Source organism: Mustela putorius, unplaced genomic scaffold (assembly GCF_011764305.1).
Source record: "Mustela putorius furo isolate JIRA1106 unplaced genomic scaffold, ASM1176430v1.1 tig00003834_pilon_pilon_pilon, whole genome shotgun sequence".
NCBI classification, from domain to species: Eukaryota; Metazoa; Chordata; class Mammalia; order Carnivora; family Mustelidae; genus Mustela; species Mustela putorius.
The window spans coordinates 43490328-43562416 of NW_025421987.1; the positions used below are offsets into that span (position 1 = coordinate 43490328).

General features: G+C 39.6%; 1 long non-coding RNA gene across 2 annotated transcripts; it reads left to right on the forward strand.

Annotated features, from left to right (window-relative positions):
• The first annotated feature begins 8769 nt into the window (after window positions 1-8769).
• LOC101685322 lies at window positions 8770-23224 on the forward strand. 2 transcript variants are annotated; one of them, XR_200104.2, is made up of 5 exons: window positions 8777-8854; window positions 15032-15166; window positions 20516-20571; window positions 20667-20836; window positions 22055-23224. It is a non-coding gene; the product is annotated as an uncharacterized LOC101685322 (long non-coding RNA). The 2 variants fall into 2 exon arrangements; XR_001180957.2 differs by lacking the exon at window positions 15032-15166 and having other exon boundaries at window positions 8770-8854.
• Window positions 23225-72089: the final 48865 nt, after the last annotated feature.

Below are 72089 nucleotides of genomic sequence, written 5' to 3' on the forward strand. Positions count from 1 at the left end.
GCGATGTAATAGGTACCAAGCCTATTAATAATAAAAACTACTAGGTACCAAGCCACCTTCTAAGTAATTTACACATACCGACTCAATTAATCCTTACCACTACTCTATGAGGAGCTATTACTATAATTCTCATATTTCACAACTAGAGAAAATGAGGCATGGAACAGTCATCAGACTTGCCAAAGGCCACACAGGAGCCAAGATTTGAACATAGGATGTCTAGTGCCAAGGTCCGTGCTCTTAACCACTTTGCTCCCTCCCAAATGTAAGGGATTATTAAAATTAGTAAGCTCCCAGAGAATCCCAAAGGTAGACAAATTTCTTCCAAATAGACCTTTCCTATTGTCAGCCCCGAAATTAGTTCATGCCCAGGAAAAGAAAAGCAAATCTTCTTTGGCGTCCTTCCTACAGCACTGGTTCCTAGTCAGCAGAAACAGATAGAGGACTATTCGTGCTCTCATTTGCCGTGTTGCCTGTTAAGTGTGTTAGAATATGCAATGTGCTTTCCCACCTACTAACTCTAGCTTCACCAGGATGAGACGAAACAAAAATTTAATACAATTTTCTTCTTATAGAAAAGAAGTTAAGGTGGGAAGAAAGGACGTAAATGGCAAGTAAATGTAAATGGCAGAGGTCTCCAACCTAATACAAGGCAAAGCGAGGACGGGAACTCCTGTTTCCCTGAATCTAGACTCTGGGCCCCACGTACAAACCCATCTGGGTTTTCAACAAGTTCTCACTAAGCATGGTAAGGGGTAACACAGTTGAATCCCTGAGTCCTTATTGTTTATGTATCTCTTTTGTGAGAGAGCAGAGGGCATGGTGAGACAGCACCAATGCTATGCTGTTGAGTGCAGGGCACTAGTCATGCCAGCGAACAATGAAAGAAAGAGGTGTTTCCAGTCCCTACATGTACGTATGTTGAGGATATATGTGGCTCCTCAAGGACAAGGGGCCACCAGCTGTGCTGGCTGGCAGGTGTTTCTGCAGATGATGAATCCCTCCTTCTTCCCCTGTTCCCGCAGACCTGAAGTAGAAGGTAGAAGAGTATAGAATGCGGAGCTCCATCTGGTTCTTTCCCAACCTTGCCTATAGATGGTGGAATTTTGCCCTGGAGGCGGCAGCAGCAGCAGCCCGTGTCCATTTGCTTCACTTCCCAACTGTGGCAGCACATGGCCAACAGGCAGCCAGGAACTAGAAAGCATAGCAGAGGACACTTTGAAGAAAACAAGGGAGGGGTGCCTGGGTGGCTCAGCTGGTTAAGCATCTGCCTTCAGCTCAGGTCATGATCCCAGGCTCCTGGGATTGAGCAGAGAGCAGTCAGGCTCTCCACTCAGCGGGGGCTCTGCTTCTTCCTCTCCCCCTGCCTTTCCTGCCTGCTCATGCTCTCTCTAGCTATGTCTCTCTCTAGTAAATAAAAACAATCTTTTAAAAAAATTTTTTTAATTAAAAAATGTTAAAAACAAGGGAAGGGCAGAAAGTATTCCCTTTTTGGAAGCAGCAATGAAGAATCACTACCAAAGAGATAAAGAAGGCACCAAATACTTACTGATGAGGAAACAGAGGCTCAGAGGAAATAAGTGATTTCTCTGGTAAGATATGTGCTTTACATTCAGCTAAGAGCTCCCCTCATCACTCAGTCCTGTTACTTGACAGGAAGCCCACTCCCACTGCTTTGTCTCAGAGATTAAATCTGCGGGAGATAAGACAATGGAGAAGGTAGAGTTATCCCAACTCAGATGAGAAAACTGGGGCCACGGTGGGGTCAGCCAGGATGAACACATCAGTGGCAGGCAACCTCATGCCTAGTACTGTTTCTATCACCCAACAAAGATACAGTCCCTCTGAGGATCCCACAGATGCTTTCTAAAGTCACTTAACCCATCACATGTTTCTGATATATCCGTGAAAACTGCCATTACCCATAATTTCAATGTGTTCACTCCAGCTGTCTTCATCCAAATTTCAAACACAAGTCTAGTGTGTCTTCCTCCCTCCACAGGTGCAGAGAGGGTATAGTGGGCTTTCAGCCTTAGCAGATCCATGTAGATGATCTACATCTACATGTCCATGAGTATGGACAGGGATCCTCCAGCAGAACCACACTCCCCTTGCCCTATCAGTTGGCACAGTTCACATTTGGAGGACTACAGGCTGGTGGGTGGCATGCAATACAGTGAAATGAACATGAGTGGGGACACTATAACTGGGATCCAAAACCACACTATCCCTTTCTAGCTGTGTGACCTTGGGCAAATACCTGACTGCTCTGAGTCTTGGTTTTCTCCTGCATAAAACAGAAATAATATCTTCTTCCAGTGGTTGTTATAAAATCTAAATGAGATCATGTTTATTTAGTGCCGGAGATAGTGTCAAGCACACTACAGTAGGTACTCAAGAAATAATAGTAAAATGTCACAATCATCATCATTATTGTTATGAATCTGCCTCTGAACTGGAATGCAAGCTATGCAAAATCAGGAGAATTTTATGCACCTTTAGGATCTACAAGCTTCTCTTGATGCCTAGCAAGAATAGTAATTAATAAATTCTGAATGAATGAAAAGCTGTCAAAAAACAAAAAAACAAAAACATAAACAAAAAACAAACCACTGCCTCAGCAGAAATTGATCGCAAGTTGATCTGGAGATATACTACCAAATTAGTTTATAATGCTTCCCTAAATGTCACTAGGAGGTAGTCAACTTAAACTGTAATTAATTAGAAGTGATCTATACACTTGTCGAGTGTGAACTGTTACAAAAAGATGCTTACTGAGAAAGGGAAGGACGATTCAACAAGAAAGGCGAGTGACAGTGGTCATCAGAGCTGAGAAGCGGGGTCTGTCTCTCCCCAGCTCCACTCGGGCATGAGGGTGCTCAGACTGGAAATGTTCTGGCTCTTCAGACAGAAACATCTCTTGGGACGAGAGAGACAATTCATCAAGCTACCAAGGCTTGACAGGACTGTCCCTGGAGGACATCCAGTTCTGATTCTATATTCACCAAGGAACCTTCTGAACTGTCATGCGTTTTTCTAAGCAAACCCAGAGTCTCAGGCCAGGTTTTTCTCCAACTGCACCTTAATAAACCTGCATTCTGACTTACATATCAGAATCGCGGTAGGAGGGAGCATTATCATGAACCAATTATTCAGTGCCTAATCATGCCAGGAAAAAAAAATAAATACAATAAAATAGCTAGGGCTTTAAAACTGCGGACTGGACGTAAAAGTTAGAAGGTCCACACCTGTCGGCCTTACCTGTCATATTACTTAAATGAGTACAGCAAAGATTACAAGAAAAGCTAAGGAAGCCCAGCCTTCGATGATCAATGTTATTATTCCCTATTGGGTCCTTCAGAGTTCAAACAAGCATTATACAGACTACAACAACAAAAACAATTGCCTTTGTCTCAATGGACACCAGGCAAAAGATCAAGAGGCAGTAGATGTATATTATAGAAAAAGAAATAAAAGGAATAACTTTTAACAGAACAATTGATGTTAGAATTATTATAAAACACAAGATATTAAGATCCAATTTCCTGTGATTTTTCAGTATAAGGTAGATTAGTGGCTGAATATAGTTAACACTCAAACCTATCCTCTCAGATCTTTCTAGCCTCATGACTCTTTGAATGGCACCAAAATAACTTGCTGGTACAAAATGCAAATAAACTAATCATTTTATTTTATATATACAAAATAACAACCTAAAAGACTTTTTTTTTTTTTAACTTTCCAACAAATTGGACTGGCACTGCATAGATTGGGTGTAGATTATCTGTGATCTATGAGCCAAAAGAAACTTTCAATTTATTTTCATCTGGCCACAATATCACAGACACATTCTTGCTTATAGTTGCAATATGCAACATGTTTTAAAAACCTTTATCTGTAGAATCCCAGATCCTCTATAAAATAGAATGCCTTTCTGAAATTCTTACTCTGTGTCTAAGTATAACAATCTCTAGTTATGTTGGTCTACCTGTGGTTTTCATGTTGTGTGTGAGTCTATCTGACTCTAAATCCTTCTCATTCTCTTTCTCTCCGATGACCTACATCACTGTCTGATTCTCACCCCTCCATATTCCATTTTTCCTCTTTCTTCTCATTCCGTTTTTCCTTTCATCTGTCCCAATGCTGTACAATAAAACTTCCTGTAATGATGAAAATGTTTTATATCTACACTTGCCAATGTAGTAGCCACTAATGAATGATATGTAGCTATTGAACATTTAAAAATCTGGTTAATGCAAACAAGGAAGTGAATTTTTAATTTATTTAATTTTAATCCATTTAATTTTAAAAAGCTACAGATGGCTAGCAGTAATCATATCACAGAATTCTAACACACTGAATTAATATTGGAATTAATATTTTCAACCACTACAGTATATGTGCATATGTGTGTATATAATCTTTATCTTTTAAAAATAAGATATTAAATTTATGTGGCTCTCAAATTTTTTCTCCCTTTCATCCCTCAACAAACTTGTGGCCCCTGATAATTTTTTTTAAAAATCCCCAAGCTTGTTTAAATGTTACTATAATTTTTTAATAGAAATGAAAGGTTAAAGGTTGATTTATCTGCATTCAAATTTTCTTATTATTAGAATGCCAAACCTGTTTTCTGGTTTTAGGTTTCTTTTACGTTGCTTATTTCCTTTGCTTATAGCAAGTTCATATACCATTGCTTGTTTTTGTACCATATACACATTGGCTTATTATTCCACTTGGAAGAAAAGGAATTGTTGAAATGAATAATTCTTTATGCAGACATTTTTCTTACGTTTTCAAAATGTAATAATTCCTTCAGAATGAAGATAGCACTACAGAATCTATTAATTGCTTAGTGTTTTTTTTTTTTTTTAAGATTTTATTTATTTATTTGACAGAGACACAGAGAGAGAGAGGGAACACAACAAGCAGGGGGCGCGCGAGAGAAAGAAGCAGGCTTCCTGCTGAGCAGGGAGCCCCATGTGGGCCTCTCGATCCCAGGACCCTGGGCCAAAGGCAGCCACTTAAAGGCTGAGCCACCCAGGCGCCCCGCTTAGTGTTTAAATTTGTAGAAATGTGGGGCGCCTGGGTGGCTCAGTGGATTGAGCCGCTGCCTTCGGCTCAGGTCATGATCTCAGGATCCTGGGATCGAGTCCCGCATCGGGCTCTCTGCTCAGCAGGGAGCCTGCTTCCCTCTCTCTCTCTCTCTCTGGCTGCCTCTCTGTCTACTTGTGATTTCTCTCTGTCAAATAAATAAATCTTTAAAAAAAAAAAAAAAAAAAAAAAAAAAAAATTTGTAGAAATGTACTCTTTATACAGGATTTTACCTTCTACTTACTGTTAGTTATTCTATACTGCAATAGGATATCCTTTCTTAAATGTATTTTCATACAAAAGAAGTAAAAAATGTATCGTAGGAAAAAATTCCCTAAGCTTGAAATTTCTAAGGACTTCAAGGAAGGAAAAGGAAAAATGGAAAAACGAAGCAACAAAGGAAGAAAGAAGGGGAAAAAAACCTGTTTTCAGGCCACATACTTGAGTAAATCTATGAACCCATGCTGTGAGTCTGCTTTGGCCTTGCCTATCAATAGAACATTAATGGCTGATTAGCAAATAGTGAGGATTTGTGGATTTGGCATGAGGAGATCTGTGTCAGGCTCTTCCATTAGGGGTTCCTGAATGCAGAGGTTTCCCCCGCCTGCACTCTGCCCTGGCTAGAGCAGACATCAGCCAGGAAAGCAGCTCCGGTCCTGAACCTGGAGGGTGATTCAAGCTGGAGCGAAAGCTCCGCCTACAGGCCACAGCCGCTAATGCAGCCTCCCCAAGACAGGGTCTTCATTCATCCTGACAAGAAGCCTATACAGTAGAAAATCTCATCTCCAAATGCTGCCACAAAATCACACGTTCATGGGGGTGTGAGGAGGTGGATAAAGTGAAGCATTTGTCAATTCCATCTCACCAAAACACTACCTCCCTGATTCCGCCACAGTGAAGCACTTCATTTCAGAACAAATAGCAGTTCATCACCAACCTCCTTCCTGGATGCAGTTTAACTCGGCAACAGGGTCTAACGCGCCTTCACAGCTCCCGCTTCCCTGCCGAACGTACGTGTCACTGTACATCCTTCTCTTTTATTTGGAGATTGAACAATGTAAATGATTTTACTGACAATGAAGTACTTATTAAGGAATCTAGAGATAGAATTAGATCCTCCTACTTTCCCTTCATTTAATGACAATGGAATAATCTATTGTTACATTAAATGCATTAGAGAGGAGCATAATAACCCCGCTATTTTTATCAATTCGCCACCACCTTTGCTCGATTTACACTTTATTACAGACAATGCAGAACAGTGATTTTTTTTTTTAAGTTTCCTTTCTGACACTGTCTCTTTGTGGCAATTTTAACCAGATTGCCCTGGACGAAAAGCCAGCCCCGAGTCTGTGGGAGGTGAGCTTGCCAGGGAAAGCCGTCTGGGGTTGCTGACTGCCAGGGATCTGAGTTCCTATGGAGGAAGAGCACCTCAGCATTCAAAAATTGGGGCAGTTCTGGGTTTACTGGCACTGCCCCCAAAAGCAGGCTTTTTGATCCCTAAAGGTCAGAATATGAACACGTGGTTAGCCACCTTGCCAGGACTATACACCCTGCTGGACACCATCATATATGGGTTCCAGTTTACCTCGGTGACCAGGCAGGTGAGGCGATGGAATTGGATCAGTGAGCCATAGCAGAATCAGTATTTTTCCATTAAGGCCATACCAGAACCAATATTCACTCATTCATTTATTCATTCACTCACTCATTCATTCATTCATTCACCCAATATTTCTTTGGTTCCAACACGCAGATACAGTACCAAGACTAGAGAGAGGCATGGCAGCTGCCCTCCCAAACCTCACATTTTCTTGCAGCCATCTGACAAAACGTGTTTGGCCAAAGCCCCTATTTCTACAGAGCTAAGACATTTATTACAGGAGAGTTCAGTTAGCTATCAGCAATGTTGGAAATATAGGAACAAAAATGTGAGCCATAGCTTAGTTGGTTCTTTTATTTAATAAACATTCTGATGCTACTTGCTATCCCAGCAACTTAATCTTCACTTGTTCTTACCAAATATTTAAGGAGCCTCAACCATGGGGGAGGCATTTGGCTGGCTAGGCTTTTTTATAGGTTCTGTGAGCAGTGCAAAGGCCCTCAAAGAGCTCACAGGCCAAAAGGGAAATAAGACATGTGTATAAATAACTACATTGCATTGAAAATATACAAATAGCACAAAAAAAGGCAAACAGAGAAACTGTCGGTAGAGTTCGGGGATGGTGGCATTGTTAGATGGAACAGGAAAGCTGGAGTGTATGAAATCTGAACCGAGACTTGATGAAAGAGTAGGATTATGGCAAGTGGAGATTCTTCAACACAAAAGCAACAGAACACTAAGTTTTTCAAAACACCTTTGCGTTCCTTATCCCACTTGTGCTTCATGAGAGCTCTGTAGGATAGAGAAATTAGCAATATTGTTATATTTTCTTTCTGAATGTAAAAACTGAGCCTTGGATAATTTAAATGACACACCAAAAGCCACCAGGCAGGCACACTGCTGGACAAGTTTCATTAACACACAGTATTAATGGGATCTCCAGTCTGTCTAGGCTGTGGTAGACACAATTCTAAAATGACCCCTCAGATTTCCCATCTCCTCTCCTCAAATAGTCTTCAAGACTGTGAGCTTGATGGATATCTCTCCATCACTGGGTTATGTTAGACAGCACAACTGATTTTTTTTTTTAAAAGGAGACCCAATCACATGAGACTTTAAAAGCAGAGCAGGGAGGTTCCTCCAGCTGGTCTCAGAAGGGGAAGTCAGGGTGATCCAACTTGAAGAAGATTCCCCGCTTTAGAGATGGGAAGAGATGTGAAACTCTCCAAGGACCTAAGAGCAGCCTCATGGAGATAGACCAGCCCCCAGTCAACAGCAGCAAGACAATGGGGACCTTAGTCTTACAACCACAAAGAAAGAAATTCTGCCCTCAGCCTGAGGAAACTTGGACACAGATCACTGACTCAAGACAAGGACTTTGCTTTCACACTCATGAGAGCCTAAACAGAGGACCTGGATAAAACATGCTGAACCTAGACCAATAGAAACTATGAGGAAGAGTTTAAAACAAAAATAAAGCTGTCTTAATGTGCACTGTTCTAAACCTCTAAGTTGGTGGTAACTTATTACAAAGCAATAGAAAACTGATAAAGAGGTCACCTCAAATTTTGCTATACCTGTTTACCTAACTTCAGAATGCCATACTCACCAAGACAAACTTATCACTCCAAACAGGGCAACCTTTCCCCTGCTGCTGAGTACATTTTGTCCTTTGCTGTCTTCCCAGTCTTGCTCATACAGTTCATCCCAATTTTTATGATCTCATGCCCTTTCTTCACTTATACAAATTATCCTTATAACTTCAAGGCAGAGGAAGCAAAAGGATACTAGCCTGCCTGACTGGGCATAATGGTGTAGTAGACTGCATTTAACAAAAATGGTTACAACAGTATTTTTGGTTCCACACAACCATCTATAATTTGCCATTCTCCCATGAAGAGGTGCAGTCTGTGTCCCTGCACCTTGAAACCAAACAATTTCAAGGCTGGAAAGGTCTAGGTTACAAGAGATAACAGACTACAACAGAAGTGGTGCTCTATGATTCCAGAGGTGAGGTCACAAAAGGTAATAGGCCTTCTCCCTAGCGCTCCCTCTCTTGGACGCTTGTCCTTGGAACCCAGTTAGCATGCTGTGAGGAAGCCGAGGCCAAGGGGGAAGGCCCACAGGACAGATTCTGAGACCTGGTCCTCAACCTCGGTGAGATCTCAGCTAGTGACATTCGGTTAAATACTGAACCATCAACTTCCTGGAAGTGGGTGGGAGCTCTGATTTGTAATATTACTAGTGCCAACTTCCATGGTGTAAATATTGCCACTAGGGCTGATTTTGAACTACAAAATGATGCCACTGAAAATGGATTTGGGGAGGAGATGCACACAAGTGGCTTTGCACACCAATACAAGTTGGCTCCAGCACACCACTGCCCCCCTCCCTGCCCCCAGCCTGCACTGACTTCCCAGGTAGGAGTGAGCCACCTCAGAAGCAAATACCCCAGCCCCACAGGACTCTGCATGAAGCAGAGATGTGCTTTCCCCTCCAAAACCCTAACCAAATTTCAGGTTTATGAATAAAATACATTATTAGTATTGCTTTAAGTTATTAAGTGTTGGAACAGTTTGTTATAAAGCACACAAGTAATCAAAACAGATAAAGGTGAAAGAGAGGAAGATTTCAAGATGACCCTGAGATTGTAAGCTCAAAAGGCCAGAAAAGCAAAGCATTTATATAATTAAAGCTAAGGAATCTGAAGCCAGAATTTTTAAGTTTAAAAATCACAATTCTAGACTAAAGCAAAGCAAATAGATAACAGGGCAGCTGATATTGGTTAGACATTAGGTGATTATCTGATTAAAGCAATTCACACCAAGATGTTACTAGAGCCCAGCTTAACCTCTCAGGGAATTTTTACATTTTGAAAGAAGAGATTAATAGAACAAATTAGTAGCCCTCATAGCAAAGCTAGTTTGAGAATTTCTGTTGCTAAAATCAAATAATGGCAGTTTTAAAGGACATTTCAATGAATACAATTTTCTCAATTTAAAATTCTGTCCCACTGGAAAAACCAAAGTTTTCTTAAATCTTTCATAAGTGCTATAGTTGGCTGTTGGTGAGTCCTCACAAATGACAAGACAATTAAGTTCTACATTACTATTAGCAGAAAAAGTTAGAATCGTCCCTAGTTGATTGGTATGTACAATTATGGAAATGACTTCATAGTGCAGCACACAATACAGTCAGATTTTCTGCTGGTTAAGTGGTCTTAGTTTGTAAATGGTATTAAGTATATAAATATTTCATGGCGTTCTTCTCAGAACACTACTTCTTTCAGGTGTTTTGCCAACTGAACAAGATTGAGAACCACTAGCTTAAATGAATCTGTCATTAGTGGAATGTAAGAGAGGGTATTTTTTTTAACAGGTTGGAAAGCCTTGCTGCACCATCCCTGTTCTGAACAGCTGACATGCATTCACCACAGGACAGAAAAATTAGTAATCAGCAACTTGGCATCTTACTTTTTTTTTTGAATGGCATAGAACCCTAGCCTTAAGGCAGCAGAAGGAAGCCAGAAGCTTTCTGAAGACAAATTTAGCCTAAAGACGGAGAGCCATATGGTGGTCCAAAGAGATATGTGATTAAAAGGTTCAACTGCATAAATGTAAAATGAAAATTGTAACCAAAGTCTAAGGGTGAGACCAAGGTGATTCAGAACAATTAGAAAAAATAGGAAGGGACCCAAGTTAGCAATCCTAGTTCTATCATGCTCACTTAGTTGCTTTGAGAAAGTGCCTGTGTGTGAGAGAGTGTGTGTGTGTGTGTGTGTGTGTGCGTGTGTGTGTGTATGAGAGAGAGACAGAGAGAGAGACATCAAAGTCTTGGAGAACTGTTTCTCAAACAAGTCTATAAAATGTTCTATCATCAATAGATGAGAAAGTCAGCCAATTTTGGGAAAAAAGCACTCCTTTTGTATCAGACTTACAAATAAAAATAATAAAATGAAAATAAAAGGCTTAACTTTGAATGGTAAAATCAGATCACATCTGGTAAAAACAGATCACATTGAAATATAATTGCAGTCATACTCAAAACTGTGATGGCTGAATTTTATAATATTTGGACCTCTTAATAAAAATGTTAGCTAAAAAAAGTAAGCCAGCCATAAGATTCTGAGTTTACATAAAATACAAGAATAATTACTTATTGATATTTTCTGTGGTTTATATCCCATCCATTTCCAAAATGGATCTGAAGCGGCATTCCCTTTTAGATCAAAGTTGACTCTTCAAGCTCGCTCTCTTTCTCTCTCTCATAATATAACAAGATGAGTAGGTCTTGAGAGCTCCTTTTCTTTATTGTCACTTGAAGCTTCTTAATAATTTAAAGTATTGAGGAAATCAACCTCTTCTGAGTTTTTTAATCTACTTTTCAGCCCTATTTCAGTGCATATTCTTGCTATAGCTATCTTTTTTCTAACACTGACTTTCCTCAAACATTTTTCTTTTATCTTTAAAAAAATTAACTTCAGAGTCAAAGCTGGTATAGAGAGCTGGAGGGTAGGGAGAGAACTGGTATCCATCCCCTTTGAAAAATTTGAAAACAAAACAAAACCCTTTGTTGGCAAGAGTGTGGTAAGAGCCATGTGCTCATACACCTGTGAGTCAAAATATGACAGAGCTTTTAATTGCCCATATCCTGGATTAAGAATACACTCATTGTGATGAGCCCTGAGTACTAGATCAAATGACCAAATCATTATATTGCACATCTGAAACTAATATAACATCGTATGCCAGTTATACTTGAATTTTAAAAATGAATCAATTAGTTTAAGAAATATTGCCTTATCCTTTGACCCCAAAATTTAAAGTTAGGGAAAGCAGTCTGAAAAAATGTTCAAAAGATTTTTAAAAATCAATCTGAAAGTCTCATCTCATTGTTAGTTACAATAGGATTTTTAAAGTAGCATAAATGCCAACAATATAATGAGTTTAAACACATTCTAGTATATCTATATAGTATAATAATCTATAGAACTCTATACACAGTATGATTTCACTTATATATGTTTCTGTGTGAGTGTACACACATACACACACACACACACACACACACACACACACGACTGAGGAGGAAATAAGCAGAAATTCTAACAATTACTTCCAGTGTAAGAACTGCAATATTTCTATTCTTCTTCTCTATATATTTCTAAACTTTCTAAATGTTCTATAATGGATATTATTTTTACAATCATAAAAAATAATGCTATAAGTTGCCTATTCATTTCCTTAAAAAATCAATCAGAATACCCAAATCTTTGAATTACTCCAGAGAGTTTGATGCTAGGTTAACTTGATTCCTTTTTTTTTTTTTAAAGAAGATTTGCTTATTTGAGAGAGAGAGAGAGTACAGGCACACATGCGCACGAGCAGAGGAAGGGATAGTGAGAGAGAGGGAGAGAGAATCTTAAGCAGGATCCACGCTGAGCATTGAACTGGACCAGGAGCTGGATGGGGGGCAGACACCAGGCTGAACCTGGGGCTGCACGTGGGAATCGGCCTCACAACCCTGAGCTACAACCAAGAGTCAGACGCTTAATGGATTGAGCCACCCAGGTGCTCCAACTGACCCTCCTTTTTATTGGGTGTGCCTCACTAAGACTTTGCTTCGGCTTTGTTTTTCCTTTTCCACTTGTGCCTTATGCTGCCTGCTCCTGAGGACTGCACCCCAATGTGTTCCAAGCGGGGAAGGGGGTATAGTTTTCTCTCTCCCACTGATACTGCTATTTTCTACTTTCTGCTTTTCCTAGGCCTTATAAGCCAGAAGGCCCCTCTCTTTTTCTCTTCCTTTTTCAGGCCTTGCCCTAGCAAGACACTGGCTTTGACAGTGTTGTTTTTTTTAATCCCTATCATGAAACTTCCAAAAGCCAATTTTCTTCCTGGGTTCACATGGAAGTAGAAGTTGTGGGCCAACATGCTGTTTTGTTTTGTTTTGTTTTGTTTAAATTAAAGAAAAAATTGTCAGAATTCTGAAGCTTGATCCTAATTTTACTTTCTGTAAAAGTAAAACTTATCTTTTCTGGCTCCTTTATGTAAAGATCTTCAATAACATATTAGTCCTATGAAGATTTTTGGCTCCTTCATCTCATATATATCAAGAGGTCAAGAATATTTATACCCTTTGAACCAATATTCCAGTTCTAGAAATAGAGCTCCGCAAAAAGACCCAAAACTAGGGGTGGAAGGAGGGGGCACATGATGATATATTCACCGAGCATAATTTATAAGAGCAAAAATTTAAGTAACAAAAGGGACCTGCCATTGGGAAATACTTAAATAAAGTAAGGCACATCCATAAAATAATTTTTTAATTACAGGTATTAAAATTAATGACTAAGACTAGGTAGCAATGGGCAAATATTTAAATATAATTTTAATGGGAAAAAAAAAAAACCAGTGCTTAAATAACTTCTAAGCAAAGTAAAAACGTACAAGAAAATCTGGAAGAACAAGCAGAGATTATAAAGAAAAGCATCATTTTTCCCTCTAGTTACTTTCATTAGTTTGGAATATATTCAAGTCCTAATAAAAAGGGACTTATTAACAATTCTAAAAGTTCCAGTATTGAAAGATCTTACTACCCACATGTGGACTGAGGTGAAGCTTCCGTCCTTCCTACTTACCCCACCCCCAGCAAGACAATGGTAACCACCTTCTAGAGAAGACAAAGACAGTCCCATGTCACAAAGATGGCAAAGCGTCTCACGTTCCTCCCACCCAAACAGCTCTACTCGGAACAAAGCCAACTCAAAACCATAATTTACCACTGTCTTAACCATTTGTGACACAGCCTCTCTCCCTGGATCTGCCCACAGCTCGGGCACTATTTCTTCCCATGACAGTTGTCTTGTGCAACAAAGTTAGCAAGTCTTTGGGGGCCTGTGATGTGCCCACCAGGCAGTCATGCAGAGAGGGATTTCCCACTACCTTTTGGAGCTCATATCTACTGTCTGGCCATGCCAGAGGCTACCATCAGGAGACATCTGAGGATGGCTCCACTCACTTTGACCATGTGGAGAGATCCCTTTCAGGCCCTCTGCCAGACCCACGGCCACCTCTGCTCTCCACCTACTTCTTAGCATTGCTGTTCTATTTGGCCTTCCACTAGAAAGTTCTTAAAACCTCTCATTAAGGCAGCTAACCTTTTTTCTATTTCTCAAGGAGCTTGTAGGAAAAATAGTACTTCTGTTCCCTGTTAAGTCTTCCCCCCAGTGGATGGCTGAAGAAAGGCAATTCACTCATCCTGATGGATGGAACTCAGAATCTGCAGAGCCTCTAGACGCTGAGCCCTCTCATTTCAGTTCTGTTAGTGTGTCCAGGGAGCACAAAAGACCCCCTAGAGGAGGTGTGCATCGGATATGCAACTCCATATGCATCATGACTAGGTGAATTTTCAAAGCTGCACAATCTTCCCACCCTTCCAGTAAGAGGAAAATCCCTCATTAATGAGACTGTCTTAAATGCCAGGGGGCTACGTAGAAACTTCACTGAAGGCCTTCACCCATGACCTTGCTTGCCTTTTTCCTAGGCAGCCTTCCTTGGGCCCAAAGGAAGATTTTCCTAAAGTCCTGAGCTATTGCAGAATCCCAGGTCCCTTATATGCACACTTTATTTTGAACTTTAGAAAACCACATGTACATAAAAAAAGAATTAGAAGAATACACCCCCAGGCTCACCCCACCCAAATGATCATTACAAGTGTTGGAAAAGTGAAATTACAGATGATTTATTCTCTAAATCCTTATTTTCCAAATGTTTATGTTTACTCTTTTCAACCTAAAGTACGGAGCACAAATAACACGAGAATGTCCCAAGATCCTCACCACTGATCAAAGCTTCCTACAAAACCAAAATATTTCTTCTATTTGATCTTTGTTTTGTTTTTCCAACTTCTTTCCCCTTTCTGGTGTGGATATCTAATCGTAGTCTCAGACATCTGCCCATTCATCCATCCCCTTTCCATTACTGCCTTCGAGAAACCAAGGAGAGAAGCCAAGAGCAGCCTTAAAAAAGAGAGAGAAAGAAGGAAAGAAAAGAAAGTAAGCAAGTAAGAAAGAAGCACTCAGCGGCAGCCACAGGCACTAATGGGAGAAACTAGAGAAGGTGTCGTTTTTCACTCAAACTGACATTTAAGCTGTTTCATAAACATGAAATCAAACTTGAGGGTCCAGATGGGCTGCCGCCCCCTCTGCCTTTTGCTGGAATGACATGCTATTTACCAGCCTCAGAAAGGGGGACTGAGGAATGAAACTTTCGGATGATGAGTCACTGAGGGAAATGATTGACGAGCGATGAATGAACTGGTGATTTTTTCATACAGAATCGGGAGAGAGCCACGGCGAGGCTGACAGTGATCCCCACGCAGACTGCAGCCAATGGGATGGACTGTGACAAGCAGCAAGAAGGTCACATTTCCCAGGCCCTGAGCTGAGAACAAGTCATGGCGTATCACGAGGTACACGGAGACATTTCCGAGAAGGCAGGGTCATTCTTATTGTGGGGGCTCCTGATCCCACACAGCAGCTGTTTCGTGCCCTACATGCAACATAAGAAGAGCAGCATGTGAGGCCAAATATAAAATCTGAGTTTGGAAGACACCGGCATCCTCCAGGATCTTCAGTTCACGAAATGGAGTATTTACGACAGCACTACCCCAGCAGGGCACCCGAGAGCCTGATTCTGGAGGTGAGCGTTGCGGAGCCCTGTCTGCATTGCCAGAGCCTTGTGCAGCAGCAGAAGTGAGGAAGCAGGGGATTTAAAGACGCCCTACTAGGACTCCAGCAACACCATGCTCTGGAAAGGTCTCTGTTGTTATGCTGCAAAGGTACAACTGCTCCCAAGTTAGGGACGTGAAATGCAGTTCTCCATCATTCTGGAGGACTCTCTGGAGTGCCCTGGCATTCCTCTCTAATTCCTCCTTACAACTCTGAGGAATCTTAGTTTCCTGAAAAACAAACAAAGAGACAGCCCGGGCTTCTTTTATAGCCATTGATGAGAAGAATCACGGAAATCTTATCAAATCATATTTCAATGACAGAAAGGAGATTTTAATGATGGCCGTGGCTTGAATTTTTTTCATCGTTCAAAAAGCAGGAACTTGAGGTCATGTAGGGTACTTTCTCCAATGAAAACACAGTGGTGATCTGCAGGTAGTAGCTGTCACCTGAGCCACAGGTTCCCCTGAATGGGCAAAACAGACCTTTCACAACAGGACAGATTCCAGCTTGTCTGGTCAAATTCCTTGAAGATATCAGCTTTATAGGTGCCTGAGCACCCAGGGGAGAAAGAGCCTTGTTTTATTTCAATAGATGAACAATATTAGAAAGCTGTTCTGCCTACTTCTTTCAAGCATTCTTCTGTAAAACAGAGTCCTCCAGAAGGGACAATGTCAGCACAATGTTAGGGTAGGAAAAATTCCCTCTCTCTGCTTCTCCCCAAACTCCACCATTCTTGCTTAAACAAGACCTATGTCTCCACCTTGCTCCAACTCAGGCTTAACCTACCCCATATGCCACCTTTGGAGGGTCTGATCAAGGGTACTATGCAAGCTGTGCCCTCACCCATGAGCTAATGTCTCTCTGTAAACAGGAAGGAGAGTACCTGCTGGACCATCTGAAGAAGGATTCAGAAAAACAGTGAGAATCTATCCTACTAGAATAAGGAAACTGGTAGACAGAGAAGAAGGTCAGGACAGAGGGACAGGAATACCTGACCGAGCCTGTGGCCGGTTCCCTTTCCCCTTTTAAGTCTTTCAATTATCAGTGGGTCAGTGGTTTACTGGCAGATACAGGTCTTTCTCTTGATCACGTCTAACAAAGAAATAAACATATATATGAAGTATATACATATACTTAAAATACATACATATATATATATATATATATACACATACTGACATAGATGTATTGGTATATATTTTATAAAGTTGACTCAGAAGATCATTATTGTTTAGCTTGATTTGATTACAGTTTATACAATTTTGGAATTGTTCTAAATGGAAATTTCCCTTGAATGGGCCACTGGATTGCCAACCTGCCAGGATCACGAATTCCAGACACACTGTCTTATCTTATATCTTACCTTACACACAGCTATTTATGGTAAGGCCCCCATTAGGGCTATTTGACACAATCAGTCAGGCATGTTTGCACTAGAATATCAGTAGTTTCCATTACAAAGATGCACACCAGTGTAGGGCATATAGAGCCAAAATGTCAAGCTGGTATAAAGGGAACACACCACTTAAAGAGAACGAGTCTCTTCTCTGCTATTTAGGTTCCAAATCATTTCATCGAGATACTGGGTCATATGCTGGCAACTTCCACACTGGAAGAAAATCAACGTCTTAGTAAGAGAAAGTTCTAGCTCACTGGTCAATATTAAAACCTACATTCAATTTAATTCAAAACCCAGATCTTAGTTGAATACTATGTGCTTACCCCTATGCTAGATATTGAATAGGGTTTTTAAAACATTGGTGTTTTTTTCTACCTCTAATGCCATATATGTTTGTCATGAAAAAATTAAACAATAGCATAAGGCAGGAAATAACTGAGTTCCCAACTAGACTACATTGTTGAAAAGTTTTATTTTGATCTCATGACCTCCTCTGTTGAAAAGGAGGGTAAGCGGACAGGTGTTAGGGACAGTTGCTATCATCAAGCAAAAGAAGATGACCAGACACATCCCAAAACGAAAAGACTGGCTACAGTGGAAAAAAGATCTAAAACGAAGTACCTCCCAAGGTGAGTCCCCAACATCCACAGAAGATGCTGTAACAGACAACAGGTTGGAGCCGAGACAAGCAAATAGCCCCTAAGAGTCCTATGATTACAGATACATACAGGACAGTGCGACAAAATTGTGCAAAATGTGGAAGAGCCAACAGGCAGCATTAGGAAAATCTGAAAAATGAAGGCAGAAATCTCGGCCAAGAGCTGGTTTACAAGGCCTCTGCAGAAGATAGGAAAAGCTGAAGTCTTAGCCACCAAAAAACAGGGCACGATGGATCTTCAAAACAGGACATGAGATTTAGGAAAACAAACGACCTAGTCATAACACAGGGGTCCAAAGTCAGGAGGTGGACTCAGGAACCAAAGAACACAGGATTAGAGCCAGGAATGCAATGGTAACCAATATTTATACACTACCCTGTACAGATTCAAAGTATTTTCTCACATGGTATCAAACTGTATGGGCTCTCAGATCACTCACAGTATAAATTCCCTTAGCACATGCCAGGACCCATAGCATGGATGAAACCCTAGAGATAGAGCACAGAGATGAGGAAGACATGGCCCCACCACTTAGGGGAATGTGGTCATGTGTGAAGTACTGATGGGTAAACAGACAAGACAAAATGCAACTGTTCCTGAATATCACAGAGTTCAACAGGAGAAGGGAAGCAGTCCTGTCCTCTGATCCTGTCCTTATTCTTTGTTAACTGAATGCGAAGTTCACAAGTGACAGTATTTGGATCTAAGGATAATGACTTAGCAGCATTTCACATACCAAACAAGTAGAATTTAAATTTCCACACAAGTGAATATTTAATTTCCATCCCACAGGGCTGTACTTAGGGCAAGGGATCATTTTAAAATTCCATAGAATAGGCCCTGCCATGCGGAGCACAAGAGGACTTGGAAGTAGATGGGCTCTAATGAGCTGCTGTGTGATTTGGGTAATGTAGAGCTCTGAGAAAAGACCTTGTACCAATGTTGGGTGATGAACTAAAGAAAAAAAAAACAAAAAACATGAAACCTCAGCTCCAGTCAATGTGGGAAGATTAAGACAATGAATAAATACGTGGGGTTCAGGCCCGGGGGTACCCCGAGGATCTAGGAAACTTTGCATAATTTGAACCCAGTTTCCCTCCTCCCCCAGTCCTCCACCCAAACCTTCTGTTGCTAAGACAACAGGATGCTAGCAGGCATGTGCCAGTGTCTGCTCTCCGTATGCTGTTGCCTAGCAACAGGACTCAGCAGAGCCTGGGCTCTCGCTCTTTACACCTACCCTGCTCCATCCATTGCCTTGACTTGCTAGTTGCTTCCCCAACCCCCAAGGCAAAGAAACAAGAAGCAAGAGAGTACTAAAGGCTCAGGAGCTGATCTTTTCGTCAATACCAGGAGAAAATCCAAGCCTGGCTTCACTCAGCTTAACCCCTACACCATGAAGTTATAAAGTATAAACTCACAATTACAGCTGAACAAAATCAACGGATGATTTGACATTCTTAGTCTTTGAAATCCGGTTATGTAGTCCTAGTCTGTAATACCAAAGGAATGCTGTGATAAGGAAAATACCGAACCACTGAGGCAAAATTAACAAAAAAGGATCTTCCATCTGGAATGAGACAGCAGAAGTGAAAAACAAAAAAGGAAGAGAAGAGAGGAGAAAGAGAAATAAAAAAAAGAAGGCAGAGCCAGTGAAAAGAAGGAACAAGAGAGGAAAAGCTTTTAACTCACGATAAATAATATCTTTTTGGAATATCACAGTGTATAAACTGAGGGGGGAAAGTCTGCAAAATTATGTAGAGTGGAATCTGTTTGCATAGAAGAATAACAATTGAGCTTACTGAGCTTCTTGTGAACACCAGGCATTATGTTAAGTGCTTTACATAGGTTCCTTACATCTTCACATAACCCTGCAGGATGAATACCAAGGAAATGACTTCACAGCTAGAACTAAGGATAGTTCAGTGACTTGACCAAGGCCACCCAGCTAGAAAAGGTGGCAAAGCTAGTAAAACTGTAGCATATTCAATCCAAAATTAGTCTGGCTCAAAATTCCACATGATTTCTCGACATATACTACAATAAATATCTGGGAAAATGCGTGTGAAGCTTGTGAAATAACACAAATTTGTTAAACTGGGGACCTTTTAAAGGAGCTATAAATATGCTTTATCTAACATTAAACGAACGGCTTTTTCTTCGAAGCCTTAATGCAATAATTTATGAAAAGAAAATAATGTTGGCAAGTGGGAAAGGAAAAGCTGATCTTTCAACAAAGTGCTCAGGAAAAAGAGTTTAGAGTCCTTTTGAAGAAGCTGGAGAAAGGAAATTCCAGGATTTACTCCCATTGAAAAGGAGTAAAAAAGAAGGTTCCGATGGAAACTTGGTGACCTCTACCATGGATTTCCTTCCCAGAGGCCACACAGTGCCCCCGGTTGGGGAACACAGAACAATGCACTGACAGCAGGGATGGACACACACGTATTCTGCACTCTTTTCTCAGACCCTTAAATCTCCCTGCAAACAGAAGACATTTGGCATTCTGGGCCCATCAGTCCCAAAGATGTGTCAAAGCCTGTCTAACCTAGGCTTAAGCCAGTAACCGTGCCAAATATATTTATTTCTCATTCTAAAGGGTGGGTTCAGGCATGTTCAGAAAATCCTTCTGGCTTATTCATAATTCCCATGGTAAAGGACCCCCTCTAAATATTAATAGGGACCAGGCAGACCCTACCTATTAGTGTCAAGATCCCGGTATCCCAAGTGCACAAAATTAGGTTACAGGTTAATGGTTCTTTGCCTCCCCAAATGTAAAATGTTATTATTATTATGTTATCACATATGACAGCTATTCTCCAGAAAGAGAGCCTGGCTTTTCTTAAGGATCAGGGCCAAGCATAAAGCAGGCTTTCCTGCTTTTCTACAAAGAGCTAGATGAAGTAACCATCTTGCAGAGTTCTAAAGTAATATAATATGTAGTATGTATTAAAGTAATGCCTATAATGTACAACAACGAACTGTGGAAAGACGACTAATTGTCTCACAATATCCATTCTGCCTTTCTTTCACAGCCAGGAAATTTTAGCTCAGCATATGGCCACTCAGACTAAAGTCTGGCCAATAAAATGTAAGTACAATTGTGGTGTGGCAGCTTCTGAAACTTTAGGAAATAGCTATTACACAAAGTCAACCCTTCTTTTCTTTTGTTCCTTCACCTGCTAGAATGTGGAGGATGTCATCTGGGAGCATGAGAGAGACAGCCACGCTACGGAGGGCCAACGTAGGAGCTTAGGTCCCTCAGGACACAGCGGAACAAAGCTGCTACACCAACTTTGGGTCTATATGGGGCCATATAGGGCTATCCATACCACCACGTTTCATAGAGGAGAGAAGTAAGCTTCTATCTTTTTAAAGCCCCTATTTGTAGGGTTTTACTGTTACTTACAGCCGAATTCAATGTCAAGTAATACACAGAGATTACAGCATAGCTCTTGCAGCCTAACTGGCCATCGAGGCAGGTAATCAGCTGAATGACCTATAGCAGAGAAGAAAATCCTGAATAGGAATGAGGATCTGAATTGTCCCAAGGTGAGTCTCTCATCCTTCACTGGTGATCTGAGGAACTCTTGTCATTTTCATTAAAGATGCAATCTTTCTTGTAGTATGCAAAACAAGATGCTTTATTCCCTACAAAATAAGATATTTTACCCACAGGCAAAAACCTGTCCTTTAAAGTTTCGCTGCCGCTCCCTGGAGGAGAGAGAAGTTCATCAAATCCTCCTGAGCACATACCCAATATGCACACCTAAGGGGTACTATGTCTCAAAACCCTTCCAAGAGGCAATACCCAACAGGCCTATCACTACAGCCCTTGTACTGATTATGAAGTAAACTTCAGGGTAGTGAGGAAAATCATCTAGCAAAATGGACAAATATATAATATGACTTAATATCTTTTCAATGTTTAAAGAGAATCTGTACACTAAATCTGTACACTAAAAGTCCGTACGATCCACATAAGTATTGTCCAATAGAATTTTAATGCCAACCACATACGTAATTTTAAATTTTCTACTAACTTCATTGGAAAAAAAACAAACGAAACAACTGAAAACAATTTTAATACTATCTTTTATTTAACTGAATATGTTAAAAAATATTATGAACATTATATAGTATAATCCATCAAAATATATATATTTGCCTTTTTTTTTTTTAAGGAAAACCTTCAAAGTCCAGTGTATTTTACACTTGTGGCACATTCCCATTTGGGCTAGCTGCCTTTCAGATGCTCAACCACCACTGTGGCTAGTGGCTGCCCTACTGAACAGTATGGATCTAGAGTGACCACTCAGTCATTAGTAGAAATAAGGACATCATTGTAATATATTGAGCCTCTAAAGTTCCCCCAAGTCCAATCAAGGTCCATGCGTTCTAGCTAAAATTTGATCTAACCATAGTGAAGGTGACTCTGTGTGAATAGCTACTGAAATGGTTGAGCCATGTACAATCATTTCTTCAAATCTTTCCTACCACAAAGTTTTTCATTTGTGCTAACCTTGTATCTACTGCTGCATTTGACCTTATTCTCCTGATTTTGTCTTCCACAGAGGAGAGATGCAGTGAACCCAAGCCTTCCACATAACCCTCATCTCCGTTGGCAGGAAACTCCAAGAACATTCTCAATTTATGGAAGCACAAAGGTGGTAGTGGTTTAGAAAGGCCAAATCCAAACCCCATTCAGTCTTGGGGTTTCCTCTGCCAACTGGCTCATAAGTACCTTCGTTTTCCAGTATAATTCTAAGCCAAGGACACTGGCAAGCTTTTCTTTAGCTACAAGCAATACTCAGTGAAACTTCCAACTCAGGTCTACTTAGATCTTTAAAAAGGAAAGTTTTAAGAAAAGGGGGAATAGCAGGAGGAAGATGGAGGAAATAGAAAAAAAGGATAAAGAAGAAGTGGGAAAATTAAGGCAAAGAAACATGCTGGCCCTCACATGATGAGGGCTGACATTAGAACATAAATCTAAGAAAATATCTGTTTCACCTACCTGCCTGGCTGGGAATTCAAGCATTAGTAATTTATTTCTTTGAGCTAAACCAAGAGTCCATGCATACCCAGTTAAAATACAAATAGCCCTAGAAAGCAAAATACCAAACTTCAGCTCTTACTACAATTTAATTTATCAAATATAAGCAATTTGGTCAACTAAGAAGGCCCTAGAGAGGCAGACACTAGTCTGGTGAGTTGTGACATGCAAGGTCGGAAAGATTCAGGAAATGGGAGCCAAGGCCTCTGGTCATTAGTGTTAGAACCTGGGGGATCTGGCATAAAAGGCACATGGAACAGCAGAAGGACACTGACAGGAGGACAGAGATTGCAAACCCTGACCCATTCATGGCCCATAGCCACCCTGCACACAACCTGCATTATGTCATCAATCCATAAAAATATAATTGTTCCTTTTCTCCACTCTTTTGCCCAAACTGCATATTGAACTTCCATCACTTTACCATAAACTTGCTGCTTCAGATTATCTGTATTAACCTCTCGAAGATACGAAGAACACAACATGTCACTGTCACTTCAACACTCATGTTTTATTAAGATCAGCTTCTCCTCCCTGGTCCTAGTGAGCTGCTGGCCTTCCAGTTTACTCGACCCATTAGTAATGAAATAAGCCATTAAATCTTGGGGCTTTTAAAATTTAACTGGACAGTCAGGCAGTGGAAAGTCAGTGCTTAACAACAGATCTCAGAAATTTATGAATACCAGGAAAGATCCAACAGTTGGAAGGAAAAAAAAAAAAAAAAAAGAACTTCAAGTTCAAGAGAGGTTATTCATTCAGTCATTCAACAACAGTGATGGGGTAGCTGTTACATGCCTGGCACTGTACTAAGGGAATGGCAGTCAGTAATGGACAGGATGACAAATACCTGCGTTAGGTGCCATCACAGAGCTGTCCTCGGGTAGAAACGGGAAACAGAGGAGAATGCTGGTTCAGAAAAGTGGTTGGCCAAGGGCTTGGGCCCTTCTTTTTCACAGGTCCATGTCTCTCTCTTTCCCCACACTGCCTTCTCAGGCAGCCCAACAATGCTCACTGGCCATGAATACACAAACAACTGTGCTTCCCTGTTAGAAAGCAAAGAATGAGGATGGGGGAGGTTAAGGAGGAAGAACGAGGGAAGAACTAGAATCAAAGCTTACTCTAAGTCCCTTTGCCAATTATCAACTAACGGTAAACATGCTGAAGGTAAAATCGTTACCAACTCGGCTTTTCGGTGGCCCATCTTCGCCAAGCAAGTACTCTTCCTCTTTGTAAAGCAAGAACAAAGGAATGAATGGGACTACTCTTTTTTTTTTTTAAGATTTTATTTATTTATTTGACAGAGATCACAAGTAGGCAGAGAGGCAGGCAAAGAGAGAGGAGGAAGCAGGCTCCCCACGGAGCAAAGGGCCCGACACGGGGCTTGATCCCAGGACCCTGAGATCACGACCTGAGCCAAAAGAAGGCAGAGACTTTAACCCACTGAGCCACCCAGGCGCCCCTGAATGGGACTACTCTTAAGTAAAACCACCCCATCAGAGTCAGTACAAACTATCATCCACAAGTGTCCCTGGAGCCTGAGGTTCTGGCAATGACCTCTGGACGCTAAGGAAGGTAATGGGATGGTCTCAAATATACCTATTGGAAGGTTAGATCTTCTGTATCCTAGGCTTGTATCTAATCATTTTTACAGTGATTTCCACCTTCATTTCCAACACATGCTCTTGACCGAAATAAGGAAAGGAGAGAAAAAGCTCCAATGCATTACGAAAATCACATTTGAGAATCCTAATATCCACTTCAAGGTGTATTCCTCTTTGGTAAACATGCAGTCTGTTTGCATTTAATTCTTCTACACAAGCCCTGCAAGAAAGTTAGCCAAATTGATAATCGATTCACATGATCTTTGCTCACTCACTTATTAAAACACACCAAACAGTTAATTCCCTTTTCTGTTGGGAGCTCTTGCTAGCACTACACAGTGTGAATGTTAAACAGCTGCTCAGGGCTCCAGGAATACAGCAGAGCCATTAGGTGGCAACTATTTCAAGCTATTCAAAGCAAGTCTCTGAAATGAAGGCCCCATTGCCCCTTCAGGGAAATCTTTAGTGAATTTTTATTGATCTGATGACCCACAGATGATAAAGAATATCTAAGAATCCCAGAAAGACCTGATTTAGTTGACCAATCCACATTCTCCCTCCTACTCCCCATACCAGAATAAGGGGAGAGGGAAGTTTTGGAATATTCTTTGCTCCTCCAGGTACAGCACGAGACCCTTAGACACACTGGTTAACACACCTAATACCCTGCCAAGAGCCTCAAGTACCTCTCTCATTATCTTATCCCCTCTCTCACATTGCTTCCCTTTCCTCCCCCAGACCCCACTCTATCTCTCAGGGGACAAATAGTCTTCCTCTTTAACCTGGTCCAGACACTGATATCAGGGATTCTGAATAAACTGCGGTGCTAGAAGGAAGCCAACAGATTCTACAGGCAAATCCCTTCTCCTTACAAAGAATCCTTTGGGCCTCAGCGCTTGTTCTTTGGCCAAGCTGCGACAATGAGTCAAGTTTCCCAACTCCTAGTGGAATGCCCTATTCTCCCCTTGCCCTCTGACCTACACGTAGTTAAAGAAGATGCAACCTAAAGCTTTTCTCAAGATCCTGATTTCAGTTTCCGACCTCAGGGTGTGGTTCCAATATTACTGTTGGGTTTGTTCCTAGCACTCCACTCATTCATACACTGAAGAGTCTTCCACCAAGATCCTGCCAGGTGCAATGCACTAGGATAAATCCTTGTGAATACCAAAAATGAATCAACTTTTGACTACAGGGGAAAATACAGATAGCTAATGAGAGAGTTAAATAATAATCAATAGATAAAAGTAGAGATATGCACAGAAAAATTAAAAAATGCATAGACAGGATAACTAAACAAAGAAACACTAAAGCACATAGTCAGTGCTCCGTAAGTGCAAGGTCATCTCCTCCACACAGCAGTTAACAAATGCTAGCCTGTGAACCAAGTGCCTCAGGATTTTCTGCGGACCTTTCTTAATATACTGGAGTGTAGTTCTAGAATCTATATTTTTAATTATTCCCTAGGATGTTCTAATAAGAACAGTAAGTTTTAGGACTCCATGGCTGTAGTAATAAAGGAGAAGAAACAACTCCTGAGGAGTTTCACAGAGGAGATGATGTTCAAATTAAGGTTTTAAAGATAAGCAGGAGCCTCAGACAATTATTTTCAGGGCTATAATTTAGAAAGGAATTATAATTTTTTGTAGCTTTTCGCATGGTAGAATTGGGACCCGTGTATTAAAGTTAATATTTAATAAGAATTTTTTAGGCAGCTGTTTTAAAATGAATGGCCCACTCTAGGAGGCAAAGAGCAACCCATTCCGGGAAGCATTCAGCTGGACTGGTTGACCAAAGCCCTGGTCAGATATTCTCTATCATCTGGTGTGCCTATTATATTAAATGCTCAATTCACATTGTTAATGAGTGAATCATATAACTGAGTAAATGAATAAATTAAGTATAATTGAAATTTTCTTTCATAATACTAAAGTCAGACTTTATATCTACCTTTATTATTTCTTTTTAAGAAACTGACACCGGGGTGCCTGGATGGCTCAGTGGGTTAAAGCCTCCACCTTCGGCTCAGTTCATGATCCCAGGGTCCTGAGATCAAGCCCCATATCGGGCTCTCCGCTCAGCAGGGAACCTGCTTTCCTTTCTCTCTCTCTGCCTGCCTCTCTGCCTACTTGTGATCTCTGTCTGTCAAATAAATAAAATCTTTAAAAATTTTTTTTAAAAATTAAAAAAATAAAGATTTATTAAAAAAGAAAGAAAGAAAGAAACTGAACCAAAGACTGGTTCTGATGTGTATCTGAAACCTCATTCTCACTAGCTTTTCACATAGAATATATTAAAATGTTTACAAAATGTTGGCTGAATCCCTACTGAATCCCATCTTGTTAGTTTACCCATTGTTTCTGGATTCTCAGTTTTGGCTTTTTTTGTTGTTTGTTTGTTTTGCTTTGTTCTGTTTTAGTTCAGTTCTGACAATCACCATTGGCAAATTTGGAGACTTGGAGCTCTGAGATCTCTTCAAACTCTGAAATCAGTGGTACTATAAGTGGGCATAATTTCTTTGACTTTATTAAAATCAAATTGGATCCACTGAATACACTAATGGCTGTCCACTGGTCCTCAGAGGAAAGCTTCAAGGAATGAAAAAGAAGTCCCTCATGGTACTGATAGCAGTTCAATAACCAACCACTAGGCATCTCCTCTGTGATGGATATAGACTCACAGAGATAAGCGAGGCATGACCTGCCTCGAGAAGGCATCTTTCACCATCTAGTATCTACTATCACTATTCCCTGTTAGCTACCTCTACCCTTAGCCAACAAAACCCAGATCTGATCTTTTGAAGGTAAATAAAGCAGGCTTCCATTTTTAACTCCTCACAGTTACTACGTGCTCCCCAAATCCATAGAATAAATGAAATAATAAATACTGAACACTTTCCATGCAATAGAAGAGTACTTTTTTAGTACTCACTGGATTACTTAGTCAATTCAAGACTTCTCAACCCAAGGCAAAGAGTGGAGACTAGGGGGCGCCCTTTCCACATAACTCTTACCGGCCGTTGTATAAGGAAGTGATTGGGGATGAGGAGGGAAGCATTAAGTGACCAGGCCCTGCATTCCTGACACAGAAGCAGGTGGTTGCAAACACACCTGCCCCCCACCACTGAAGCAGTGACCACTTAGCGCCCTCCACTCTACTCCCCACCCAGGAGCAGCTACTCGTGGGCCACCAAACACCTCTGCCAACCCGTGGCTTGATGGCTCTGGTATCTTTTCTGCAAATGAAGAACTGAAAGAACTCTGGTCCTTCCCTTTTGCAGGTGTCTACCCTCTCCCTGGGCCCCAAAATGTAGAACCTAAAATGAGACCTGTTTTTGTACAAAATAAGGAAGTTGAAAAGAGCTGCATTTTCTACTCAATGGGGGAAGATGAGAATAATTTTTTTATGACACAAAATTAAATATTTTCCAAGCTTTTATTCTTTTCTCTTTAACCCCCTTCAGGTTCAAATCTAATTTTTTTAAGAGAGCCACCAAATTGATTCTCAGAGAATAATTGCTAAGGCGTGAAACTACCACCCGTATCCTGGAAACAGGCTTTGCCATGGGTTGTTTCTTAATTTTCACCCTATTAGGGTAATTTCCTGCCACTCTGGGTTTTTATCCTGCAGCAGCTCCTGCGCACTGGCATCCTGGCTCCTTCACAGCTGCTTTGTCAAAGCAGAAGGTAAGGAGACCATTAGCATCTTTCTAGAAATAATCAGATGCAACAAATGCCACTGCCCTATTAGCCTGTAACAGGGCGAGGGCAAAGGAAGGAGACACTATTGTAACCTGAGAAGGCCTGTCACCTCCCAGAATTTGGCTGCTGCAGTTACTGGACCAGCAATGACACAGTTTATAAATCCACTGTCCTAAAAGAAAACAGACAATGCACAAACTAGAAAGCATAGCATGCAAAAAAATATCGATGCTTTTCAAGGTAAGCAGAAAATGCAAGTTTAAAAACCTTTTTTTTTTTTTTTTTTTTTTTTGCCTCTTAGCATTCTTTTAAATGATAAAATTAGATGCTGATGAGGGTCCAGTGAAATTGATATTTTTCTACAATGTCAATGGCATTATAAATTTAAACAGCCTTTCTGGAAAATAATTTAGCAATAAGTTTTAAGTACCATAAAAATATTCATGCTCTTTGACCTAATAATGCCACTTGCTGAAATCTATCCTTAAAAATGTAGAAAAAGCTATATATCCAAATATATTCACTGCACTTCTATTTATGACAGTGGAAAAATTGCAGGGCAGGAGGAGATGGCCTTCGCAGATAAATGGTTGAGTAAATCATAGGCCATGGCTGACTAGAATAGTAAAAACAGCTCAGAGTAGCACCTAGCACATAGTAGGCACTCAATGTGACTATGTAGAAATGTCTAAAAATGTTTTTTAAAATAAAATTAGATGGAAAGTGTCTCACATAAAGACACAAAATACACAAACATATATTCATGCTTACTACAACTCTGACAATATGTATATGGAAAAAGAAAGTCAATTTTCTAAATTTCCAGTAATGGAATTTTTTTGAAACTTGCACACCATAAGTAAAATTTTAAAAATAAATGAATCAACATGTCTCCCTGGATGTCAGCAAGCTGGCATCCTATTAGGCTATGGAGTGTAAGAATGCATTGCCACACCTCCCCGTCATTGACACTGGCTTCCGACAATAAAAGGGGGAGGGCCGATAGTCACACAAAGAGAGGAAACAAGAGTGCACAGGGCTTGTGTACGCTCATGAAGCATGATCAGTGCAAAGGCCGTGAATTGCAGGCAGATGTGATGGAGAAGCAGTGAGTGGGTCTTCTCTGGGACCAAGCAGATCTCCCTTCTGGACCTCCCTGCTGCTTCAGTTTTAGCTTGGCAGCTGAGACCCCAGTGCAGATGCATGAACAGCGAGGTGTATGTCATGAGGGCTACAAAACTTAATGTCCACAGGGCCCTTCTTTCAGGAGCTTAGAATTAGCTCTAGAAATAAAACCCCCCAAGTCTGATGCTAAATGAAACAAGGAAAAGCCACTAGAAGTCTGCAAACCTGAGTTGGATTCAGTTCTGCATAGCTTTAACTGTGACATTCTAGTAAATCATGTCCCTTTTGTCTGAATCTCTGTTTACTTATTGGTAAAATGAGCATATCAATCCCCACCCCCATCTCCCTCACAAGGTTGTTATAAGGATCAAAAGAACTAAAGCGGTGGTGTGTGAGTGTTGTGTGCACGATGACATGCCGTGAGCAGATGAGGGATACAGCTCATCAAGAAAAGAGATCTTGCAGTTTGCCATTCTGTGGCTCATTCCTGGGTTGACAAGGTGGCAAGATCTTCTATAATCAGAAATTAAAGAAACCTCCATGAATTCGCAGCCTCAGGATGAAAACCACATGAAAAGCACTCCTTTATTGGCCTATGCTATGATTGCTACATGGAAGAAAATTATATAAAACTGTAAGACTGACATGCACACAAAACCATGTATATAAATAGTGGTATTTACCAACAATAGGTTCAGAAGTGCAAGGTCCCATTTTCTTCCTGCCCTCAAGTCCAGAAAACCAGCAGTGTCACAACAAAAGCTATTCTTTCTAGCAATGGATCTGAGCCCAGGTAATAGGGGCTCTCTGTCAGTGGGCATGAGCAAGTTAAACAGCCCAGAGGAACTACAAGAAAGAGAATTATCTGTTATGTCTGAGACGGAGGAAGTAACAGAGTCAGTGACTTCCACATAGAGTGAGTACTTTTTAACCATCCCTCCCTATAGGTGTGTTCTTCTACCCAAGACCAAAGCTATTTATAAAACTCATCCTACCACCAACTCCCAGTGCAGCCGAGAGACAGAGGGCACACGCAGCAGCAGCATTTCACGGTAACAAGAGGCTTACCTCTTGCAGAAAGTGCAGACGGAGAGGAAACCTGTAGTTTCTCAAATATTTACTGATCACCTACTAAGTACTGGGGACAAAACAGAAAAGCAGTTGGACAAGGTCTCTGTACCATATAGCTTATATTCTAGTTACCTCAGGCCTGACATTGTGCAATCTGGATCATAACAAATTAAGAATATAAAAATGTAGTTTATGAAGTTTTGCAGTTAGGGTATAAATGCTGAGTGGTTATAAGAGACTGAAAAATCTCTGTGGTCAGAGTTAAATTACTCATACAATGAACTGTCTGTCCATTTGGAGATAGTATATAAATAATACGGAATAAGGAAGTGAATCAATGTAGGACACATTCCTAGCATCTACTACCTTCAAGTGCTAACAAGTGAAAATCCCTTTCATTTAAGGATCCACTCTCCCCCCACTCCAATCTGTGCATTTTCAGTGAAGCCACTCAAATCCCATGTATCAAAGTAGAGTGTATGACCTAGGTTAAACCAGTCGGCACACTCCATTCCTCTGGCCACAATTACTCATTCAGGGATGGACATGGGACTCACATCAAGCCAGTGAGGGCCAAAGAGGCTCAATTCAAAGGCATTCACTTGGGAACATGAGGTTAATGTTCCTGATCATTGTCTGTCTGTCTGTCTGCCTGTCTCTCTCTCTGGAAATAATCAAGTGAGCTGTATAGTGAACCTGAGAACAGGTGAGGTCTTATTACAAAGAAAGTGAGGCCAGGGGCGCCTGGGTGGCTCAGGCAGTTAAGTGTCTGCCTTTGTCTCAAGTCATGATCCTAAAGTTCTGGGATTGAGTCCCACATCAGACTTCCCACTCAGCAAAAGCTGCTTCTTGTTCTCTCTTTCTCTCTCTCTCAAATAAATAAATAAAATCAGAAAAACAAGGGAAGGGAGGAAGGAAAGAAGGGAAGAGAAGAAAGGCAGGCAGGCCAAAAACAGAAAAAGAGAATCTGAATCCTGATGACATCATGCAGACCAAGCCACAGTGTAAGCCTTTCCCTGTACATGTTTACTTACACGAAGCAGATAAATTTGAATTAGGTATTCTGTCACTCACAATGGAGAGCACCCTGACTGAAATAATGGTCAAGTCAGAAGGAAAGCACAAGGAAGAGATCTGGATAGGGTGTGGGTAGAGATATTTCACTTAAAATGTGGTCAAGAATTTCTTCAGTTCATTAAAGAAAATAAACTGCACTTAATACTAGAACAACCATGCATATTACTGGAGTTATACTTTGACGACATGTCTGAAATACACAAGGATGAGAATGGGTTGCACAGGATAAAAACAATCAAAGGAACAAACAAGTGAGAGTAGTCTTAAAAATCAGTAAAAGAAGTCCTGAGGCCCCTTTCTGTATCAGGTACCCATCCTACTGATTGTGGGAAAGTTCAGGATGTCCCAGAGTTGCAACATTGGAAGTTAGGGCGGTAGATGAAGGAGCAGTTACATACTAAGGGGCTCAGACCAGGGACTACTTGTCAATAAGTATGAAAGTATTTCAGTATTTTAACAACCTGCATGGCCGTTCCAATGAACATCAGGACAAAAAAATCGGTCCAGGATATGTCCCCAACTATCCATGCCACACATTTCTTCTCCTTGATCCTCACGGGTGGCTGAGTAAATGGAACACCACAGGTATGAAAGAAAAGCACCAGCTGGATTACAGGAACCCTTATTTATACCTTTCTGCATGACCTTCTGTCTCACAACTGGCAAGTAAAAGGCAGGGAACAAGAGGAAGAGAAAGGGAAAGAGAAATTAGAAAAACTCAAATCATTGATTGTTTTATTTTATCTTACAACAAGTCACCCAGAACATACCTCCTCCAGTTCCTGGCAGGCTGCAATTCCACGTAAGAACAAACTTAGTGAGATGGTGATAATGTCACTAGAGGAGTTGGTTAAGCAGAAAAGATTATGTTACAGGGAAGTTAGAAACAAGATGTGCTGTGAATAAATTCTTCATGTGGATAATCAGCACTCCCCAAATTAAGAGATGATTATATTTATAGCATTTCAAAGACAAAGTATTAATAAGAAATTCAGATACTGCAAAGGATAAAATAAATTCAAATGCTTAGACTTAAACCACCATTCCTTCTAAAATCTTAGAAAATTTAGATCAGCTTTTGTGTCACTGTTTTTAATCTTAACAGTACTACCCAGGACAAGGGAAAGCTTTAGACGGTAACATTCTATCAACACAAATAGAATCCTTCTTATGAGGTTTTAAGTTCAATATGCAGACTAAGAAGTTTTTCCAATTGCATTGATCATGTGAGCTCTCAAGTTCCTGATCCTGAGGGCATGTATTGTGCTCCTCATTAACCATAAAAAAGTAAAGATGGTATTGCATTTATTTTAAAAGCTATTTTCTAAAGATTGACTATGAAAAACATGGTCATTTTCCTCAATTTGGATATGATTTCTTCTATTTGCATGCAATTTCATGAAATGATTATATTTAGACTGGTTCTGCTTTAGTCACAACCTTGTAAAGGGGTCAAGCAATGTGGGAGGGAGTCTGAAAAGAGTAAACTTTTATGTTGAACTGGACTCCCAACAGAAGGTAACATCTGGTCACATCGACCACCAGAACAGTTTTGCTCTAGAGTAATTTCTAGTCTTCTGTCTCTCTTACTGGAAGGCTCTCCCACCCCACCAATAGTTTGGAGAGATGTATTCTTGTCTACAAGAACCACTTCTTCCCTTTTCACCTCCCAATTCCTACTAAATCCAACTATAAGGCAAGGTATCTGATATTTGGAAATGAGTAAAAACCCAGATTCTCCTCTCAAATGGCTTATAATGTAGCTTTTCTTCCTCTTCATTTTGTACCCTTCACCTCCCAAGCTCACACACTAATAATGAGAATCCTCTCCTCTCTGCTCCTGCCTTCTCTTCTCAGAGAAAGCTCCCTATCCACAGCCTGGCAAGTAAGATGCTCTGTTTTCACCCATCCATGTCGATTAGACAAACGACCTATGTGCAGCTGAGAGGTATTTCTCTCCTAAGAAATGGGGAAGGGTTAAAGAAAGAAAAAAAAAAAAAGACTAAGGCTGCTTGTCCTTCCTTGGGATGAGAATCTAGATGAATCAGGATGTTAGCTATGTCACACGGAAGCAGAAAGGCAGCTCCACGGACAAGGACATAGAGAGATGCCATGACACAAAACCAGGAAGTTTAGGAGTTAGAAAGTTAAAGGTGCAGGACTGCCCTTCCAGCCCATGTTCCACTCCACCAGGATACTACACTTCCTGTGGTAGGATTCTGTAGGGCAGATCCCCCAGGCCCCTGGATCCTACCAACACATTTTCTCTGATCAGTTTACACTGTATTGAATGGGTTCCTATTCCTTCAAACAAATGCTCCTTGTTTAACACATAACTAGCAGACTAGTTTCACAACTGAAAATTAATTCCAGCAAGGGATGGCAAAAAAAGTACCAAATCAGGAGTATGCAGGCATCTGAATTTTCGTTTAGATTTTTCCACCAATGCTATGGTGATCAGATGATCCAGATTTTCTAGGCGAGTCATGATGATTAAAAATGTATCCCACCCAGGGGCACCTGGGTAGCTCAGTGGGTTGAGCCTCTACCTTCGGCTCAGGTCATGATCTCAGGGTTCTGGGATAGAGCCCCACATCTGGCTCTCTGCTCAGCAGGGAGCATGCTTCCTTCTCTCTCTCTCTGCCTGCCTCTCTACCTACTTGTGATCTCTACCTGTCAAATAAATAAATAAATAAAATCTTTAAAAAAAATGTAGTCCACAATTCTAAAAACATACCTGGGTAGCGGTATATTGATAAATGTTTAAGTTGGTGGGAATGCAAGTTGGTGCAGCCTCTTTGGAGAACAGTGTGGAGATTCCTCAAGAAATTAAAAATAGAATTTCCCGGGAGCCTGGGTGGCTCAGTAGGTTAAGCCACTGCCTTCGGCTCAGGTCATGATCTCAGGGTCCTGGGATCGAGTCCCGCATTGGGCTCTCTGCTCGTCAGGGAGCCTGCTTCCCTCTCTCTCTCTCTGCCTGCCTCTCCATCTACTTGTGATTTCTCTCTGTCGAATAAATAAATAAAATCTTTAAAAAAAAAATAGAATTTCCCTATGACCTTGCCATTGCACTACTGGGTATTTACCCCAAAGATACAGATGTAGTGAAAAGAAGGGCCATCTGTACCCCAATGTTTATAGCAGCAATGGCCACGGTCGCCAAACTATGGAAAGAACCAAGATGCCCTTCAACAGACGAATGGATAAGGAAGATGTGGTCCATATATACTATGGAGTATTATGCCTCCATCAGAAAGGACAAATACCCAACTTTTGTAGCAACATGGATGGGACTGGAAGAGATTATTCTGAGTGAAATAAGTCAAGCAGAGAGAGTCAAGTATCATATGGTTTCACTTATTTGTGGAGCATAACAAATAGCATGGAGGACATGGGGAGATAGAGAGGAGAAGGGAGTTGGGGGAAATTAGAAGGGGAGGTGAACCATGAGAGACTATGGACTCTGAAAAACAATCTGAGGGTTTTGAAGGGGCGGGGGGTGGGAGGTCGGGGTACCAGGTGGTGGGTATTATAGAGGGCACGGATTGCATGGAGCACTGGGTGTGGAGCAAAAATAATGAATACTGTTATGCTGAAAATTAAAAAAAAAAATGTTTAAGTAGTCTCATCTCTCTGGCAAATAAAAACCAAGCCCTGATATGTAGTCTTCGCCAATTTCCTTCGTGTAAATACATGACTGACTTCAAGCTACTAACATAATGCCACTGAACACCAAGTCGGAAAGAGATGTCCACAATCAGCTCTTATGAACCAGTACGAGATGGCTCCAGTATGCTATTGTGTAGGACACAAGTTTTGTAACTGGAGAGACTTGGGTTTACAACATAGCTTTACCCTATTATTATTTATGAAGTGGATTTCTGTCTGAGCCAACATTATCTATAAAATTATAATAAAAATAATAATCTACCACACAGAAGGTTATTGGAGGGTCAAATAAGATGCTGTGGGGATATAACATACAGTACATTTGGCAACCACTGTTAATAAAACTGCATTGCATATTTGAAAGTTGCTAAGAAGGTATATCCTAAAAGTTATCATCACGAGAAGAAATTATGTAACTATGTGTAGTGATGGATGCTAATGAGACATTAGTGATCATTTCCCAATATATGCAAATATCAAATTATTACATTGTACACCTGAAGCTAAGACAATGTTATATGTCAATTTTACCTCAATTTTAAAAAAATTAAATAAAAAATAATAATACTAATGAATAATTTTCATAAAAACATGTAATGTACTTTGTACAATGCCTGGCAATAAGAATGATCAATCAACAGGTGTAATTACCGTTGTCACTTTTGTCTTCATTATCCTTATGACTGTTACTGTCAGATTATGAGTCTCAGTTTTAGATTGGGAAATATAGTCCTTGTAATTATTACCAATTTCCTGGATGATTTTAAAGAAATTATCTAATCTTTATATAAGTCAATATCCTCATCTATAAGATGAAGTTCTAAATTACCTCAACTCTTACCTTCAAATTCTAAAATTCTATAAGAACATAGAGTGAAACTCTGTGTATGTGAAAAAGAGGGAAAGATTTGGCTGGAGGGCAAAGAGGAAAGAAAGTGATGGACTCTGTAGGGCTGGACCACCTCCCAAAAGGAAGAACCACCTCAAGAGGTGAAGCCTTTAGATGTGATCGGTTCAAAAAAGGTGGTTGCTCTCTGCCTCTAGAACCTTCCAAAGTATATGAACTACAGCATAATTCAAAGGCTAAGCTCAAGCTTAAGTGAAGCATCTTGACAGCTTGATTAGGAGCAAGAAGACAGATATAAATGGAAAGCAAAGAAGGTACAGAGAAGAGATTGAAGGTCTTCCTCTTCCAACTTACCCCAAGAGCAAAAAAAACACATTAGACTAGGGCCAGTAACTACCCCAATGACTCTGACCTACTTATTTGGTGCCCAAAAGGAGATGGCATGATCAACCTCATGCTCCTTTCCCTCCTTACTTCCCTTTCTCCCAACACACACGTACAAGCACACATGCGCACGCACACACATGCACTCTTAAACACATGCACATCCCTTAGTACATGTGTATGCACACACAGAGGAAACAGACCAGTCAAATGGCAGCAGATTCATCTGCTTGTTGGGAGGTGGTGGGCGTGGAAGTTGATTTGAAGTGAAGACTCAAACTAACCCAGTTCACTCCAGATCACAACAGTAAAAGCATCTCTGCTCTTTAAGAGAAAAAGGTAAACAAACTGGGGGGGAAATGGGCAATGGGGCTCAGAGAGAAGAAGCACTAGCCTAAAAGGGACAGAAAAAATATACAGAAAAAAATTATTTTTTAAAAAGGAAAACCAAAGTGGAGATCAAATAGAGAAACAATGAGAAGAGGAAAAAGATTGCAAGAGGGGAGACATATGATCAACACAAGGGACAAGAGAGGGAATTAGCCAGGGATGAATTTGAATTTTTTACTGACTTTCTTTCTCACAATATCAGGTTTGTCCTAAGCCCCAGCAGGGTAGTAGTGAGTTTATTGGTAGACATGTAGCAACCACGAACATAGCTCTCTCTGTCTTCAGTAAAGACTGAGAAGGTGCAAGGAGACACCCTTTTGTCATATAATTTACATTCAAACAAGCCTAAAAGGCAAGAAAGACAAGCTGCCTGCTGTATCCCATTTACAGTCCTGAGACATAGGAGCCAAGTACCCAGAATATTCTGGACAGATTAATCTTTGCCAAAGTCTATATAAAGATGAAAAAATGCAAAATTGAAGTGATTCTGTCACTTAAAATAAAGAGTAATTACTTATGGAAGGAAGGAAACCAAATAAAGTAGCAAGGAAATTCTCTGATTTAGTGAAATTCATAGAAATGAAAAGATTTTCTACAAGATCTGTTATATGAGCTATAATTTTCCAAGATTGTAGACATGGTATTTGATTGGAACCTTTGATCAACTCTTGTTAAGGTTGTTGCTCCCTCTTATCATTGCTAGCACAGGATAAAATTTCCACATCCTGACACAGTCATATTGCATCATAAAGAAACACAGTCAACCTGTTTGAAATTGGGCTCCAGATTTAGCACCAGATTATTTGAGCTTAGCCTAAACTTATCTTTGGGTCTGGAAAGTAATATTTGTTTACTGCTTAAAACACACCATTTGCGAATGAAATGATCATTCCTGAATCACAACGCAATAAAAATGTTCTCCCTGGGAAAAATCAAATGAAGAATTAAGTTCTTTTGCAGTGAACCTGGGACTATCCTTACAGTCAATTTAACTACTTTGATGGAGCGAGAAGGCACACACTTAAATATAGTTAAAATTAAAGATACTTTTTTGCCTGAGTTATCCCTAAACACAGAAAGTAGGTTTAGCTTTTACTTCCTACCTCAGGCTATAAGGAACAGTCGGGTCTTCTGGCCTAAACACACACCAGAATGTGGGTAAGTTATGGTCAACTGACAAAATAAGAATTAAAGAAACAGAAGTCAGAAAATTAGAGATAGCAGAAATGAAAAAGGGCATCTCTTACTTGAGAGCCAATAAATCTGTTGGTTCAATGCATCTAGGACGTGAGCTAAGCTTTCAGAAAAGATGAAAATGAAGGAGGGTTTCTTCCCTCTTTGCTTCAAATCAGATTACAATGTGCACACAAAAGGATGTGCAAACAGAAATAAGAAAATTCCATTAATGTGATAATGATATCCTGAATGACCTGAACAAACAAAGGAGATTGGGACTTTAGATGTAATTTGTCCATCGTTTCCTTTTCCAGGTTTTGTGAATGCCTGACTTGAAAGATTTAGGAAAGACTACTCCTAGGCCAGGTTTGTTCCATCTGTCAGAGAATTCCTATAAGAAAAATTAATTTAACAAAATATTTAAATCGTGACAGTACATTGTTTCCACTTCCACTAATTAAAAATTTTAAAAAAATATATTACGAGTAAGTCTCAGCAATGCCTTATGCATGTTAGCCTTGGTCTGAATTGAAGGACACTCACTGGAAAACGTGCTGCTAACTTGACCTTCCTGGAGCCTGTTCGCTGTCTCCAATAAACCAATGGACCATGGCAAAGCCACTATTAAAATGCTTATGTACTTAGGCAGGGAGGAGGTGATATTAGATTATTAACAACTTTGAATGAGACTCTAAATTCCCATCTCATTCCAGCCCCTTGCAGGTGAGCACCATGGGCCAGCACTAGGTCCTTTGTGCTTATTTCCCTGACATGGCTCAGAAGAACAGGATTCAGATTGTAAATCCAAACAAAGTCTTGACCAAGGATCAGGAGGCAAATAAGAAGAGCTATTTTTATCTTCAAGTCCAGTGGGGCTGGTATGCATGTAAACTCAAGGAGTGAGACCCAGAGAGAAGAGCTGGTGGACAGTGAGGGGCTGGAGTGGGGAAGAGCAAGGGTGAAGTAGAGAAGGAAGACTCCAGAATTCCCAGAGACAGGTAGAAGATACCGGATTCATTCTATTCGCCCTGGACCCCACAGGGCAAGAAGGCTGGTTTACACACAGATTTGAGGTAAACAGTTACCCAAAAAAAGTTAGAAAAAGTTCCAAGGCAAAAGGAGAAATCACGAAGGTAAAATAATGTGATTAAGAACAGTAGAGATGTGAAAGATCATTAGTCCATCGATGGAAATGCAGTGGAAAAGGTCTGTTACTGGCATAGGCCAGGAGAACGGGGTTCTTTGTGAGGTATCCTGGCCTCCTGGAGGTAGAAGATCTACCTGGCCAAGTCACAGAGAGATGAGCACTGAAAATCAGAGCAGAAATAATTCTGCTACAAGAGCTCAATATAGCATAAAGGTTTAGAATGTGAGCTCTCAAAATAGACCCTCTGAGTTTGAACCCTGTCTTCCACTTAGCAGCCCTGTGACTTTGGGCAAATAATGCAACCCTCCTTTTAGCAATAAGACTAGCACCTACTTCAAAGGGTTGTTACAAAGATTAAATGAATGAGTAGATGTACAGTGCTTAGAAAAGCGACTGGTACACAGTAAGCACTCAACGTGAGCTATTATAACTGCTTATTAGCATACTTGATACCATATTGTGAGAGATACAAAGGGATAGCAAATAGAACCCTAGCCACAGGGGATTATGTTTTTATATTGTAATGCCTAACAACCTTACCTACTTTCTAACTTGGAACAGATACTTCTACTCAATTTCTCTGCTTTTTCCTTGGTAATACAATTTCAATAAATTAGAATCTCCCAATTCAAAATTAGTTTTTAAATGTAAATTACAATTTATAATTACTTTTTAAATAAATATTAAACGAGGGTCACCTGGGTGGCTCAGTGGGTTAAGCCTCTGCCTTCAGCTCAGGTCATGATCTCAGGGTCCTGGGATCGAGCCCCTAGGATCAAGGGGGCCTGCTTCCCCCTCTCTCTCTGCCTACCTCTCTGCCTACTTGTGATCTCTATCAAATAAATAAATAAATAAAATCTTTAAAAAATAAAAAAAAATTTAAAATTATATGATATATCAATGGATTTGTTGAAACAATTTCATATATATTTTATAACTTATTTTAAATTCAACTAGTTAACCTATAGCATATCATTAGTTTCAGAAGTAGAGCTCAATGATTCATCAGTTGCATATAACACCCAGTGTTCATTACATCATGTGCCCTCCTTAATGCCAATCACCCACTTACCCCATCCTCCCAGCAACCCCTCAGTTTGTTTCCTAGAGTTAAGAGACTCTTATGGATTATCTCCCTCTCTGATTTCAACTAATTTTACTTCCCCTCCCTTCCTCTTGATTCTTTGTTTTGTTTCTTAAATTCCATATATGAGTGAAACCATGTAATTGTCTCTCTCTGACTGACTTATTTTGCTTAACATAGTATCCTCTAGTTTCATCCACGTCACTGTAAATCGCAAAATTTTATCCTTTCTGATGGCTAAGTAATATTAGTGTGTGTGTGTGTGTGTGTGTAGGCATATCTATATATAATGTAATCTATATATATCTATAATATAGATATATAGATACAGATATATCTATATATAGATATATCTTTATCAATTCTTCTGTCAATCTCACATAGATCTTATACTTTTTGCACTATAGTAGTGTTGGAAAGGTTACTGTTACTCTGCATGTGTTTATACAGCCCATGGAACCCTGAAGGACAAAGTACAACAGAGATACTTCCTAACATCACCTGCTTTTGTTCAGAAAAAAGGCGGTCCCTCCTTCAATAGGGATTTTTTTTTTTTTTTTTTATTAAGTGGTTCCTTAAACCAGGTTTTGACTTATCCTCCTGCCATATTCCTGATGTGCATCACGGAACAAAGCCACCAGCCATTCTCCAGCTCAAACTAAAACTGGGCTATTAGCTAAAGCAGTGACAGTAGCAAAGGGCTACTGTTACAGACCCCAACCCGGCAATCTGTGCTTTAACCAGTTCAGCAAGTTATTCTGACGCCTGCTCAAATTTGAGATACACTGGCCTAGAGAAGCTTAACCACAACTTGACAATCTCCTTATCGAACTTGCCCAAGGTCACCCAGCTGAGAAGCAGGAGAACCCAGGACACAAGCTCACATTCTTACCAGTAGATCATGCTGTTTCACTCTTCTATGCACCACTTTCGGCAGGGAGGGGGATCCCGGGGGTGGGAAGACCTCTGGAAATTAAACTATGGAAAAAGTATCAAATTCCATTTTAAAAGTATTTACAGTAAAAATGGCAATTTTCTCAGTTTTCTACAACCTAGCATATTTTGACTCCCATATCAACTAATCAAATATTTCTTCAGAAGCTTTTCCAATGCATAAAGCCACCAGATACAATCTGCCTTCTCCTAAGAAAATTCAATACATGAAAATCTGCTTACAAAACAGATAAATCAGAGTTTTAACTTTACAAAAGAATTTGCCACCTAATTTTTTTCTTTAAAAAACTAGTTTCCTGATGCATTTACACGGCGATTCATTTTACAAAATTTTAATATACATGCAAAATTTAGGAAGCGTATCAACTAAGATTGTGCTCAGTCTCATAGAATTGGATCATTCATTATCTTTCTCATTAATTCTCTGTAGTGATGTTTATCATTTTGCAAAAATAAGAATACTGCTTAAAATTTGGAGGAGATGTTAGGACTCACCCCAGTCTCTTAGGGCAGTGGTCTCCAAGTCTGAGATGAATCACAAAGAGAACTTGTTAAGATACAGATTGAGGGCCCTACCCCCCAAGAGTTCTAATTCAGTAGGTCTGGGGTAGGTTTGAGATTTGACATTTTGAACAAGTTCTAGAGACTGCACTTTGAGGACCCCTGCTTAGGGAATTTCCAGGGTAGAGATGAATTAAAAATTCTCCTGCAATATTCTTCCTCAGTTTTCAAACTGTTCATAATTCAAGAAATATTCATTTCCTTGAAAACATATTTAATAAGCCTTTTTTTTGTATGTGATACTTTTATTTAATCATAGAAAACTCACTTGTATAAAAATGTTTCCACTTTGGGGAAACTAGAATATTAAACAGCTTGGTGACAAAGCAGTTAAAAGTTACATTTTTCTTTAAACAGAGACAAGATTTTAAGTTGTTACACTTATTTATTTGTTTGTTTGTTTATCTAAAATTGAAATAATCAGTAACAGATTGTTAGCTTTTTTCATCTTTCCACCAGAGGAATAATATCTTTTATAATCCCCAATACTCTTTAAGGATATTTTCCGTCACTTAAATCAACCGTAAGTTTGAAAGATGGCTAACTTGAAATCTTATCACCATCCACCAGGAGACTAATTCAGACCTAAATTCAGAAAAATGAATCAATAGTAAATCCTGACCCCGCCCCCAGCACCTGGTAAGTACCCATAATAAACTAATTAGAAGTATCCTCAATAACAGAAAAATGACTGCCTTTCCTGCTTTGGGGGTAAATTTTAAAGAGGTTACCCTTGGCCACCTATTTCCAGGAAGTCTGAGAAGTTTATAATATGGAGGTCTCTAGCTACCAGAACCTTGATGAGGAACTTCTCCACAGCTATCCAATTCAAAAAGTGGTGCTAAAAATCAATTAACCAAATAACACTATTAAATATAGCTTCTATTGAGCATTTACCATATTTCATACACTATTATCACATTTCATCTGCATGACATTCCTGCTCAATAAAGAGGATTAAGCCTTTATTGCCAATGCAGCCAACCAGACTTGAGAGGGGTTGTCCCAAGTAGCACAGTTGCTCAGTGACAGAGCTGGGACTGGAATCCAGTTGTGAGACTCCAAAGTTTAGGATCCTTCTTTTACTTCATGCTGACTGTCACATAAACGAAGCTTCAATTCTCCACTGACCAGAGATAAGCAGTCTCAGAGGACAGAGGCTCTGAAATCTCCTTAACTTGCAGGTATTAGGCAGAGAAGCTCCATGAGTTTTAATGATATATCTGCTTTCTCATGCTGTGTAACAAACCACCACAGCAGTCTAAAGCAATACCCATTTAATAGTTCACTGCTCTGTACACCAGAAATCTGGGTGGGCTCCCCTGGGCTCTGGGCTCGGGATATCACAAGACTACAATCAAGATATTAGCTAGGCTGGGCTCTTCTACAGACACTTTGGGAATAAAACTACTTCCAATCTCATCATTGTTGTTGGTAGAATTCATTTCCTTGTGATTGTGGAACTAGGGTCCCCGTTTCCCTGCTAGTTGTAGGCTGGGGCCACTTACAGCTTCTAAAAGTCATATCCTTTCCTTGTCATGTGGTTCCCTCCACCTTCATGCCAACGACCAAGCATCAAATTCTTCTTGCGCTTTTGTATCTCAGACTTCCTCTTCCGCTGCCAGCCAGAGAAAACTTTCTGCTTTTAAAAGCTTCACCTGATAAAGGTCTACCCAGATAATCTCTGTATTTTAAGACCAACTAAATTGGGGAGTTAATTATATCTGTGACATTCTCTCACAGTAATATGTAGATTAGCATTTGGCTGAATAACTAGGAATTAGAATTCTTTTGGAGGGAAGAGAACTGAGAATTCAGCCTACCACAGAGGGTTAATTAAAACTGAACTTGAGGGGCGCCTGGGTGGCTCAGTGGGTTAGGATCGAGCCCCGCATCGGGCTCTCTGCTCAGCAGAGAGCCTGCTTCCTCCTCTCTCTCTGTCTGCCTCTCTGCCTACTTGTGATCACTCTGTTCTATAAATAAATAAAATCTTTAAAAAAAAAAACCCACAAAACTGAACTTGACTCCCAAAGGTCAATGATTCCCAAACTCTATATGTTATTTATCATACCCCTCTGTCTACACAGGGAACTCAGGGATTATTTTTCTATTTCTAGAGAACCCTGGGATTTGTCCTGCTCCCCTGCTGCCTCATGGCTATTGGTAAGTTTCACCCCTCAGAAGAAATCCTACTGTGAGCAGAGCCAGGATTCACTACCTTATGGACATTCATCCAAATTCTAATTTGAGAATCTAGCTAGACAAATATCCATGTAACTAAAGAAAATTCTTTTTCAAAGACCAGGTCCTTGAATAATTATTTTATCTATTTGTTTTATATGCAGATATAATCTTATTCTGCTACCAGAATAGGAGATCCTTCAGGAAAAAAACGGTAGCTTATAAAATCTTGGTGTTCACAAGAGTGTCTAGCACAGTGCCTGATATTCAGAAGATACTCAGCAAACGTTTGACGAATTCAGTTAATGATTTGGCATTAATTAGGTTACTACTGGTTACTACTCATGAGGTGTTAACATTAAATTTTATTTTCCTTTCCTTTCCTTTGATAAAAATTAAAGGAGGCATTTTCCCTTCTTAAAAAAAGTAAAAACTATAGATGTTAGTACAATTATTCAAGGCATTTGGTAAATGCTTATGATTGTAGAAGTTTGACTGTTAACAGTGTTTCCCATATAGTTAATCAGTTAATCTACAAGAAACTTTGGGGTTATAAATTTAAAGTTTCATAAGGACAGCTCAACTCTTCATTTTAAACATAGAAAAAATAGAACTTGGTGATTTTGTCAAGGAACTTAAATGAAAACTGGACAATTTCACCCATTTAGACTGTTACATAATTTGGGGTCTGAAGTCCCCAAGGAATACCCTGGGTGACTAGAAAGGAGCACTGATTTGGAGATGTGGCATATCCCATGGAAGCCAGGAATTCCTGTCAACAGAGAACTTCAGCTTGAATAGCTTACGATGAATCAAATAAAAATATTTGGCTCTCAGAAGTTCTTCAAGGTTCTGCTATGGTCTGAATGTTTGTGTCCCCCACCCCCAAATTCACATGTTCAAATCTTAACCCACCCCCAATGTGATAGTGTTAGGAGGTGGGAACTCTGGAAAGTTCTTAGGTCCTGAGTGTAGGTCCTCATGAGTGATATGAGTGCCCTTATAAAAGAGGCTCCAGAGAGATCCCCAGCCCTTTCCATCATATGAGGACACCACAAGAAGTCTGCCACCCAGCAGAGGATCCTCACCACACCATGATATTGGATTTCCAATCTCCAGAACTGTAAGAAATAAATTTCTACTGTTTATAAGCTACCCAGACTGTGGTACTTTGTTGTAATAGCCCAAACAGCCTAAAACTGAAAACGGATGTGAGTGTGTTTGCTGCTCTGTAGGAAGGCAGAAGGCAGCCTGGTGCAGTGGCCTTGGAGCCAAGGAAACAAACCTGTAACATAAATCCCAACTCTGCTGATTACTGGCTGCTAGGCTTTTTGGCCATGGAACTCAACACTTCAGATACTGGTTTCCTCATCTGTAAAATGGGCACAGTAACAAAATTATTATAAAGATTGGAGATCATATAAATAATTATGTGACACAATAATTCACTCAGTGGTAGCTACAATTATTATTATCATAGGTAACTTTTACCAACTCATCAAAGACTCTCCCTTAAATGTGAGATATACTTATTTGAATTTTTCCTTTTTCCCAGTGCTAGGTTTAGACATTTTCCCTCTCATTCACTTAAAATTTCCCAAACTTCCAAATTCCTAGCAAAAAAAGACAGAACTAACTTTTAGGTAGCAATAACTCTGTGTGGGTTTCTTCAGCAACGTCTTCTCAGTAGTGCTATGTGGTACACTCTGCTGGGACAGAGACAGCTAGAGAACATTTGACGCAGGGTCTTTCTGCTTCACTTTGGTATTCAACACATATGAAAGAATAATAATGGTCATCAGGACTACGGCATGCATACTCTACATAAAAGAAAAATCCAATTGGTGTTACAAAGCTCCTGGTCTTAGAATCTCTTTCTGCTTCAGCTGATATATAGTGTAAATCTGAAACTTATTTAAAAACCTGTCGGGGTAAGACAGCTTTTAATTAATCTTCTCTTAGTTTTTATACTATATGGTACCTGGAAGAGGCAAGATCAATCACCACCGTATTGTAATGTCGAGTTGTGGGACAGAAAGATAAATGAGCTATCAAGCTCAGCATTTTGATAGCTAAGTTAATTGAACTAGCTCCAGAACATACTCTAGATGGGGAGATAAAGTTGTGAGCTGGGGCACTGAATGTTATAACTGTGGATGTGGTATGTTATTAAGAAATCAGGAATTTGCTAATTCCTATCTCTCCTTTATGGAAATTTAAATCCAGGAGATCAGAGAGGTGTAGCTGGGTGATGAGGTCATATTGCTCGTTCTGTCAGACCAATTAAGACAGCTTTATTAATTCAGACTTTTAATTGAGCACTGTGACAAGGTCTGGGCTGATCTGAAGTTTCCCTCTGTAGTATGCATGAAGAAAAGCTTGGGCAAGCAAATTAAACTCAATTTATGCTTAAGGGGAGACCTTGAGTAGAGTTTGTTTCCTTATGGGACCTACCAGGTTTTTTTAATCATAAATTGTATTTCAAATTATGTTTTCTCAATTATAGGGATTTTGAACCAATTCTTTTCCTTGGGGGAGAGAATACCCCATCCATTTACACAATGATGTTTCAATCATCAAGAATAAGAATAAAATTTACAGCCTAGCTCCTCAAAACTACAAGTTGAAATTATAATAAAACTTCAAACAAAAGAAAAATGCTTCAGAAGTCATTGGAGAAGTATTTAGATATGCTAATCACAGCTATTAGAGAATATCAACTTTAGGGATGTCACATCTATTCAAATAAGCAACAGTAAATGTAGCAGTTTTGAAAGGTTTCTCCTTTCTTAAAAGATAACAAAATTGAATTGTTATAAGGCAAAAAACTCAACCTCAACCCACTCCCACACTTGCCATCCCCAACCTAACCTACGCTAAACAAGCCTTTCCATTTCTGTTCACTCATTTGTTCACTCTTTAACAAGCTTGTATTAAGCACCTACTATACATAGGCCAGGTCCTATGCATACATTAGTTATTAGCCTGTGACAGGAGTCACAGAGAAATGGGCAGTTCTTTAAGAAATAGTATGTGTGATGCTTAATTTTATGTGTCAGCTTGACTGGGCTACAGGGTACCCAGATATATGATTAAATATTCTGGGTATGTCTATGAGGGTGATTGTAGAGGAGATTAGCATTTGAATTGGTAGACCAAGTAAAGCAGATTTGCCACCAGGACATGGGTGGGCCTCATCCAGTCCACTGGGTGCCTGAACAGAACAAAAAAGAAAAGTGAAGGAGAATTCTTTCAGTGTGTCTGACTGGGGACATGTCTTTTGCCTCTGGACTCAGAGTAGAACTGGAACTTATTTCCTTGACCCTCCTGGGTTTCCAGCTTGCCAATCAGAGACCTTAAGACTTTTCAGCTCTCCATTATCACATCAGCCAAATCCTTATAATGAATGAATGAATCAATCAATCAATAAAATACATTATACATGATATATAACAAATACATACTATATAAAAATTGTATATGTTATATTCTGTGTGTATGTGTGTGTGTATACATTAGTTCTCTTTCTCTGGAGGACCCAGACTACTACCCAGCAAGATAGGTGAAAAAAGGAACAACCATGCCCATTAGTTATACAATTAAAACTACAGGACATCTTAGAATCATATAACACTAACTTCTTCATCCATTGATACCACCCTCACCTTCAGAAATCAATCAAGTCAAAGACCCACTTCTGATATTCTACCCTAAGAACTGCTAACCCTAACTCCAGAAGCAATAAAGAACATTACTTCTCACACATGTTGCCATTTCAATGCCTATGTGGTGTTCTCCTTTATTGTGCTTTGTCAATAAACCTCATTTTTCTTATATCAAAATACATTTCTTTTGTTCAAGGTAGAGATCATTATTTTCACAAAGATAAGAATGTTTGGAACTCAAAGTCACCTTAGAAGCATTTAATCTCTCAAAATTTACTATCCTGTGTAAAGGTAAAATGATTCATTCTAAGTGCTCCAGCCAGTTGGCGGCTTAGCAAAACAAGAACCCAAATCTTGAGATTCCAACAAAAAGAGCCTCCCTTGCTTTCATATGCTAGAAAGATGTTCAGCTTTAAACAAATCTCTGATTCATTAAACAAATCTAAGTGCACTTTTACAAATAAAATTCTATTGTTTTTCAAAATCCCACCAGGTAAAGAATTAACTAATCCCCCCTTCCAACAGCACGTGTGCATGCGGGCATTCTATCCCAGCAAGAGGTAGAGAGAGAGAGAACATCTGACATAAACATGTATTATGCCAGTATGATCACAAGCTTCAATTAGGAGTTAGACAAGCATATTTATATAATGTTCAGTTTGGGTTTACTTATAGTCAGTGAATTAAAGCTTCACCTCCTAGTTGGATAATCTAAAATCTAAGGAGCTTCATAGTCACTCATTCAAAGCCCAAAGAGAATCATGGCTAATAACATGGACTTCAACATTGGCTACACCTAAGTTCAAACCCCAGCTCTGCTACTTGGAAGATAATTCTTTTCTTTAAAAGATTTTATTCACTTATTTAAGAGAGGAGGAGAATGAGCAAGAGCACAAGCTGGGGAGCGGCAGAGAGAGGTAGAAAGAGGCAGAAAGAGGCAGATAGAGGGATAAGCAGACTCCCCACTGATCAGGGAGCCCAATGCAGGGGTTTGGTCCCAGGGTCCTGAGATCATGACCTTAGCCCAAGGCAGACACTAAACTGACCAAGCCATCCAGACATCCCTTGATAGGGAATTCTTAGGGCTCTCTTTGTAACCATAATCTCTTAATAAGGGTAGAATGGCAACAAATAAAAACAGATGGCCTCTTGGGCTTGAAAATTTTGTCAGGATCAAATGTCTCCAGGTTTGAGGACAGGGAATGTGTGGGCAGGTACTGCTGGAAGCAAAACCATAGTGACCATATTTAAAGCTAATATTTACAACTGATACATTTTAAACTTAGTATGATTTTGTTAAAAAAAATAATGCAAGATAACTGCATTATTCAGCAACACCTACCTAAAAGAATATTTTTATTCCTAAGGGCTAACAATCCCTTAGAAATAAAAATCCTGTCTCTAACAAGAAAGCTAAAACTGTTAAACATGTCAGAATTATTGCCTCTAATCATTCTACTGCATCTTGCCCAGCAAGTAGCTATTGGATCCCTAAGATGGGCCAATCACGGCCTGCTCTGGTGTGAGGAACAACAGCTGGTGAGGTGGGGTATGAGATGGGATGTATTGACTATGATCAGCCTGAACTCGATCACAGGCACAGGCTGTAAGGATTACCCATACACATTTCCATACTTCAGACTACTCCTAAAGCGCAACAGTAAGCCTTTGACTTTCCCAGAAAAGGCAGAACCAGAATAGCCAAACAATGGCCCCCAAATAGTCATAAATACCTCATCACCCATAAACTATTTCTGTCCTCAAGAAAAAAATTCCCATATACTGAAAGTATCCTGTCTTCCAAAGAATGGAAGAGACCAATAGTGGGTACCACTTCTAAAAGTATTCATGGTATTAGAGAAGAGGCTTGCTTTCCTTTTTTTTTTCTTTGAGTGGTGGGGTGAAATAATAGAATTCATTTAACATTAGCTATTCCCTAACTCTGGGACTCTTGATTTTGTTATAGAACATCTCTGAGCCTCAGTGTCCTAATCCCTATACTAAAATAAAAATCAAATTAAATAATGAATAAAACATGTTTAACATAGGGTCTAGCATATAATATGTATTTAATAATTATTATTAAATTAATAATTATAATATATAATTACACATAATATATACTTATAATTAAAATAATAATTATTAAATAATTTAATTCTACTTATTACTTATTTTATTCCCCAAAAAGGCATTTGTTTTATGATAAAGCATAACCCCATCTTACAGATTATATACTATTGTTGCTAAGGGTGATTAAAACCAGGTATCATAATCATAATCACAAATTAAAACTTAACACATGAAAAAGAAAAGATGAAGAAACTCAAAAAAGCAAGTATTTACCCTTCTTTTACACTGTTACTGAGTACAAACTGCAAAAAAATCCTTTGTACTTTAATCATTTGTATGTAATTGGATATTGTTAATTTAATCACAAATAACTCTTACTTATTCATTAAGGCTGTTTGTTATCCTGCCTGACTTTATTAGTGATGAATTTCAACTACATGGGGGAAAACAAAAGTTCACCTTCTAGATACATCAAGATTACCCCAAGTTCCTACCTACTTCCTATGTACGTAGTTCTCCAGGACAGTGTTCCCTGCTCTTGCAGGCAGAGGAAAATGGGCCAAACCTGAGAAGTGTGGAGTCTTCAGTCTTGGATACTCTGTTTCCCACTTCTCATACCCTGGCCTAGCTTTAAAAACTCAGTAAACCAAGAGGAGCAACAGGTTTGTTACAGGGCCCAGTTATGACTTCCATCTCTACTCCTTACTTCCCTAATGATACTCAAGAAGTAGAGATGTTCAGAGTTCAGACTGGCCTGCTGGCTCTTACTCACAAAGTGAATCCTTTGGAGACATTTTGCTCTCCATTCATTCAAAGCCACACCTTCCCACCCCTGATGATTGGACACGTCAGTAACTCTGTGATGCTAGGCCTCCTCCTGCTCCAGGTAGCCCCAAGGGAGAAATGTTCAAAATCCCTTGGCCCTGACTATTGAGGAAAATGCCATTCAAATGCCTAATCAAAAGTACAATAAGCACCAAGGCACATTATAATTTTCATGCTGTTGTAGAAAAAAAGTTATATTAGTTTGACAAGATTAGTTCTTTTAAGAGTCATTTTGATTTTTCCCCCACTACTCTGTAATCCCTCTCAGACTTTGAAAATTAATCCTCCTATTATTCCTGTATTTCTAGATATGAACATTATGTTGCCTGGTTTACAGCATCTGGTATCATGGGCCCCTCGGCAAGCCTCTCAGAGTTTTCAGATGGTTTTGTTTCAGTTAATTCCTTAAGCAGCCCAGGATTCAAGTCATTGTATCTTGTAATTTATTTTATTAATCCTAAGTGCATCTTTAAAAAAAAAAAAGGATAGAAATTAATGAAAATAAATTAGCATTTTTGATTACAAAAGATACCTTCAAGGGCATTCTCATTTCTTGAAAGTGATCTTGCATTGTGTAGGAATACAGGAGCAGAAAAACAACAGAACGGCCTAGTTTCCCTCGTAAATGGCTGGTGTCTCTTTTCAGATGGGGCCACATTAACCAGGGATTGTAGGGGTTTGAGTCAGTGACGCTGTTCAGATGTTAGAAACCAGTGTTGGCCCTTAAGTAAGAGCAGACAAGCATCCATACAATTAGTCAAACATAGCTAAGTTCCAAACCTTTGTCTCTGACTTTAGTGCCCCCATGGTAATCCAAATCATGCCCACCTTTCTCCTGGACCATTACAATAGTCTCCCAGCTATTCTCTCTACTTCAACTCTTAGTCCTTACTATCAACCATACCATCACAACTTGGATCATTTTACTCCCCTACTGAAAATCTTTTGAGGACTTTGCATCGTGACAAGGAAAAAAATACAGGTTCTTTACAGAGTATGTAAGACCATGTATAAGGATCTGGCCCCTGCCGACTCCATCCTCTCCTGGAATGGTGAGTTCTGCCATAATATAAGGTATGTTACACACAGCTGTACTGTGCAAAACCATGCAGTAAAAACCAGAGCTTATGGGAAGAATAGGGATGGAGAACAACACTAAAAAACTTCATCAGTGGCACATTAAGAAAAGGCAGGAATGTGGGTGCCTGGATGGCTCAGTTGGTTAAGCATTCGATTCTTGGTTTCAGCTCAGGTCATGACCTCAGGGTCCTGAAATTGAGCCCAACCTGCATTAGGTTCTGCACTCAGCAAGGAGTCTACCTGAGATTCTTTCCCCCTCCCCCCCCCAAGTCCTCCCCCTTGCTCACACTCTTGCTCTACAATAGCATCTTTAAAAAAAAAAAAAAAGGGTACAAACTAATAAAAACAGTGGCTCAGTTTTACACATTTCTTTAAAAAGATTTTATACATTTATTTGCGAGAACACAGGAGTGGGGTGAAGGGCAGTGAGGGAAGGAGAAGCAGGCTTTCCACGAAGCAGGGAGCCCCAGGGGCGGGGCTCATCCCAGGACCCTGAGATCATGACCTGAACCAAAGGCCGATGCTTAGCCCACTGAGCCACCCAGGTGCTCAGTTTTATCACATCTTAGATGATTAAGAAACACACAGATACTACAATACATATGACACTTTACCTTGGAAAGACTTGAAATTTTCTTATGAGAGTGGGTGCTTGCTGGAAGAGTTGCAGCCTGTAAACTGCCGTGAAGTGGTGGCAGGAGAGTTATCTGAATTCGGAAGGAAAAGTTGTAATGCCAGATGGGTGGATGGGTGTGACTCAGACACACGTGGTGAACTGAGGCAGCTGGCAAATGTCTGAGGTATAAGCATGTGTGCATTTAGGAAATCCCTACACTAGTTAGGCTGGGCACAGTCATCTACACTCACTAGCGTTCTTCACAGACAAAATTGCACAGAAGCAGACGCAGATCCACGATATGCTCAAAGTGTTCCCTATCGATCGTGTTGGAACAAATTTGCATTTTGAAAGCAAGCATCACAGCAGAGCCTACTAACCCTCCCAGTACACCATCCACGCTGTCCTGTGTTCAGCATCTCTATCAGGCCAGATTCTTCCCCTTCGCATTTGCTTTTCTCTCTGCTTGGATTGCTCTCCCGCAAGTTCTTCCCATGGCTGGCTTCATCTTAGCCTCAGTTTGAAGAGCCCCTCTTCAAAGAGCCCTCTCAGGAGACCACCCTCCCTAAGGTAGTCCTCCACCCTCATTACTCTCTACTGCAGAATCCTTTTTTCATTTCTTTAGAACTCTTATTATAAGACATAAATAATTAATTCCTTGGTCTTTACTTGTTATTATCTCTCTTCCACTAGAAAAAGTAAGATCCATGTAACACTTTTAAATTTCCAAGATCCAAGTAACACTTTTAAATTTCCAAGCCCTGGCAGGTACTACACAAACACAAAATGTAGCCACTCAGTATGTATCTTTTGAATGAACAGACGGTTGAAGGAATGATTATATCTAGGCAAATACCAAATATATCCAGCAGGTTCTCACAGAATGGCCTTATTAATGCTGTTATGATACTTACTCTGTTAAGTCCCTTACAATTTAGCTCTTGTTCAGATTTAATGCTCTCATTAAAAAGAGCTTGAAGGGAAACAGCACAAAATTAAATTAAAAAAAAAAAGAATATATTGAGAGAGTCTTCAAAGAAAACATTATCAGAGTCACACAACAAAAATAACAACAGAAGAAAAAAATGAGACTGTCAAGAACAGATGACTCATTCATGCTCTTTAAAAGACTGGACTCTAATCCCAGTGATGGTAACAGAAAGGTTCATATTTGGCAAATGATTAAGTAGAGATTAAGGATTTTTTGAGGTCCTTATTACAACTCTTCACCTAATTTTGACAGCCAACTTTTAAGAGGAATCTGGAACAACTTTGAAGGCTCTACAAAGAATCATGTTAATAAGATTAAATAGAATTAAACATGGAGAAAAACTAAGAGCTACTTAGAGTCTTCACTTTCCACCTTTTGCAGTATAGAAAAGACATGAAGACTAAAATGTCTGAATGTCCTTTAAAATCCATTCTTTCCTTTTTCTGTGGCAATAGAACTTTCAAGTTTCAGCTGGGCATGTGACAAGAGAAAAGGCTCCTTTCCCTAGGCTCCTTTATACCTAGCTACATATGACGTGTGGCCATGGAATAAATTCTGGCTAATGGGATATAAATAGCTAATTCTAGCTAATGGCATGACAGCGTCCATAAACCTTTCTTAAGGCAAAGCTGTGTCTTATTCCTTGCCTCTTCTTCATTATTTGATGTAATATCTGGAACTCAGGTGCCATGCTGGATCATGGGATGACCTTGAGAATATAGGTCATGTCAGTGAAGCAATAAATCAGAAACAGCCTGGGTCTCTGCAGACAGACTTTCTGAAACAAGACCACCATAGCGTTTGAGCTTGAACTGTTTTATTTTAACATGAGAGGGAAAATATAGATCTGGTTTAAGTAAATTATATTTTAGATTTTGTTTTTAACTACTAAGTCAAAGAGATAAATGTGCCCCCACTTTTTGTTCTACTTACCAAGTCTTAAAGGGTGTTTTTAGTCATCAGGCTACTTGGGCACAGCCAGGGGATAACAGTAAGAAGCTAAACGGTTCTATCTAATAAAGTGTTAGGAATTTGGGGATTTATAAGGAACACCAGGAAGGACAAGGGTGGGGACATGAAGAGAAGAAATGAGAGAAGCTCCTGTAATTGAAAGCAAGGGCCAGTAAAAAATTCCCTATGATAAATATTTCTTCAACACTTACACTAAAGTTCCCTCCTCTCCTATCAATAATTACCATCCATCCACTTTCCCCAAACCTTCAGTGAGAGTTGTCTGTGCTTAATAACCTTGTGGTGTCTGGGTAGATGAAAGAAGAGAAAGGTGGGGCTGGGGAGGCAAGGTTGACAGGTAGGAGCTAAGGTTACTGCCAGCAAAAATTTCAAAGCATCCCTCAGTGCGCAACAACTTACAAGAGAATAAATGTCCTCTACCTAATTAACACACACGCACATGCATGCACGCACATTTCTGTCAAGGGCCTGATGGAACTCTGTAGAAGATAGAATTAGGGGTTAAATACTATACGAAAGGGGTCACCAGGGCCTGAAAGACTTAGAAACATCTAGGCTGAAGACCTTCTAGCTGCATAATAACATCAAATGTCCTCTTGCTGTTCTTCATGATGACTCTCATTTATCCTTCAGGATTACTCTCCAGTATCACATTTATTGAGAAATCGTCCCTAATCCCCCTAGATAGGATTAACCAGAACCTCATCCACAGTAAAGACCTCCTGGGACTTCTCTCCTATTTCATTGTCCCCATAGTGAGCTTTTTGAGACCATGATATCTTGTATTTGTCTTATCTCTAGTGCTTAGCATGTAGTTAATGCTCAAAAAAGCTTTCAAGAATTAAACTGAATCAAGAGTCTTGTAATGAAACAACTGATGTGGTAGAAACCTTAAAGGTAATGTTCATAAATCTATATTTTGCAAATAAACTGAAAACTGGACAGACTAAAGTCACACAGCTTGAAACAGGCAGAACAAGGACTAGAACCCAGGTCTCTAGATCGCAAATCACCTTCGGTTGCCATATTATGTTCACTGACACTAGGGCAAAACACCTCAGGAAAACAAAGACATTTGAACTCTTTCTTAAATCAGCAGTTATTTTGCTATAGGCTGGAACTATTTCGATTTGCTTCAACTTTCAGGGAAGGAAAGCAGGAGATTTGTGTTTCTTGTTTTCCAGCTTCCTTGCAAGTAAGTCCTGAACATGAATAATGAAGAGACAGATTTAGCAACGTACAGGTAAGTGCATAGATTCACCAGCCCTCCTGGGGCTCAAAAGCTGCATAGAAAAGTACCTTTTTCAAACTAAATATTGTTACATGGCCCTGACCCCCTCCCCCAAAAAAAGCCAACCTGAGGTTAAAATTTTAAAAAAAGAATAATTTGAATTAAAAAAAACAGGCAATGTGGCACAAACATTCGTGTTATTTTCAGTCCCGCGCACAGAAGCCCGCTAAATTTGTTCTCCTAGTTCTTCATATTCACCCCATCTTATTATTTCTCCCCTACTCTTTTCTTCCTCCTGGAATCCACTCAATCATTTATGGGTTTGTTGGTGCTCCAGCATTCTTCTTCTGTGCTTTACTATCTCCCTCTTCTCAAAGATAAACACCTTACACCTGGGAAACAGATGCCTCTAATTTGTATTAAAGCCCGAAGTTTATGCCTGCCTTTGAAGTTTTCTAGAATGCATTCTGGAAAATACTAATATTCCCAGTTCAGCACCATTTGACCAAAAAAGTCAGTTTAGTACAGAAACCCCTGCAGTCGCTCGTTACATTCTCATCCTAAGCATGGTTGTTATGAGAAGTGGAAGGACTGGACTCTGAAATCAGCATCTCTCTTTCACAGGCCACACTTCTCTGAGCTGATTTTGGAGACACAGGGGCACCAATTTTATAAAATCTGAATAAAATTTCAAGCTGAAGAAAACTCAAAGTTGAGGACAGAGGGGCATGACATCAGCAAGATGGTGGAATTAGAGTTTTTCACCACCATCCCCCCACAAAACCTATATTTTAACAACCACCCTCAGACAAGAGTACCTATGTGGGAGTCCAGGAGTCTACCAGAGAAATTTCAGTACATTGCTGGAGCAAAATGCTTAGAAAAGACACATTTGAAAAAGACAAGGACAGTAGCTTCATTTTATCCAGGTCACCCCTCCTCAAAGGTAGCACAGTTCAATGCCAAGAGAGATTACCCCCACCCCCAACCTCAGTCTGTAATTTCTCTCACAGGGGAAAGTGAGAGCACAGTAAGTGACTAGCTTCCTAGCCATGTAGGATGGTGCTGACATATCCACTTCTTTCTCACCCCACCAAGGATGATACAGAGGTGAGCAGCACAACTGACAGATTAGAAGAAGTCGGGAGCATGGCAACTAGAGCTCAGAAATCATCAAAGGCCTTGGGTCTTTTTAACTGCTTCATAGACTCTATCAGGAAGCTTGTCCATGAGCTACTTGAGATGCTTTGCCTGCAGATCCCCCAAACTGGCCAATGGGCATACCTAATGCTCAGCATACTCCACCTATGCATGGCCAGCTCCCCATGTGCTCCTATGGACAAATGCAAGGATTTGCCAACAGCTCATAAGCATACGTAGAAAGCCTGGCCAACTCCGTGGGACTGGAAGAAAGCACACAAATCTGAGCAATTAAGGGCACTATCCAGGGAAAAGCAAACAGGAGACTTTGAGCACCCAATGCGGTTTTGCAGGGTCAAGAGAAGGTATACAATCTTAAGAATTCTTCCCCCAAGAGAGAATGTAGTATAGAGTGGCTGCATCCACAGAACAGGTTTGAGAAAGCATTGGAATCCCTAGTGCCAGATTTACCGGTGAATCAGCTGGTAAAGACTGAAGGAGGGGCGCCTGGGTGGCTCAGTGGGTTAAAGCCTCTGCCTTCAGCTTGGGTCATGATCCCAGGCTACTGGGATCAAGCCCCATATCGGGCTCTCTGCTTGTCGGGGAGCCTGCTTCCTTCTATCTCCCTCTGCCTGCCTCTCTGCCTACTTGTGATCTCTGCCTGTCAAATAAATAAATAAAATCTTTAAAAAAAAAAAAAAAGACTGGGGTGCCTGGGTGGCTCAGTGGGTTAATCCTCTGCCTTCGGCTCAGGTCATGATCTCGGGGTCCTGAGATCAAGCCCCGCATCGGGCTCTCTGCACAGCAGGGAGTCTGCTTCCCCCTCTTTCTCTGCTTGCCTCTTTGCCTACTTGTGATCTTTCTGTTACATGAAGAAATAAAAAATCTTTAAAAAAAAAAAAAAGACTGAAAGAGGTAAATGCTTCTTTCAAATGCAAAGATAGTAACATAAGACATTTAAAAAACAAAAAAACAAACAGGAAAAATTAAGGAAACATGACAACACCAAAGGGACAGAATAATTTTCTAGTAACCAGACCCCCCAAAAATGGAGATCTACAAATTGCCTGAAAAGAATTCCATTTAATTGTTTTAAGGAAGCTCAGAGATCTACCAAAGAACACAGACAATCCAATGAGATCAGGAAAACAAAACATGAAAAAAAAAAAAAACCCACAGAGTTCAACAAAGAAATAAAAATAATTAAAAAAAAAACACAGAAATTCTGAAGTTGAATAATACAATAAATGAAATGAGAAAAGCAATAGTACGTCAACATCAAACAGAATTGTTTACTTCAAGTCATATTATTTGAAATTTTCCAGAAGAGAAAAAAGAAAAAAAAAAACGAAAAAGAGTGACACATACATAACAGACATATACAGAGCAGTCCCTACAACAACAAAAGAATACATATTCATCCCAAGGGCACACAGAACATTTGCCAGGATAGATCACAAAACAAGTCCTAATTTAAATCCAAATTTAAGAAGACTGAAATGATATCAATCATCTTTTCTAACCCCAATTGTATGACACTAGAAATCAATAACAGGAGGAAAACTGGACAGTTCTTAAATATGTGGATATTAAACAAATGTTCTGAACATTTAATAAGTCAAAGAAGAAATAGAAAGGGAAATTAAAAAACATCTCAAGACAAATGAAAAAATCCAACAATATGCCAAAACTTATGAGACACAGCAAAAGCATTTCTAAGAGGAAAGTTTGTAGTGACAAATGCCTACATTTTAAAAAAAAAGTATATTTTTTAAAGATTTTATTTATTTATTTGACAAAGAGTGATACAGCAAGAGAGGAATATAAGCAGGGGGAGTGGGAGAGGGAGACGAAGGCTTCCTGCCCAGCAGGGTGCCTGGTGAAGGGCTAGATCCCAGGATCCTGGGATCCTGACCAGAGCCAAAGGCAGAGGCTTAACCACTGAGCCACCCAGGCACCCCCCCCCCCAAATAAAAGGTCTTAAATAAGCAACTTCTTTCCTTTCCTTTATACCTCAAGGAAAAAGAAAAAAGAAAAACAACAATCCCCAAAGTTATTGCAAAGGAGGAAATAACAAAGATCAGAGAAGAAATGAAGTAGAGACTAAAAAGCAACAGGAAAGATCAATAAACTAAGATTTAGTTATTTAAAAAGATCAACAAATTGATAAAATTTTAACCAAACTAGGAAAAAAGAGAAGACTCAAATAAGTAAAGTAAAAAATGAAAGAGGAGATATTACAACTGATACCTACAGATACCAAAGACCATAAGAGACTACTATGAACAACTCTATGCCAACAAATTGGATAACTAGAAGAAATGCATAAATTCCTCGAAATATCCAACCTGAGACTAAATCATAAGGAAATAAAAAATCCAAATAGACCAAATAAAGAAAAAGAAAACTGAATCAGTAATCAAAAACCTCCCAACAAAGCAAAGTCCAGTGGGTTCGCTAGTAAATTCTACCATTTAGTGACTAGATAGCAATTTTTCTCAAACTCTTCCAAAAACTCAAGAAGAGAACATTTCCAAACTCATTTGACAAGGCTAGAATTACTTTGATACTAAAGCCAGACAAGGGCACTACAAGAAAAGAAAATTACAGGCCAATACCTTTGATGAATGTTGATGCAAAAAATCCTGAACAAAATATTAGTAAACTAATACTCAACAGAATCCAACAGCATATTAAAACCATGTGCTGATGAAGCACAATTCATCTCTGAGATGCAAAGATGGTTTGACATCCACAAACCAATCAATGTAATGTTCTACATTAACAGAATGAAGGATAGGGGCACCTAGCTGGAACAGTCAGTTAAGTGCCCGACCCCTGGTTTCTGCTCAGGTTGTGATCTCAAGGTTGTGGGATCACCCTGTGTTAGGCTCCACTCTTAGCAAGGAATCTGCTTGTGACTCTCTCTCCCTCTCCCCTTCCTCCCCTTCTAAAAAATAAATAAGTCTTAAAAAAAAGAATGAAAGATAAAAATCATATGATCACCTCGATATTTGCAGACAAAGCATTTGAAAAAACTCAGTATGCTTTCATGATAAAAATTATCACAAATTAGGTATAGAAAAAAATGTCCCTCAACAAAATAAAACCTATACATGACAAGTCCACAGATAATATACTCAATAGTCAAAAGCTGTAAGTTTTTCCTCTAAGATCAGGAACAAGATTAGCGGAATCAATATTGCTAAAATGAGTATACTAGCCAAAGCAATCAAAGATTCAGTGCAATCTGTATCAAAATCTCAATGGCATTTTTTCACAAAGAAAAACAATCCTAAAATTCATATGGAAACACAAAAACCCTGAACAGCTAAAGCAATCTTAAGCAAGAAGAACAAAGCCAGAGGCTTCATACTTTCTGACTTCAAATTATATAACAAAGCTATAGTAATTAAAACAATATGGTACTGTTATAAAAGCAGACATGTAGATTAATAGAATAGAATAGAAAGTCAGAAATGAACTCATGCATACATAGTCAATCAATCTTTGACAAAGATGCCAAGAATACACAATGAGGAAAGGATCGTCTCTTTGATGAATGACACTGGGGAAACTGTGTATCCACATGCAGAATAATGAAACCGGATCTCATCTTCCATCATACACAAAGTCAACTCAAAATAGATTGTTAAAGACTTAAATATAAGAACTGAAATTATAAAACTCCTGGAAGAAAACATAGTGGAAAAAACTCCTTGACATTTGACATGGATTTGACAACAAAAGCAAAAATAAACAAGTGGGACCACATCACATTAAAAAGTTTCTGCACAGCAGAGCAATAGTCAACAAAATAAAAAGACAACCTCTAGAGCTCTAGAATAATAAAAAATATTTCTAATCTACATATCAGATGAGAGGTAAATATGCAAAATATATAAAGAATTCATACAACTCAAGAGGAAAACAAATAAACAACAACAAAAACAATAATCTGATTAAAATGGGCAAAGGAACTTAAAAGACACACATACAAATAGCCAACAGGTATGTGAGAAGATGCTCAACATCAATAGTCATCAAGGAGATGTAAGTCAAAACCTCAGTGAGATTATTACCTCAAACCTGTTTGGATAGTTACTATGAAAAAGTCAAAAGATTCTAAGTGTTGACAAGGACGTGGAGAAAAGGGAACACTTGTGCACTGTTGGTGGGAATATAAATTGGTATGAGCATATGGAAAATAATATGGAAGCTACTCGAAAAATTAAAAATAGAACTACCACATGTTCCAGCAGTTCCACTTCTGGGAATATATCTGAAGGAAACAAAAACATGCCAAAGAGATATCTGCTCCCCCATGTACACACAGCATTATTCACAGCAGCCAAGGTACAGAAACAATCCTGTCAGTGGCTAAATTGATTACTTAAAATGTCACACACACACACACACACACACACACACACACACGTATCTGTATTCAGCCTTAAAAAGGAAGGAAATCTTGTCACTAGTGACAAGATAAATGAACCTGGAGGACATAATGCTAAGAGAAATAAGTAAGACAAATATTGCATGAGCTTACTTTTGTGTGGCATCTAAAAGATTCCAAAAGTTATGTGGAAATTAAATGCAAATTCAGGGTAACAGAGAATAGAATGGCCATTACTAGTAGCTGGGGAGTGAGGATAGAGAAAATGGACAGATTTTGGTCAAAGGGTACAAATTGAACCTATAGGATGAATAAGTCCTGGAGATCTAAGGTATAACATGGTGACTGTGTTACTAATAACATATTGTATACTCGAAATTTGCTATGAGTATACCTATATTGTTCTCTCCACACATATACACATAAGTGTGTGAGAGATGTGTTAACTAGCCTGTGATAATCATATCACAATATATATGTATATCAAAATACCATATTGAGGACCTTAAATATATTCAATTTTTATTTGTCAATGATACCTCAGTAAAGCTGGGTGAGAGAAGTTAAGGATAGAAAAATCTGAGAAGTAGCAGCTGTTCCAATATTTGCCAAGTGACCATGTTTCCTTCGAGTTTTGAATTTACTTTAGGAGTATTTCTGTTAGACATATTATTTAATACTCTAGGTGCAACTATTAGAATAAGCATAAAAAGATTAAAGACTAAGAGCCTTGAAAAGCTACAAGCGACAGAAAATGCACACAGGAAGCAATATGGCACCCAGGACTCTAATCACTGATGAAATCCTCTGCAGGTTAAATTCGAGCTAAAAATCTCTCTTTCAGTCAAAAAAAGAGGAATGATTCCCTATGTCACTACAATAGCTCTATGTGGCAAAATATAAAAAGCCACATAAAAATAAGAAAGAAAATTGCAACACCACACAGATAAAGAAAGACATTTCTGAAGAAATAATGACATAATTGAGGCCATCCATTTTGTACTCTTCAGATGCAAGAAAAAAACTGGTGCAGAGAAATTCTATGCAAATGAAAAGAGTTAACTGGGGCTATAAAAAGAGCTGGAAAAGATTCTACTCAAAATATAAACTTGAAGCTGTAACAAGGAAAATATTTGTGCTCTAGCAATTAACATCACATCTCTTGAATGACCACTCAAGTGATCAGACCATTACTGAACCAAGTCAGGAAAAGATACGGAATAAGGGGATTAATACATCAGAAACAAAAATAAAATATATTAAGCTTATGAGAAAAATAATTCTTAGCACAATGGAGCAAAGGGTCCCCCGTTTCCTTGGTTTGCCAGCTTCAGAAAATTTATATGACCTATGACACGTACACGTAATTATCCTTTGTTTCATGTCTATTAGTCAAGATAGGCTAATGCTATAATAAATTATCCCAAAATCTCTCAACAAGGGCTGATTTCTTGTTCACACTATTTGTCCATCACAAAGTAGCTATAGTATTTACCACTCCCAGTATCAGGCTGATAAGAGCAACTGCCAACTGGAACTTTGCTGGTAGCATTTTCAGACAGGAAAAGAATGCAGCAGGCCTCCTGCCGCCTGACAAAGCTTCTGCTCAGAAGTGACGTGCTTCACTCACTGTGATGATTCAGGCAAGTCAAATGGCCCTGCTTGATTTCAACAGGGTATGAATATATAATCCTCCCCAGGCAGGGTCCGTCCCTGATTATGAGCCGTACAATCTACCACAGTACGCTCAAGAAAACTGTATATCGCAAACTGTGAAACTCTTGCTCTACTATGCCAAAGTGTTTCTGAAATAAAATGATCTTTACAAAATCTCAAAGATCTCCAGGCATTATTACAAATAGCTATCTGGATAGGGTAGACCCTATTTGTAGTTATGGTCAGTAACAGCTTCCCTTACGTAAGATTGTCTTAAATTTTAACTCTGTCTAGGTATATTCGTGATTTTTAAAATTTTATTATTTTTTATTATTTGTATGGTTTTTTTGAGAGTGAGAGAGTGTATGCACAGTGAGGGAGAGGCAGAGGGAGAAGGAGAGGGAGAGAGACTCTAAAGCAGGCTCTATGTCAGCACATGGAGTGTACCATGCGGCTCGATCTCATGACCCTGAGATCATGATCTGAGCTGAAATCACTAATTGGATGCTTAACCACCTGAACCACCCAGATTCCCCATATATTCATGATTTTTAAACCTTCAGGCTGTCTGCTAAGGTCCTTAATGGAGAGGAACAAGAATCAGATTAATTGGGCTCTTTCTTGTACATCTATTCCCCAAACTAACATATGCAAGTTTGAATAAGGTAGGGTTGTAAATTTGCATGTATAAAGTTTTACATATTCTTCATTTCTCAGCAAGGAGCCTGATTTTTAAATACTGCTCTGCAACAATACATTTAATAGAAACCAAGGTCTCCTTAACCCCAATAGTTAATTTTAGAATAGAAAGCATGGATTTAATGGGAAGAAATATCAGTCAGAAATTTACTAATTATTTTTCCATGATGTGAGCTTTAATTTTCTTGATAAAGACAATGAAATGTATTTCCAGTTAAAAATATAACTGGAAAATATTCATGTCCATGTATCCCAACCTCCTATTACAAAGGATAGAGCATGTTATGGATCTGTTTACCTACTACTGAGAGGAGGCAATAGCCCTTACACAAGGATTTCTAGTAAATGACTTCAAGTTATAGTTCTCAAAAACAACATTTATCATGTCATTTCAGCATACTACAGCCTGGAGGCAAGAGAAAGAACAAGAAGGTTTCTTAATGTTCCTTTTATTCTTGTGATTCTATTTATTATTATTATTATTCACCTTTTCTACTACTCAGCCAAATCCCTTTTCCTTGGCCAATTTTTTTCCCTCTGCCATTCATTTTTGTAATAATTGGTCCTTAGTCTAATAAGGACATTTAGGAATCTCAGAGCAGAGACCTGCCTCCCATCCCAGAATCCCGCGAATAAGCCTTGAACATGGTACAATTTTGATAAATTCTAAACTGCAATAACAGATTATATTTCTTTCCCACAGGTGTTGACTAAAGAAAGGGTAGGTAGGAGAGTTGGTTGATGCCCCAATTGATTAAAGGTGTTTATGACCTGAGCATCCTCCTAAGGGCAATGTCAAATGTACATCTTGAAGTAGGAAAAAGAGGGGCCAGGATGGTTGACAGCCTTTCCTCTTTCTTGACCACCTCCTTCACTTACAATTTGGTCAGTCCAACTCCACTTATTCTTGATTTCCAGAACTGCCACTGTCCTTAACCTTTGGCCCTGATCTTGGCCCTACTCAGTTTAATTATCTGTTCACTTGTTTCAGGCCTTGTTTTTAGCATTCCTAAAAGTCCCCATTCAGAAAGGTCACCGTTATTGATGGGAATAAATAGATATAGATATGCCTATGATTAGAAGACCTAGCTGAATGTCTTCCAAAGAGAAGTTAAGACACAAGTTTGAGAAGGGCCAAAGTAATAGTTTGGAATGTTTAAAAAGGTAGCATAATTGCCCGAAATTGAACTGCCCCTGCAAGGCCCCATTTAAATTGCTTCCTGATAGGTCCTGAGGGTCACCACTTGATTTGTTTAAATCCTTCTCACCTGTAAAAGCCTAACTCAAATGACGGTCACTCATGGAAGCCTCCCACCTCCCAGGTATCTGCCCCTAGGCAGTATTACTTGTTCCTTCTTCCACAATGATCTCCAATATTTAATTCATAAACTTACTGTGGCATTTTCACATTACGTTATTTAGCTCTGTGCATCTGTATATCATGCCTGCAAGAAAGCAATCTCCCAAGGGCAGGATTAACTCTAATTTATCTTTACATCTATGATGCCACATAGAACACTGGACACATGGTAAGTGTGAAAAAGATGTTGCTAATGGAACTGAAATTTAGTTAAGGATCGGTGTGGTGGGTAGCAGAAACTGCCTACAGAGACACAGTGGGAAGAGCTTGAGCTCTGGCTTCAGGGAAACCCAAGGTCAAATCGCAACTGTGCCACATATTAGCTATGAGACTTTAGACAATGTGACTTACCTTCTCGAAAAGTATTTTTGCCCCTGTAAAATGAAGATTTTGCTAGATTACAAATTAACTATAAGGTATGCACAATACACGGTACCAGAGGAGTTGGAATAATGATGGTAGTTACCCGTCCAGATACCCTTGGATGTCTTTTATTCTGTGCGCCCATCCCCCAGCTTCTGAGCACTGCAGTGCTAATAGCTGGTGCCCACAATTTCTCTCCGAGGACCACCTTTGGATTACCAGAGCAGCTTTGGCCTAAGCACAGACAGTCGGAGATTTAAAATCCTCCCTAAGGTGGCTACAGCCAATGACTGACTGGTGTAGGAATTTGGAAGGGGGGTTCCCTTGCCTATGGGTCAGACGAACTCAGAAGTAAAACTTGTTCTCCCAAGCTCTTCGAGGGACCACGTTACAGCGGGAACACCACCTGCAATCACACCTTCCTTGGTTCCTTCCCCATTTCCTGTCATGCTTCCCCTACTCTCTTTCTGGCTTCTCCTGGAATCCCTGACTTAATAAATTACTTGACATGAATCCTTGTCTTGTCTCAGCGTCTGCTTCTGGGAACCTGACCTAGGACATGAGTGCTCCCTAAACAGTAATTATTGTTATAACCCAGAAGAGCTTTTCTTCTGAAAGAGAAATATAAAAAAATTGCCACCCTAAAAATGTCTCCCTGTCGTCACCTTCCACCTACTTTTCCTAACTTTCCCTAGCTACATTTTACCTCCTCAACACATTCGTACCAGGGAAAAGGAGAACCAGCAGAAGATGCTTTTTTCTTTTGCTAAAACATATGTGCATTCATGTTCTTAACTGGGTAGCTGCCTCTTTATAGCTGGTTTGCTCAACACTCAGCATCTTGAGGGTGATTAACAAATGTGAAAAATAAAACAAAATTCTGTTCAGCAATGTCTCACAGGGATGAGAAGGATGCCTTCCATAAAAATCTTGTCCAGAAGATCCAAGATAACAGATGAGTCTATTGTGGGACTAGTAGATTCTGTCCCATCTTGAGGACATTTTCCCCAGGGAAATGGGGGATTCTGAGGGGTAAAAATTCATGCTCTTTTGTTGAGACCACTTTTCAGTCAAATGTTACAGAATTTTGAAGGACTACTACTGAATACTTTGAAGTTTCCTTTCACCAAAGAGTGTTCTTTCACAAATGCCTGGGCAATACTATCCCTTTACCATGAAATAATACCTCTCATGTGCAAATGCAGTCTGGGCTACTTACTAACAGTGTGACTTTGGGTAAATTAATCTTCCTAAGTCTCAGCTTCCTTATCAGCAAATTTGGAAAAACAACAGCCTTTGCCTTAGAAGGTTGTTGTGAGGATTCCGTGAACTAAAGTACATAAAACATGTAGCTCAGTGCTTGGCCCCAAAATAAAGGCAATCCAAAAGTTAAATATTTATTGTTATTGTTGTTTTTCTGGTTGTTATTGTTGTTTTAACACTTACTTTCCCCTACCCTTCCAAATTAACAAAGGAAAGAAACCTAATTTGCTGAGCCTGGGATATCTCTCATCAATAAAGAAGGCTTAAAGGATGGAATAGTCATTATTGAGGGTAAAGGACTATGAAAGAGGAGACAGAATAGACTCATTCTGTTTCGACTGGCATACAGAACTAGTAACCACTTGGTGAAATTCACACAAAGCTATTTCATCTCAATATGAATGGAACTGCCAAATACTCGTCATTTGCCCACACTGGAATGAAGTCCATGAAGATGGTGGGTTCCTTATCACTGGAGACACTGAAGCAGGTTTTGATTGACCACTTTCTGGGAATTATATATGAATATATACAGCCTCTTTGGGCTTCAATTGGTTGCAGTTTTGTTGCAATTACAAAGAACTTGAACCGAGAGAGCCTGCACCAGAAGGAAGGTCATGGACAGGAGAGCAAAACAAGCCCCCAGCACCATCATGTACATATATTTCACCCATTGCTGCATGTCTGCTTCTCTAGCTGAAGAGAGCCTCCTCTGCTCCTCAGTTTCCATGGAAGAATGTGAACCCCAAATCTTCACAGATTTTTTTGCCTTACAGGACAGCTACCCAAATTGATAACTTATGCAAGATTCTCTGGTAGTCACAAATCCAACTTTCTCCTTCTGGAACTATGCTTGTTTCAACTGCAATCCAAACCATTCGAATGTGGTAAGGATCAGGGTTCCACTGTATTAACATTATCTTTTCTGGAGTAAACATTGAGGAGAATGAAAGGAGGAGGAACAGTGTCTCAGGATAGAAGGCAGAAGTTCCTACAAGTGGGAACAAGGTCATGGGGTACTTTAGAACAGACAAAATGAGTATTCACTACACTCTAGAATGGATGAAAAGTAGACCAATTTCTTTTAATTTTCTTCTACCTCTGAAACTCTATCAATCCAGAGTAGGACTTTATCCACCAATGGACTCAAATTTATCATTAATATGAAAAATTAGTCTGCAACATTAAAAATTGTGAAAATCACTCACTTATTTCTTCAAGTGAATAATAAGGAATTTAGCCATATGAAGAAATCTACCACATTTCATTGACCATAACATGCCACTGATTATAAAATACGTCATTGTTTTATGTACTACTAAGGAAGAAAAAGCATGCCAAATGAAGTTATGTTATCGACTGTAAAAAGTATCCTAATTTCAAAGATGTTAAATTGTAAAGATATCTGCATCTCAGAATTGATGAGATATGAAAAATTAGTTTGATCATTCTGTATGCTCTGACATAAGCTCTCTGCTGTCCTTCATTTAACAAACAAGGTTTGAGTTAGGCAAACATTTAATGAGCATGTGATAGGCTCTGTGATAGGCAGGGAGATGCAGAAATGCTTAGGAACTCCTCTCTACTAGGAATTTAAAAGGTGGAGGAGACAGCACCACAGAAACAAAGACTTGCCGCAGAAATGCTCATCATCTCATAATAGGCATTCGTTAGGGTTCTGAAGTGCAACAAGATCCTCCTTCCTAGCTTGGGGCCTTTTCCATGCTATTTCTTCTGCCAGAAATGCTTCTTCTTCTTTATCTGTCTCACTGCTACTCATCTTTTGATTTTCTCTCTCTCACTTTCATAGGGACACACACAGGAGTCCTGTAAGTAGCCTATAACAACAGTCCTTCTCCTTCAAAGCCCTTATCCCCACTGTAATCAAAATTAATGTTGGTCTCCCCCCAGCTGTAAGCTAGCTCAGTAAGGGTAGACCTTCCACTCACCCATTATTGCAAGTCCTGTTTTAGAATGGGAAACGTATGCTGAATGAATGAACACTTCTGAACTTGAAAATTAAATGCTTTTATCTTTGTTTTTGGCTTCTTTTCTTCATAGTTGGAGAAATTTTCTGCTCATTTTCCATGAATACATGAATGTATATACTAATGATATGCAAAGCAATTTCGGAAAAGTCTCTGTGAAAACTGAGGCCAGTCGATACTAAAAGGGTTCAGACAGCAGCAAGATTTCATCCAGTAAGGGGAATCAGGAAAGGTTTCATAGAGAAGCAGCGTTTGTCTTGGGCTTTCAGAGATCTCAGTAGGTGAATGTTGGGGGAACGTTCTCCAGGTATAAGTATAGAATGATTCAGAGTCAGAAGTGGAAAAGATAAAGCCATCTTCGAAGAAAACCTGTTAGTCAAGTTTCCAAGTGAGAAAGAGAGATTTAAGGATAGGCTAGAAGAGGTGGGTTTAACTTCCAGCTAATGAAGTTTAAGCTTCAGACCCTTTCCTTGCCTGGCCCCTTCTAAGGCTGGTGAAGTTTTACTGCAGGGACTCAAGGAGGACACAACAGCCTTAACAGCCCACGGAGGCCTGGAGTGTGACCCTGGAGGTCACATTCTGCTGTTATCCCCAGATTTCACTTCCGGCAGTACCTGCATGGCAGCCTACTGTCCAGCAAAAATTGCCCATAGTGGACCTGAATGAGCATCTTTGATTCTAAGAAGGGTCTCAAAGAGATGCTGCTCTCTGACATCTCGAAGAAGACATTGGCAAAGGACGGGCATTGAGTATCTGAGGAGCAAGACCAGTCGCTGCAGCAGCAGCTCTGAAAACCATGCCAGGAGAGATCAAAAGAATGGGCTTCTCCAAGGCTTACCCTAGGGCAAAAAGCAACTTCTGTGCAAGAGCCTGCAAAGGAAGTTATAGATGCAGCACTCCCAAGATGAAGTTCTGAACCAGAAAGCCCTTTTTTAAACAATTAGAAACAAATGTCTATCAGCCAGGCTGGAAGAAAACTCAATTTTCTCTGTTGAAAATAATAAAATTGTTGTCATATGAAGAGATGATCAAAGACCGTGCAACCAAACATAGAGAGAAAGAGTATTATAGTCATGTAGTAGGTGGGAATGTAATAATAATGAGCCATTTTCTTGAGTTTGATGATTGTGATATTTCTTCTATTTAAAAACAAATGTAATGGTTGTGATTTCTTTTCTTACTTAGGATGAGTAAGTTGTCATCTTTCTACCTAATCTTGAATTTGTTATTTCATCTTTTTTTTTTAAAGAAGGTTCCAGGCCCCCCAAAACCTGCCTGTGACCCCAGGCAGAGTCTTGCCTGCCCATCTCAAGGGCTCTGACTACATCTGGTCACGAACAGAGAAGCAGAGAATATGTCAATTAATCAGTTTTCATGCTAATTTGTATGAGAATGAACACATATCTTTATATATCAGTGTTGCAACTTTATCTTGCATGGACAGTGCTGATAATTACTTGGAATTAAATGGCTCTTTTTTTTTTTTTTTAAGTTTTCCTTCTACTTTACGATTTTGCTGCAGGAATTTATCTGCCAATTTTCTGTTCTGAAACATAAAGATTTGCCTGTAAAGTGTAACTATTTTGCTCAGATCGAAGTTCCTCCCTGGCATCATGATGTTATTAATACATCACATCCATTTTATCCATATCACTTTTCCTGAGTTTGGCTACAGGCACAGATTAATAGTTGTCTTTGCATTATGCAGTGGAACTTAATTTCTATTTGAATGTTTAACACCATTGTAATGATTTTATTGCAATTAAGAATGATAAATGTTTCCCTTCCAGTCTCAGAATCAATATTCACAAAGTGGAGAAGATAGGCGGGAGGAATGCAGCAGTAAGTAGATCTGGGGGCTCTGCAGGAACTGAGGGAAGAGGAGGGAAAGCTGGAAGGCACACGTACTGATTAAGCACCTACTATGTGTTGGACATTCGGGTAAATATTTTGCAAAACAGAAACAGTAGCAACAAAGCCATGGCAAAAAAGAGCTAACATCTACTGCACACTTACTCTGAGGTAGGCACTTTCCACACATCCCCTCACTTGGTCTTCCCGATGATTATATCAAGAAAACTTTATTTCTATTCCTTTTGATGGGGGAGGAATCTGAGGCTCAAAGAGGTCGAGTGACTTGCCCATAATGATAGAAATACTGAATGGAAGACTCAGAACTTGAATTCAGGACTTGGATCCAATTCCAAAGCTCCATAAATTTAATAGCCACTGGATTCCTTTTCTATTACTGGCTAACAAATTGACCCAAACTTCCTCCCATTTATCACCTCAGAGTTCTGTAGGTCAGAGGCCTGAGTGGGCTCTATGGGGTTATCTGCTAAGATTCTCACAGGCTGGATTCAAAGTGTCAGCTGGACTGGGCTCTCACGTGGAGACGCTGGGAAGAACGCACTTTCAAGCGGATTCAGAGAGCTGGCAGAATTCCGTTCCTTGAGGCTGAAAGGCAAACATCCCCATTTCTTTGCTGGCTGCCAGCCCAGGGAGGTCTGTTCTTTAGCTTCCAGAGTCCTCCCTCACTCCCTCGGAATTCCACAGGAACTTCCATTTTCAAGCCAGCAAGGTGGCACCGAATCCTTCTCGCACTTGGAATCACTGACTTTGGCTACCAGCTGGTGAAAGCTCTATTTTTAAAGGACTTGTGATTATACTGGACCTGCTTGGAAAATCTTCCTGTTAACTCAAAGATAACTGATTAATCAGCTAAATCATATCTCAAAATGCCTTTGGGATATAATGTCACATAATCATAGGCGTGATAACTATTTCCAGTCCTGAAGAGCCGAACACAAAATCTGTAGGGGAGTCCTGGAATTCTCCCTTCTGTACCTATCCCATCCTCTACATCACATACACCCTCGATCATTTGGTCCTGACCACAGTTTTCTCAAGAAGTTATTAATGTTCACTCTAGAACAGTGAGAAACCAGGACCCATAGCCAGAGTAATCCCTGGGGAGGAGCCAGTAGGAAGGCTAAATCTACTTTACCCCCGATGACGGTAGTCTTATGCGTGCTGTAGTGCTTTCTTGTTGCCTCTCCGTCACCAGTCCTCACAGGGCCATGCCCCAGCCACACTGAAGGTGCCAAGGGACACCATGTGCTCACCTGCAGGACTCTGTAGATAACACAATTCCCTTTACCTACGACTCCACTGTTTCTGGCTAGCTAAATCTTACCTGCAGTTCTCATTTAAACCTCCCTTCCTTGGAAAACCACTCCCTATCCCAAGACTGGAATAGGTCTGTCCTATCCTAAGCATCTTGTACTTAACTCATTATATAAATACCACCTTGTATTAGGACTCCTATCAGCTTATGTAGTCCCATCCATTGATGCTATAGCGTTTTTTGAGGGTCAAGGCACCTTTTGCATGGTTTTAGGGGATTTATTTATGGCTTAAGATGTTTGGACAAGTTAATTCCCTTTGGTTAAAAAAAATAAATAAAAAGTCAGCCTTCACAAAGAGGTACTAAAGGAGTACAAAATGGTAGCAAAAAAGCATTATTTATCCCTATAACACTTCAGAAACCCTCATTAATGTCATGACCTTCATAGTAAGCACATTCCCAAAGCTAATTACACCTACCTCTTCCTTCTCTCTTACCTTCTTAATATACATTTGACTAAAAAAAAAAAAAAAAAAAATCTCTAAGAGAAAAGATATTAGGAATACTAAGGACCCATATATCATTTGTCTTTGGACCTTGTGGCCCGAGTTTATTCAAAAACCAAACTGAAAATGGAAATGAACAAGAGAAATGATGAGAACCTATTTGCAAACATGTGTCATCTTAATTAAAGCAAAATTCTGGAGAAAAAAAATATTCAAATGGGAAAATGTATTTAAATCCTAATTAAAAGTGTTGATTTCTTTTTAAAGTAATCATATTTCAAAAAGGTTACTGTAAGTTTCAGAGATAAAAACGAAGAAGAAAGAAGATTTCAGAGACTCGGGGAAAGAAAAGAGATATCTGGAAGTAGAAAGATTGAAATAATGAATTCTTCACAATTAAGTACTGAACTTTGCAGCCATAGCAATAAGAAAATTATTCTGGCACCATCTGGACACATTTTTACAAAAATAAAAAAATATATAAAAGATTTAGAAATCATTAGGAGCAAGACATCAATGTTTAAATCCCAAGACCTAGAAAAGGAGTAAGGCTTAGATGTAAGCTGTTTAGAGACAAGACAGAAAAAAAAAAAATCAGATTGGTAAAAATGTTTCTTCTCTTTTCTGGCCGCTTCAA